Raw genomic sequence first — 69,708 nt, forward strand, 5'->3', positions numbered from 1 at the left:
AGGACTAACCTGAAGGACTACACATCCAGTACAAGCGAGAACGTTAGGAACTCCGTAATGGCGATCACGCCAGTGTTGATCTTGCCATAGAAGTACACTATGTTCTTAGTACTGAAAAGCTCTATTCCTTTCCGAGAGCTTAGGACCATCCGAGAATCCTCATGGAGACATGGTCCGACCCTTTTCAGGCCGCTACTACTTTCGGATATACCACAAGGTTCACATTCGATCGACTCACTTCTTAGACTTGATACGTGAATTCCCGAAAACACTCTTTGTACCTCACTCATCTTGATAGAATCCATCGAGAACCCTAACCTTGCAGATACACCAGTTGGAACCCACTAGCTACACGAGACGGAATCCGCATCCCGTACGCGAGGGTCTGTTGTAATGACAAACACAGACCAGAGATCACTTGGGGATGCAAGGACAACCACATAGGAAGTACTCTCTTACCCCTACTTGGCCATTCATACCTACTTCCTTGCCTAGATCTGAATTTCGGGACGAAATTCCCTCTAACGGGGAGATGATGTGACAACCCAAGTTGTCCCGTTGCATTTCTCCGTCACCGTTAACGGAATTTTCCACTGTTCAAAAGTTCCGTTAATAAGAAGCCGTCAAATTTAATAAACATTTCAATTGTGTATGTTTACATGTCGTTAAGTCGTGAAAAAGGAAATAAAACACAGGACACACATTTTCATTCATTTGGAAAATGTCAAGTTTTATTATTACGACCACTAAATCGGGTGCGACCAAAAGCCCCGTTTAACGGCAGTATCGGGTAGAATTCCACTGTGCCCCGACTCAAAACCCTATATAAGGGTGAGTGGAGTCTATTGAAGACTTTTTACACTCTCTCTCTATACTCTCTCTCTAGACCCGTTTTCGCCCCGAAACCACAACCAAACGCTTCCAAATTGTAAGTCCGCTTACCCTAGCTTATTCTAAACGTAGTGATTTATGTTTATAGCCCAAAAATCATCCAAGAAGGCATGGAATAAGGAGTTTACGGCCCAAGAACACTCTAGGGCCGTAAACCCCTAAAATGGTGCCAAACATGCCTCTAAACTTGTCCATAAGCTTGGGAATAATTAGGGGATATAGCCTAGGAGTGTTTAAACATTAAAAGGTATGATTTTAGGACTCAAACAAGAGTTTACGGCCCAAGCACAAGCTTAGGCCGTAAACTCCTCAAAATCATGTCAAAATGTCCCAAATGTGCACCAAACTCATCCTAGAGCTTATTACATAAATTAGGGACTTATCCTCTTGAGTTTAGACACTTGAAACACTCCAAAATGATTTAAAGAAAGGAGTTTACGGCCCAGACAAAGGTCAAGGCCGTAAACACCCTAAATCATGCCCAAAAGTTAGTTTTTGTCCCCCAAATGACCATAGGCTATCTCTATAAAATGTTAGGAAGGATCTAAGGGCTTAACACAAGGAAAATGAGGGATTTCTTGGAGTTTACGGCCCAAGCATTTATCTAGGCCGTAAAATCCCCAAAACCCCCTCAAATGTTGGTTTTAATCACCCAAAATAGCATCAAACTTCATAAGAAAATTCCAAGAAGGCAATAGGGGCTTAAAACTTCACTAAACTCAAAGGTTGAGAGTTTACGGCGGTAAACTCCCTTGGGAGAGTCCCTAGGCCGTAAACTCTTGTTTAGTACCCTTGGAGGCCTCAAACCCACACATACCTTTTAGGAAAAGTGCTTGGAATAATTCTATGAACAAGCTAGAAGCATCAAACACCCAAGAATAGAACCTTGGGAGTTTACGGCCGTAAACTCCCTTAGGTTGGGCCGTAAACTCCTTGTTTGGTCCATGTTGGTGTTTTAAATACATTTACACACTTGATATGTGAGTATAGCAAAGTCCCACAACTGATAAGAGACCCTTAGCACCCGTAAACGCTACCCGGGACCCCAAACACTCAACCAAAAGTGTTTTCCACTCCTTTGAGTGTGTATAATTGTTTAATTAGTATATTATATGCTAATTGTATGTGAACATATGTTATCATATGTTAAAATAGGTCCTTGTGTGTGTTCAAGTCCTTGTGTGACCCCGAACGCCCAATCGGCACTTTCGTCGGACCTACTTACACCAGGTGAGTTCATACCCCTGAATGAACCTTTTAAATGCTTTTAAATGTTTTATAGGGGGGGGGAATACAAGTTAAACATTCCAGTTATCATGTCAATCGCATATGACTGATAACCCGCATGCACAAGATTTTACCACTTTTACACTGTTTTACCGAGTGGGACACTAAAATGACTTTTACCTGTTTCATAACTTTTACTTATACTGATTTATTCAAATTCATCCTAAATTGGTTTATGAAAGATCCTCTAAGGTTCTAAATGTATTTTACAAAGGAATACAATTTGTGATTTTCTCTGTACATAAAGGCTTTTCATTAAGGATTTCCCTTTTTGACTTATACTTTTACTTGTTAAACACTGCTGCTTCACTTATACTTATTTTATACTCTGACTCGGTAACACTTTCACTTATACCTATAGTCGCTTATACTTGATGACGCTTATACTTATTCACGCTCTTACTTAGTGATACGATTTCTCCTTCACTTATACTGGATAACGACTTTACTCCACTTATACTTGATAGACGTTCTTACACCACTTATTGTCGTCTCGGCTTCGTGATACACTTATACTTGGTACGCTTATACTTCATGGTTCGATTATCCCACACTATACACGTATACTTCACGACTCGGATGTTCCACTGTACTCTTATACTTCACAACTCGGATGTTCCACTGTACTCTTATACTTCACGACTCGGATGTTCCACTGTACTCTTATACTTTACGACTCGGATGTTCCACTGTACTCTTATACTTCACGACTCAGATGTTCCACTGTACTCTTATACTTCACGACTCAGATGTTCCACTGTACACTTATACTTCACGACTCAGATGTTCCACTGTACACTTATACTTCCCGACTCAGATGTTCCACTGTACACTTATACTTCACTGTATGATACACACTCAAGCGTAGTTAGATGTATGTTTATGCTTGTATAGATGCATATAAATAATGATTGAAGGACTTAGGAAGGCTTGTCCGCCCTATTTCCTTTTCTTCGTTGAGATGTGGTCTGGTGGGATCGGATGTCCATCTGAAGGTCGTTCGATTCATTAGTTATATATTATGTATACGAGCATAGATATACGAGTTTTCTTCAGTCAATTCAGTTAAGAATCTATACCTCTAGTCTACACTTACATAAGAAACCCACTCCCTCCTAGTAACACACTATCCTCTATTTGGGATGCATCTTCGGGACGCGGCCTTCTCCATCGTCTAGTTGGTAACCAGAGTCTCCTGTAGGGAGAGCGGACATTGTGTGTATAGGCCTATACGGGATTGACAACCCCGCACCCTGACTGCTAGCTACAGTCCACGGCCTACCAAGCCAAGGGGTGACAAATGTCACATTATATAGATGCTTGTAGGGCGTCTAGTACTCTAGTTAGTATGGTTACGAGTATCCTGGGTTGCCTTATAATTCATGGCTTTAAGGTAACAGTATTTCGTCAGCGATTTACACTGTATGCTGATGTCACCTTTTTCAGAGTCACACTGTTTTAACCTTACTAGATGTATCTTTCATTTGATACCGTCTGGGGTCTGTCATCTCTGTTTGACCTTACAAGATGTATCTTTCGTTTGATACCGTCTGAAGTCTGTTATCTCTGTTTGACCTTTCAAGATGTACCTTTCATTTGGTATCGTCTGTGGTCTGTCTTCACTGTTTTGACCTTGCGAGATGTACCTTTCATTTGGTATCGTCTGTGGTCTGTCTTCACTGTTTTGACCTTGCGAGATGTACCTTTCATTTGGTAACGTCTGCGGTCTGTCTTCATTGTTATGACCTTGCAAGATGTACCTTCCATTTGGTATCGTCTTCGGTCTGCGTTCACTGTTTTAGACCTTACCAGTTGTACCTTTCATTTGGTACCTTCGGGGGTCTGTTTCTCCATTTGTTAGACTGACCCAGGCGTGTCGTTAGTTCGATACTTTCCTGGAGTCTATGACTCTTTTGCCTTAGTCAGCAGTCCTCACTGCTGAGGCATATGTTATTCCATGATGCCTCTGCTGTCTTTAATAATCAAATTCAGTATTTTGATATTATTAGCAATTAAGGGAAACTTCTTCTTACCACATTACACTGACCAGTCTTGGTAGAAGGCTGCTTTTATTAAAGAAAATATAGGATTTTCTAGAAAGAACACTAATACACTGAAATCACTTAAACTACTACTTTATAAAGTTATTTGACTAAATGACACTAAATACTTATGAACTCACCAGCATTGTAAAAATGCTCATACTCGCTTTTCAAATAACTTGTATTCTCAGGTTAGCATTAGACAGGTACATCCCCGGAGCTGTTGATGAAGATAGCTTAGTACCACGCTGTATTTATTCTATTACTTGTATTACTTTAAATTGTTGTAATGTAACCTTGTAAAACTATTACTATTAATGCAATGTTTTGTTGTACTTTGATTACTATAATGCATGTGTTGTGATACTTGACATGACGTCATCCACCCCAGAACGTTTCCGCCGTTCCGGTTTTGGGGTGTGACAGAAGGATTCGAGTTTGTTTCATCATTTGCAGTCTTTGGAAGGTATAAAGTCTGAACCTTGCTCAATCATTTGTTAGATCCCTCTTTGAGGTGATTTAGGGCTTTTTTAAGCCATTTTTGGTGGCCAACCATGTTTTCAAACATGGTTGGGGTTTGAGCTTTTGTATCACGTCATTTTATGAGCCACAAGTCAGATCTAGGTTGCTTTTTGCATCAAGGAAGGCCCCATGCAACAAAAGAACCATTTTAAAGCCTTTTAAGCTCTTATGTCCCATGCATGAAAGTAAAGTTTGTAACTTTACGTGCTAGATCGAGTTTAGGGCCTGGATCTATCATTTGGTTAAGTGTTGTACATCAGAAATCGAAGTTCTTGGTAAGGAATGAGATAGGCTCGGCGAGTCCAGGGGTTTTGGTCCCATATCAGTGAGGGTCATAAGGACCAATTGAGTGTGGAAGGGTTTTTAGGATTCCCGGGGAGTCACCAAACGTTCTGGACTAAGCAAAGTGTTTTGGGAATTCATAGTACTCGGCGAGTGCATGAACAGACTCGACGAGTCCAAGGCAATCTTCATGGTACTCGACGAGTTGTTCATACAATTCGGCGAGTCGGATGTGGATTCAGTCGATGTTCTTTTAGAGGGAAAACTCATCGAGTCATCGCATAACTCGATGAGTAGAGACGGGTTTGAGGTCTAAGGGAAGGATAGGGACTCGACGAGTTGGTGGGCCAACTCGGCGATTCAGGTCAACTAGAAGCTGACTTTGACTTTGACTTGGTCAGGGGTAAAACGGTCATTTTACCCTAAGAATAGATGTCAGTTTCTGATTGAGTGTTTTGTAGGAGTTATAGCCGGAGGATTTCCGGAGCAGCAGCAATCAAAGGATTCCCACACAGTTCAGTAGCTACTACGAGGTGAGTTACCTTCTAGTAGCAGTGGGTATAAGGCCACAATGTCGGCCCACTAGTAGGAGTGTATGTTTAGATGATTGTCTTTGTGATATTCATCTAAGGCTGCTACTACCTGTGTTATGTTTATGTGCTAGTATGATATGATGTTATGTGCTAGTGACAGTAGGGGAAATAGTCCCCATAATACCGATCGATAGGACCGAAGGGGCAGATATGCCCAGCCATGCTAGATAGATTATGTGATACATGTTATGTGGTAGTGGTAGGGGTGAAATAGTCCCCAGTGTCCGGTCGAGAGGACCGAAGGGGAGACCAACACCAAAGTATGCTAGTCAGTATCCGGTCGAGAGGACCGAAGGGGAGACCAGCACCCAGATATGCTAGTCAGTATCCGGTCGAGAGGACCGAGTGGGTAGGTCGGGCACCCAGATATGCCTGACAATATATGTATGTTATGTGGTTGATTGGTATGTGGTACGTTGGGGGAACTCACTAAGCTTCATGCTTACGGTTTTCAGTTGTTGTTTCAGTTTAGCGAAGGGCAAGGAGCTGGCGCGGTAGCGGTATATCACACACACGCTCTTTGTTTTCCGTACTACGAGATATTCTGGGATTTGTACTCTGACATTATGGTTGTTTTTATGTTTTGGTTTCGGACACGAAATATGTTTTTGAAATGATGATGTTTATTCCCCAAATGTTTTCCAAAGTGTTGATTTGAAAATGAAATTTTTGGCTATGAAAATTAGGTCGTTACAGTCTAAACTAAAAAGTAGTTTGAATCGGGTGTTACAATTCTGCCCCAATTGGTACATAACTCGTAACCTGAGATCCAAGGATTTATACTTGCATTTCACCCAAAATCTTTTGATTTACGACAACCATTCATTAAACCGGGATGTAAAAATCCCCAAACCACCGCTGAGACTGCCAGTCTCACACCTGGCCTAACTACCAAGTTCCTAAGAGTCCAACTGATAAGGCTACCCTAGCCTATGTGTCATCCTTTGCCACTCACTGATCATATAATCATCCCACTAAAACCATGATCCAATACCTTGACTCAACATATGTAACGACCCAATTTTTACGTCCGAAAATTTCGTTTTAAAATATTACTTTAGAAAACATTAATAAATAAAAACATTGTTTGATCACACCATAACACATCGTAAACCATGTTTTAAAAGTCAAACCATACATCCCATCAAAATATCAGAGTACAATCCCAGTGAATCTCATAATTGCGGAAACCAGTGTGTGTGCATGATGTGCCGCTACCGCGCCGGCTCCTTCCCCTTCGGTGAAGAGGTACCTGAAAACAAAACTGTAAACGTAAGCACAAAGCTTAGTGAGTTCCCCCAACGTACCACATACCATACAAACACATAACATGCGTACTGCCAGGCTATTCTGGGGTGCCTGACTACCCGGTACGGCCATTCTGGGGTGCCGACCTACCCATACGGCCATTTTGGGGTGCCGTCCTACCCGTGTCAAGCCATTCTGGGGTGCTGACTACCCACGTCAAGCCATTCTGGGGTGCTGACTACCCATCGGTCCTATCAACCGATCCTCGGGTACTGGTCCCCTCCTGCTACCTCTATCGCATAACATAACAGGCCAACATACAAACACATCATCACATACTGTCAGACGTTTCTGGGGTGTCTGACTACCCTGCGGTCCTAACAACCGAACTCTACTACTATCGCATATAACGTATCATGATAGCATATAACATATCAGGTAATAGCAAACCTAGATGATATCACAAAGACAATCATCTATCATACGTCTCCTACTGGTGGGTCGGCATTGTGGCCTTAGACCCACCACTACTGGAAGGTAATTCACCTCAAAGTAGCTGCTGAACTGATCGGGAACTAACTGACTGCTGCTGCTCCGGAAATCCTCCAGCTACAATTCCCACAACATACTCAATCAAACACTGCTAACTGTCCTTTAGGTAAAATGACCATTTTACCCCTGGTCTAGCTCTAAGTCAAAGTCAGGGTCAACTTTCAGTTGACCCGATTCGCCGAGTTGGCTCTCCAACTCGCCGAGTCCCTATCAGACGATTGCCTTGAGTCCCTGTTTCTACTCGTCGAGTTAAGCTATGACTCGATGAGTTCATCTTCTAAACTGACGTTCAACCTCTTCATCCTACTCGCCGAGTTGTATGAACAACTCGTCGAGTTCATCTTCATCCGAAGAACACTTATGCTAAGACTCGCCGAGTTGTATAAACAACTCGCCGAGTCTGTTCTTGATCTATGAAGATTGCCTTGGACTCGCCGAGTCTGTTCTTGATCTATGAAGATTGCCTTGGACTCGCCGAGTCAGGGCATTGACTCGCCGAGTCCTATCATGGGTGAGTTCAGCTTCCAACTCACCGAGTCACCCCCTATGACTCACGGCTCAACTCGATACATCATAAAGGGACCAATTCAGTGACTCGCGACCAGACTCGTCGAGTCACATATACGACTCGCCGAGTCGCAGCCATGCATCCATCAAATACACCGATTTGCTCGATTCCAGTCCATGCCATTCACAGATCTGGGCTTCTAGGACACAAATCACACGTAAAGTTTCCAACTTTACGTGTAGATATTCACCAATATGGATTTTAAGGCTCAAAGTGCACCAAAAGACGTAGATCTAGGGCTTTCATGCAATATGACCCCATAAAGGCATTAGATCCAAGCTCCAGGGACTAAATCATGCCCAGATCTAAAGGCTAACAACTTATTACAACCCACAAAGCACAAACAAGCTTGGGGAAGAGCCCAAGAAGGACTTCTATGAAGCTAAAAGAGATTACAAGCTTGAAAACAAAGGGGAAACGAGCTATACCTCAAGGAAAACGTTGAGATAACACAAAGATGCCTGGCCTCCTTCTCCTCTTCTTGATCTACTCTTCTTTCTCCTCAAAATCTTCAAGAACACACCAAAACACTTCAATCTCTCAAGGAAATAAGGGTATAAATGATGCTGGGAGTTCTGGGGGTGAATGGGGACGAGTTTGGGGCGGAATGAAGGTTTAAATAGGGTGCAAACCCTTGAAATTTAGGGTTTCATCCAGCAGCGGTGACTCGCCGAGTCCGGGATATGGACTCGCCGAGTCGCCAACTTAAAACGTGTCCTGAGTCTCGTCCCTACTCGGCGAGTCGGACCTATGACTCGCCGAGTCCAAGGCTAAAATAGGGAAATACTCAAATAAAATTCACATACCGGAAACCGGGTGCTACAACATATATGTGAAAAAGAAGCGGAAAAACGACGTTTAGTATCCAAAAAATCAAAAATAAGAAAAAATCGTACGTAATTCATTGGTAGTTTCCGAAGGACACTCATGAAAGTCTGACAAAAAGCATATTTTGTAGGTAATTCGTTGGTAATTACCGACGTACCAACAACTTTTTCTTATTTTCGGTTTTTGGGCACCAAACATCGTTTTTTTCTGCTTCGTGTTTTTCACCCAGTTATTATACATGTTTATCTATACTTTCACAAACTTATAGATGTTAATATCGTTCACATACACATAAAGATAAACACATATATTCACATACACATACTCATTCAAATTCATATATATACATACACATTCAAATTCATATGTATACAAATACATACACATATATGCATACAAATTCATGTACATAAAAATACATGCATACACATTCATTCGCATACATACATACATACACATACGTACATACATATACACATTCACATACACACACACACACACACACATATATATATATATATATATATATATATAAATTCACATACATATACACATACACACATACATACATACACACATTCTTAAACATCCTTACACACATATTCACATACATACACATTCTCATTCATATATAAACATATACATATATACATACTCACATACATGTACATTTACATACATACATACATATACATATACAAATACATACATATACATATGTTAATTTCACTCCTATTCCTAATTACTATTATTATGTATTTTTAACTTTATTATTTTGCGCGTCATGTATGTATGTATACATGTAAGTAGGGGTGAGCATTTGGACCGGCCCGAACCGGACCGGACCGGCTCTTGGACCAGATCAGTTATGGAGAATTTTGTGGACCATGGACCGGACCGGATGAGTCGTGTCCCTGTCCATGTCCGTGTCTGGGTCCAGGTCCGGTTTTTGGACCCGTTTGGACCGGTACAACTTTAATTGCATAGAGTATAATAAGTAATCTACATTGATGTATAATATTATAACTTGCAAAATTAATATGTTTCCGTTTCATGCCTAACTAATCTACATTGATGTATAATATTATAACTTGCAATTTGCAAAAATTAATTTTCCAAATAAAAGCAACTAACATATAAATCAAGTTCACCAAAAAAAAGTTAAACAATTTTAAGACAAACATACAAAAGTATTACCGTAACAACAAAAATCATAGTTTAAACTTTAAAATCAATCAAACTAACAAATTTCATAAACTCATAATCTAATCTTCCATTGGCCTCTTCCCCATATCATTGTCATCCATATGTAACATATTTAAAGCTTGTGCAATCTCTACATAAACACAAATGAAAATGTTGTTAGTATTTAATAAAAAGTAATAATTGTATAAAAAAAGAATAAATATTGTAATTTTTTTACCCAAAGCTATATCATCATCGTTCAAGATGTCATCAACGTTGTCAACTATCGGATTTGTAAACTTTATCACCCAATCTTGGGTGCATAAGAAAGCTTCAACTATCAATGTCGATAGTTTGATACTCACTTACAACTCTACCATATGTGCTAAATGCGGGCTCGGAATTATAGTATAAAATAATACTAAAAAGCTGAAATATTTTAGCTTTGATAGCTCTACTTTGAAACTAAATGTTGGAAAATTGTAAAATAAATGTTGGAAAAAACCGTAGGTCAATCCGACTTAAAACGAATAAGTTATGGGTGTTTAAAAAACATCACAGATTACAAAATCTTGCTAAAAAACTGAATTTTAACTCTACTTTGATAGCTCTACTTTGAAAGATTGTAACTCAATGAATATAATACCAAAATAAACAAAATTATAGTCTAAATTCATCTACAAATTGTAAACTAAATGTTGGAAAAAACCGTAGGTCAATCCGACTTAAAACGAATAAGTTATGGGTGTTTAAAAACGTCACAGATTACAAAATCTTGCTAAAAAACTGAATTTTTTCAACTTTGATAGCTTTACTTTGAAGGATTGCAACTCGGTGAATATAATACCAAAATATACAAAATTATAGTCTAAACTCATCTACAAACTGTAAACTAAATGTTGGAAAAAATCGGAGGTCAATCCGACTTAAAACGAATGAGTTATGGGTGTTTAAAAAACGTCACAGATTACAAAATGTTGCTGAAAAGCTGAATTTTTTCAGCTTTGATAGCTCTACTTTGAAGGATTGTAACACAGTGAATATAATACCAAAATAAACAAAATTATAGTCTAAATTCATCTACAAACTGTAAACTAAATGTTGTAAATACCGCAGGTCAATCCGACTTAAAAAGAATGAGTTGTGTGTGTTTAAAAAACGTCACAAAAATCTTAATCATGTCCAACCGGTTCTAAACCCGGTAAAAACCGGACCGAACCGGGAAAAAAACCGGACCGGACCGGAGAGAAATCTTAGAACCCAGAACCGGCTTGGGGGTCCAAAAAAACGGTCCGGTCCGGTCCACCAGTTCAAATGTTCACCCTTACATGTAAGTATGTATGTGTATATATATGATAAATATATGAAATTTTCAAAATGAAATGAATTTGTAAATTTGTACGAAATTTTTTGGTTGTTATTCCACAACTTTTTTTAATAGTGCAATAATAATAATAATAATAATAATAATAATAATAATAGACCCTGTTAAAATAAACTAATTTATTTTTACCAATATTTTTCAAACTAACATATTTCTATCATTGTTTTTTAATAAATAAATAAAGAACTTACTGTAAGTGTGAGGAAACCGAGTTTTAGAGACTCAAAACTTAAAAATCAAACTATACTATAGATTGGACTATATCCCTACCGACCCTACGAGCTAACCAACATTATTGTGGAAAAATATCTGTTTGTTTAAGTCGCGGTCCTATTTGCACATTAAATAAGAAAAGGATATTGATTTTTCCACTTGAAGCTTTTACTCATCCACAGAAAAAATTGTGAATAGACATTTATACCCTTAATTTAATTACCAGTGATTATTGAAGAACTAGATACCAAGAACTTAATCCATCCCTGTGGAACTTCCAACTTTCATACACTTAATTTACTATTTCTTCTTGCGTCCCTCTGATTGCAGATGTACCCCGTGGGTTGTTTCTAAGCTTGCTAAAGGAAGAAGTTCACATCTTCGACTGTTTCTGATTCCTTGTGTTTTCTCTGTATTTTATAGGGTTTTACCCTGGTGTTTTGCCTTGTATTCTTTGAGCATTCATGTTCAAGATGATTATCCATCCAGTAGAGATTAAAATTGGTGTAACAACAATAACTTACACAGTAAAAGACTAAAAGTTATAAGTTGTTTGGAATAAAATTAGGTAAATGTTGATGGTTAATTTTCCTCTGGAAAATCTGAATTGGGGATATTGGAGAAGTTTAGTCATCATGGTTGATTAGATATCAAGGTTTGTCCATATATCCTGATCATGATAAACATAAATTTAACAAACCAAAGAGAAAAACTATATATCATAGTAAAATGTCTGATTACTCAAATACATTAGAAAAGAACATACATAAGAGAGTGATTACTCAAATACATTAGAAAAGAACATACATAAGAGAGAGCAGAGTGATTATAAGACATGGAAGAAAGTAAAAGTGAAAGAAGGTGCCAAGCATTGGTGGCTGGGTAATTAAAGGTGTTGGTGGCTGAGAGTGATTATAAGGCATGGAAGAAAGTAAAAGTGAAAGAAGGTGGCAGACATTGGTGGCTGGGTAATTAAAGGTGTTGGTGGCTGGGTAATTAAAGGTGAGATCTTTGCGTTGAACGCAAGCAGTTATTGTTAAATTTAGCACACCTAATCAAAACAAACATATCAGAAGAAACCTACAATTCTAACAGAAACCTACAATTGCTAATAGAATTTAGGATGGAGATGGAGCATTTTTAGGATTGGAGGGAGCCCTCGCTAGAGATAGATTCAAGTTCTTTTGGTCTTTCTATCTCTTCAGTAAATGATAATTAAATGGAGGGGTATAAATGTCCATACACACTTTTTTTTTTCTGTGTGTGAAATAAAAATCTCAGTGGAAAAATCATGACCCTAAGAGGAAGCAGTCGTCGGGCACATGGGGTCTTCATCTCTTTATGTGAATGTGGTGTATAAAAGCCGAATAGATGTTTGGTAATATTGATTCACAAAAATAAAAATGGGTTTCTCTGTTAAGAAACCAATGGCAATGGTCCTCCTTTTGACTATCTTTCTTCTTCTGATATCTTATTCGTATGCGCAGGGTGGTTATTCCAGGTAGGATAACATTAACTATACATCCATCTCTCTCTATTATTCTCGTAATCTTGTTATAAACAAAAGTATATGATGATACTTTAGTAGTTTATTCTTCTTCAATATATTAATTAATGGTACAAATAATAAAGTTTAAGGTGGACTTAATTGCACATCGATCCAATACTACTAACCAACTAAGCTGTCTATATAATTGCAGGGAACCCCCCGTTTATGGGACGACGCCTGATTATCCTGGTAGTGGAAGTGGTGGACGGTATCCTTCACCCCCATAATTAATATGCAATTCTCTTCGTATTCTGCAAATTTGAAGATGTCTTATAACTATATATATATATATATATATATATATATATATATATATATATATATATATATATATATATATATATATATATATATATATATATATATATATATATATATATATATATATATATATATATATAAATCTGTGTTGTATTGATCATCAGATTCATAAAAACCTTTATATATTATATGTGTCATATGTGATGGCATTCATATTATTATATATAAATGAAAATGAAGTTGTAATAACCATGCATTCAGATTTATATCAAGCTTTTTATACATGTGAAAACTAATCTATAAGAAAGAAAAAACGGGTTAAGTACTGAACTACATTCAACATGCCAAAATCACCAGCTTAATTACCACATCGATTTCAAACAAGACATGTTTAACGGTATCAAGAAATGCTTGGAATATCCTACCTTCCACCTTTTTGGGAGGGATATAAAATTACAGCAGTTTGACTTGTGTGATGCTCCAATTTTGGTCAAACAAGAAGAAAATTTTTTTAATCAAGCAAAATGCAACATAGCTTCATCTTTTGTGTATCATCCATATATCACACAACAAAATTCAAAAATAGAGGGAACATCACACATATACAAAAAAAAAAAAAAAAAAAAAAAAACAGACCCTCAAAAAATCACAAAACTTCTTGGAAGTAAGGGAACCTGTGGTGCACAGAAAGAACCTCATCCACATCCTCTTTGTTGAGTAAACACCAAGATGCTGACTAGGAGAAGCATTAGACATCTGTCAAAAAATCCAAGTCATTCAAGTTTTATTTTATAAAAAGATGTAAACAAATTGTATATTCATGAAATGCAATTACAAAAAATTCTAATGGATTTGGTTCATGATCAAGTGCCTCATCTTGCAAACATTTACCCCAATTGTGATTGCTACAACATAAATTTACCATTTTGATCAACTCCTTTCAGCTTCTCCTTAATCTGCTTTGACAACTGAAGAATCTCAGGGGTCTGTACGTTTAACAAATCAGAATATAAGAATGATAAATTGCTAAGAACATGTATAAGGAAAAATTAGGTAAGTACAATTTCTGATATAGAGATAGCAATAGCTGCTTTAGCATCCTTCTTCAATGGAACATTTCCTGAACTCCATGTGGTTACAAGTTAAAGTCCCGACATAATCATCTCAAACTGATTTCCCAGACATTTCATCCAACAGATGGAGGTTGAACATTTGTTTTGTTAGGATTTCGCTTACTTGGACCAGAATCTTGGATTCTTAGAGGCTTAGATAGCTTCTGCTATTACTGTTTCTTTGGGGCACATCCCAAATTAAGGGCGACTGAACAACATAACAAGAGAGTTATCAACTAAATGAATTCAACCCTTCGAACATGAAAAAGATGGAATATATATTTTTTAATGAAATTTAACACATAAAGATGCAATTTCCAATTTCAATATGTATATGCGAAGAGAGGTCAACTGAGAAATAAAGAGATGCCATACCACGGCTACCGATGATGTTTACTCTGACATTCGCAATTGATACCCTCGTGATTTATGAACAGTGAATATGTAGAAAATCCCCACCCAAACGATCAACAAACCTACATAAACAATATGTAGTTTCCTTCTGTTTTTTAAGTTGCAGTATAGAAAACAGGGTAATACTAGAAATCCCAATTTTAAGAAAAACAGATTTAAAAAAAAAAAAAAAAAAAAAAAAAAAAAAAAACCGCCAACGAAAAAGAGGAAGAAGAAGACAGGGTAATACTAGAAATCCTAATGAGAAGAAAGAGAATTCAAAAAGAAACAACAACCATACTTCTATTTTTTTCTTATCCATATATACAGAGGAAATTACAACATCTAAATAAGAGAAAAAAAAAAACCCTAAAGAACTGAAATACAAAGGAGAAGAGAAAAACAAAAAGAATGAAAACTTACAGCAATCTTGATCATTTCTTTGGATTATAGGCACGGTGGTGAGTGTCCGGCGAAGGATACGGGTGCTACAGAGATCGCGATAAGGCTCTCCGGTGGTGTTTGGAGAGCGGGATGTGTGCAGAGTGAAGAGTCGAGAGAAGAACGTATATAACTTGCGCCAATACACCGACCCAACCTCTTCAACTCCCAAATGCAAAGGTTCTTTTTTTTAAAACCTTTCCAAAATTAATAACTTCCTAAATTACAGTTTATTATATAAGCAATATATATCATATTGTTTATTTATTATTATTTTTCTATAAAACAACTTAAAATTTATTTAATTTATATATTTTTATAAAAGAACTCAAATTTATGATTATGTTATTTATCCATCTTTTATATATTAAAGATAGTTTCCTGGGTAAATTACAAACTTGATCCCTATTACATTCTTTGAATATCACATTCGATTTGTTTAGTCGATCTTCGTTTATATTAAAAATACTAGTTTTTCTTTTTTATTTTTATTTTTTATTTTTTAATATTTATTAAATTATAGAAAAAAGCACATACCCCTATCCTTAAGACTCATCTTTCCTAACCATCATTGAATCATTCCGTAGGTATGCCCATCTTCATCACTTCTTTTTAGTTTTAGATATATTTTTTCTCCTCTCATTCTCATTTTCTATCTATTGTCGATACACCAACCTTCATATATCTTGAAACTTTCATTGCTCATCTCCATTTTGTCACTTTTTTTCTCTATTATGGTCTTTTTTTATCTTTCACCGTCATCCCACCAATGATCCCCCCCTCATTTTTCTATCATCTCCTTCTCAACTTGTTGAATTAAACCATGTAATATGACGAGTCAAAGGAAACTCACATTGCCTTTTATATTTGAGTTGGTGGTCTTAGCATATGTCTACACTAATGGCCACATTGTATGATTTTAAAGACCCTCACATTGTGAAGTCTAACTCTTGCACTACAAGCATAGAGTTTTCTTCAATGAGAGGTGGCGAATAGAGTATGCTGAATAATATCATGCACATAAACATCTAATAAGAAAAAGAAGAGACATAACATGTGTATCGAAGTCTTCTTCAACGAGAGGACATGTAGATAAAGACGGCGAACCGTTCTTGATGGGGAGGAGATGAGACGGGAGAAAGAGAGACAAATAAGACATATGAGAGAAGATAAATGGTTTAATCATCTTCTAGGAGCCACATCATAGTTATGTGGCAACTGGCAACCGGTCGAAACCTCCTAAAATGGTTAAATGATGACAAAGTTGGAAGTTTAAGTGGTTAATTAGCATGATTAGAACTTTAGTGACCAAATCGTGACAAAATTAAAACTTCCATGATAAAAAAAGTTAATACTCATTGTTTATTTAAGTTTCATATTTGTATTGGTATTTTTATATCGGAGGTTTTTTTTAGATTTTATAATTTTATATTTAATTATGATGTAATACTAATGTTTCATCCGGCTATTTGGACTAGTCGAACCGATTGAACCATCAAATCAATAAGATGATTAGTCTAATTTTCAAAACATTAATAATGTATAATATAAACTAGTTTTCACTTTAGATAACCAAATCACATACATAAATATTAATATATATAATATGTTTATAAAACTTGACTTTAACATTATTTTACTAAAATATAAAACTAAAAGTTTATTATTATTATTTTCACACTTTACAATAAAAGCTATATACAAAAAAACCATATCTTCTAAAATATAATAAATAAGCATAATCTTTTTATAATTGGTACTGTTTGTCTTATAAGTTCATATATTTTGATAAATCTTATAATCAGTATATATTTTATAAGTGCGAGTAACATAACTCTTTTTATACTACCATAAATTAATATAAACTTAAGTAAATTAGAATATACCAACTATTTAGATTATAAAATAAAATTAATTAAATTTTAAATAATAGAAAAAATGAGAAAGTGCTCAACCAAGTAACGATATAATTACCGTATGACACTTGTCATTTAAAAAAAAAATACAATTTAAAATTAAAACTAAGCAATATCTCATGGGGAGGTGGTGAATAGAGTGAGCCGAATAATATAAAAATATCCAATAAGAAAAAGAAGAGACATGACATGACACGTGTATCGAAGTTGTGTATTCTAGATTTGAAGTTGGTGCATGCGACCGGAACGTCAATGCGGAGGCCTCCTGACTTTCCCTTTCTATTTTTGTAATCGTCAACCCCTACATATACCACACACCGCCCATTTTTCTCATTACTTTCATCCTCACAATAATTTCTATTCTCCCTTCAATCCATAATCCAATGAAGTTTTCTCTGGTTCTCCTTTTTGCTTCATCTCTCTTCCTCCATGGAACCACCGGTATGTATCTCTTTCCCTCTCATTTACATGCTTTATTTATATGCATCTCCATTATGCATGCTTCATAATTAATCGTTCATCGTAATGTATATATCTATAGGTGAGATTTTATGCGAGGATTTGACAAAGAATAATTGCTCATTTGCAATCTCATCTTCTGGAAAGAGATGCGTGTTGGAGAATTTCGAAGATAAGAAAGGAAAAGTGGAATATCAATGTAGAACATCGGAAGTGGTGGTGGAGATATTATCAGAGTACATCGAGACAAACGAATGCATTAGAGCTTGTGGCGTTGATAGAAACGCTACAGGGATTTCATCCGACACTTTGCTCGATAAAAAATCCATCGTCACACTCTGCTCACCTGCGTGTTATCAGAAATGCCCTAACATCATCGATCTTCACTTCAATTTGGCCCTCGGTGAAGGTATTCATTAATTATTACCCTAGCTAGCTAGCTCCTTTCAATCTACACGTACATGATCGATCTCCATGTCTGTAACTTTTCATTTCGAAATGTATGATTACTTTTACAGGAGTATCGTTGCCGGATCTTTGTGAACAACAGCGTAGCGACCCTGATTGTAACATGATCGATCTTCTAAGCTCGAGTGCTGCAAGTGGTCCGGTGGGTAGTGGAACGCATCGCCTGTTTAGTGCAGCACCAGCCCCTTTTTCGTTCTAAGACATTTGGTTATATATTGTGTTGGTGTATACATCCGATATATACGTGTGTGTGTGTGGGTTGTTTGAAATTTTGTAATAGATTGTTATTGGCGGAATAATTAGCAAACTAGAGAAAGTAAATAGACGCATATACATCACTTGATCTTTTTCATTGATCATTTGAATCTTTTGTAACCCATGTCTTTTTCTCTTATATGATGAGCAAGTTTTAGATTAATTAATTTGTTTTTCTCTATTTTGGGTTGTTATGTTTTTGGATACATATAATCAGCTGTAATAAATACACTTTAGTAAATGTTTGATAATAAATTATAAAAGTATCAATTATATATGACTCCAAAAAATTATATTTTTCATAACAAACTTATTAAGTAGCTAGAAACTAAAAATATAGATGAAAGGTATTTAAAATAGTTGTAGAAACTTATTAAGTAGCTAGCAACTAAAAATATAGATGAAATGTATTTAAAATAATTGTAGAAAATGAATACTCAACCACTTATTTAAGTGATCATGGGCCAAGTCCCACTCATAGTCGATGGTCTCCACAATCCAATAGTCTCTTGGTAACTAGTAACCAAACCAATTTGCCTTCAAAAGCATTAAAAAGCATGGCGGTCTTCTCATCGGTCATCAAGAAGTTTACTTATGTAGCATTTCATTTTATAAAAGAAGAACACAAGCAATTAACGGGCTAGAAGAAATCACAACCAATAGCAAATATACAGACCAAGGAGTACGGATAGGAGTCGGGTTACCATGTGTATTAGAAAAGGATTAACGATACATTTAAAAGAAAACATTGTCATATTCGCGTGGCAGGCAGCAGACATGACAGGTGTACCCAGACTACTCGTCGAGCACAAATTAAATGAGTAAGCAGGAAGTACGCCAATTCAACAGAAAAAAAAGGGCAATCAAAAGACAGGAATGAAGCAATAAATGACGAGATCGATAAACTGATAAAATTAGGAATAGTATGGGAGTCGATATTCCCATCGTAGGTAGAAAATCCAGTCTTGGTCAAAAAATGAGATTGATAATGAAGGATGTGCATAGACTTCACGGACTTAAACAAAGCTTGTCCAAAAGACTGTTACCTGTTACCATCCGTCGATGAAAAAATCGAGTCCTTGCACGGGCATAAATGGAAGAGTTTTTTCTCTCGTGATTAATCTCATCTAAACTGGTTGTTGTGACATCCCCATTTTCACGGTCAGAAAATACCGATTTTGTTTATGCTTTGTTTAAAAATCAGAGTAACATTTTAAATAAAAGTGTTGCAGAATTTGTTCCCAGTAAAACATCATAAGTACGTTATCAAGGTATTTCTGAAGAAACTTATTTTTATTAATTTTAAAACATTTGGGATGTCATCGTCAATACAGAAACATAAGCATAAACAAAACTTACATTCATTATCACTAGTGATTTATATCTCCTTAATCTCTGAGTGTAATGTGATTTCATATCAACACATGTGATATAAATAAACTGAGTGGATCAGGTTGGGAAACCTGGTGAGTACATAGGATTTTCAACCCATAATAATATAGTTATTATGTTTAATCATCAAACAATTAACCTAATTACTCATACCCATTATCTTCTTTACTCTTAAGGAATATCCTTTCATTCTTTCCTAAGGATTATCCTAAGGAATAGGCACGAAATCCATCATTGTCAGGGTTTACTCAACAAGCACTAAATCCATAGTTGCCAGGGTTTGCTCAACAGGAACTAAATCCATAGTTGCCAGGGTTTGCTCATCAGGCACTAAATCCATAGTTGCCAGGGTTATCTCGTTTATCGACAGTATCGTTTCTAAGAAGCCACTCACAATACATGTCAATGGGTTTCTACCTCGTTTATCGACAATATCGTTTCCGAGAATCCACTCGGAATACATGTCAATGGGTTTTTAGAGTACAGTTGATGAATACACAGTTCAAATAACACCTACAGGTTGCGAGCCTGCTAGTGTTCCATTGGACTGTCTAGAATAGTCTGTGGTTGTCATTCATACTCTGCTAGATGACGAAGCCAACACTTGGGTAAAAGACTTCTCTCATGGTTCACCTCTCACCCTTATATCATGGTTTATATCACTTCTTATCATTTTGTTTTTGTCACACAACAACTATTTCATCTACCCATGTTTTACCTAATACATTTTGTAGATATAAAATACATATACAGTTTAAATCATTTAAAACATGTATAAAAATCTTTCACCCAGCATAGATGGCAAGTATACAGACAATATGAACACATAGCATGTAATTTATACTAAATACTTCATATCTATGTGTAAGATGAAAGTAACTATGCACTCACTTGTTAAAGTTTCCAAACTCGGGCAACGCTTCGCTTCTAACAATTCTATTTTCCTTCGACGAAACCTAGCATTATTATTGCTAAGTTTTAGTCTAATCTTTATTGCGACTAATTATTAGTCTAGATTCATCATTAACTCAAAGTCTACTTTATGATTTGTCAAGTAAGGAACAACCAGATAGGATCATATCGGAGGTAGGGTCCGTTTGATATACGAAGTATACTGTTTGGAAATCCCACTTTAAACACCACACTAAATCAAAGCCTAGACATCATTTCCGTAAGTAGATCGATCAGTATAACGATTTTGAATCACTGATAAATCTTATTTATAGGTTCATAATAACGATATTATATTTATATATAAGCCATATTTAAAGTATGGTAGGCGTAGCTCACTTACAGCGGGTTTTTCTCAAAACCGGTCTTCGCTGGAGCAGCGTTCCCGAGCCGAAAGGCTCTTCTTCTCGGAGCCATCGGGCACTACAGGACTTCCGCCTCATGCTAGGGAGGTTCCCTAGGCTTTTCGGGGGGTTTCGAGGCTAAAGAGAGGTTCTAGAAAGAGGGGGAAGTGATGGAAGGGGTGAGGAATGAAGAGGGCTTCACCTCTTATTTATAGGGGGCTGGAGGAAGATGCATGTCGTGAATTTCTTGTTGTTCACATCGTCAGTGAGCTTGGGCTCCAAGTCTGAGCCAGGTGCTGACATGTGGCATCGCACACAGGGTGGAAATCAGCCGATTTTTAAAAATTCATAACTTTCGCATACGAGCTCCGTTTTTGACGTTCTTTATATCTATGTGTAGGTAAAAATAAGATCTACAATGTTAATTTTGACTCCATAGGCTAATTCTCGCCCGACCTTAAATTTAACAGTACGAGTAGATTATATGGCTAAATGTTCACGTAAAATTCATAAATTCTACATACGGACTCTGTTTTTGTCTGTCTTTTTACCGTTGAGTTCCTATTAATGAGATCTTCAACTCTCTTTAGGTCGCGTAGGCCAAAAACTGTTCGATCTAAAATTCGAGTTTCGGATCGTGCACTGCTATGCCAAATCTTAGAAAATTCATAACTTCCTCATATGAAGTCAAATTTGGGCATTCTTTTTTTTTGTATGTTCTCGGTTTAACGTATACTACAACTTTTGTTTAGATATTTAAGGTTAAAAAGTAGTTTATAAAAAAAATCACTTTTTACGATTCCCGGTGCCATGCCGGTTTTGCCATAAAACTTCGACAGGTCATAACTTCTTCGTTATAACTCGGATTTCGACATTTTTTATATGTACGGAACCCTTGTAACATATACTACCACTTGGAAAAGATTAATCCTTATAAATAATCTTCCATCAAAAACTCATTTTTGATGTTTATTGTCTCTAAATTGACTAGCCCGGATCTGTGGACGCTACAATTGTGGCACAAGAGGTTATCGGATTTGAATTTTAAGAACATATCGAAGATATCTGGGAATCAACTTGTAGGGGGAATTCTAAAAATGCAATTTGTCAAGGATAAGATGTGCTCAGTGTGTGAAAAGGAAAAGAAAATCGAGTCTTCTTTCAAACCTAAGTCATGTTCTTCATTATCAAACATTTTCATCTTCTTCACATGGATCTTTTTGGACCAATGTCGGTTAAGTCAGGAGCTGGGAAGAAATGCACTCTAGTCATTGTGGATGAATTTTCAAGATTTACGTGGCTAGTTTTTTTTAAGAAAAAAGAGTTATGTCGCTGATGAAATCATTGCTCTCATTAAGCAGTAGGAAGTTCTCTATGATCACAAAGCAAGGCAATTATGTAGTGATCATGGAACTGAATTCAGGAACTCCTCTCTGGAAGACTTGTGCTCTAACTCAGGAATCTCTCAAAACTTCTCCGCTGTTAGAACTCCCCAACAAAATGGTATTGTAGAAAGAAGGAACAAAACTCTCATTGAAGCTGGAAGAACTATGGTTGTTAAAGTTGGTCTTCCTCCGTCATTTTGGGATGAAGCTATTAACATAACATGCTATACTCAAAATCGTCCATTATTGTTAAGCGTCATGGAAAAACTACTTATGATCTACTAAAGGGAAGAAATCCAGATATCTCCTACTTTCATGTGTTTAGAGGTGCTTGTTACATCTTGAATCAAAGAGATCGACATTCTAAGTTTGAAGATAAAGCTGATGAAGGAGTTTTTCTTGGTTATTCCAGCATATCCAAGGCTTTAAGGATATTCAATCTTTCAAGGCAAAGTGCAGAGGAAATAGCTCACGTCACCTTGTATGAAGACTCGTTCATTCATGATTAAGTTGATCATCCTTCATCAATGTTGAATGAACTTACACACAATCCTTCAGACCCTATTCCTGATTTCTTGCGAAATGATGTTGAGCCTGTTGTTCCAAATGTTGATCAATTTATCAGCTCACAATCTATCTCTTAAGATCAGCCTGTCATCCTTAAAGAAGCTAAACCATCCATTCAGGAAAACACTGCTCAAAGTATTACGAATGAAAGTTCTAATCCAAGAATTCTTCGAGATCATCTTGAATCTCACATCACTGGAGATGTAAATTATGGGATTCTCACTCATAGCAGAGTCAACAGCAACTTCTGCATGTTTGCAAACTTTGTTTTCATGATTGAACCAAAGAATGTCATTGATGCCTTGAAAGAAGCTAACTGGATCAAGGCTATACAGGATGAGCTGAATGAATTTGAACGTCATCATGTATGGACTCTTGTTCTAGAGCCTCAAGGAAAAAGTATCATTGGTACCCACTGGGTTTTCAAGAACAAAATGGATGAAGATGGGATTGTTATTAGAAACAAAGCCAGATTTGTGGCTCAAGGTTTCTGTCAACTGGAAGGGTTAGACAATAATGAAACATTTGCTCATGTTGCTAGACTTGAAGCAATTCACTTGTTTCTTACCTTCACTTCCTTTAAGAACTTTAAATTCTATCAAATAGACATCAAGGCTACCTTTTTACATGGAAATATTCAAGAAGAAGTATTTCTAAAACAACCACCAAGGTTTGAAAGTGAAGAATTTCCAAATTGTGTGTATCGTCTTGATAAAGTTATCTATGGTTTAAATCAGGAACCTAGAGCTTGGTATGACACATTGGCAAGTTTTCTCATATTAAAGGAAGGGCACGACTCGATTGCATCGCATCCATGGGAGATTTGTGCACATGATAACTTTTGATGATACTCTGATAAATGTTTTGAGTTAAATGGTTTATCTAAGTTTTTCATAAATTGTGAAATTGAATAATTACTTAATTTTTTTTTAAATGAAAATTTTGGTTTGAATTTTGGGGCATTACAAGTTGGTACAGAGTCTTGGTTTGAGGGATTCAGGTATACTCTTGGGTATGCCTGAACTTAAACTGAGGAATCGGTAAATTTTCTAAAACAAAATGATTTTCTAAAAAGGTTTTTAAAGTAAAAGGGTCTACGATGTGTGCAAACAACGAGCTCAAGTAAGTATTTCCCAAAATACCTATTCGTGTGTTATGATTGATGCTTGATATAAGTATATGAGAATTACATGTTATATTAGAGCTAAGGATCTGATCAGTGTTGCATGGTAAGATGCATGATTATGAGAGATGCCTTATGCATCTTGTGTGAGCTGGTAGTAATGCATGCTAGCAACTAGAGATCTTCGGGAGCTTCTAAGATAGGACTGCCTATTTATGCAATGCTTTAAATTCTAGATGCTCGAATGCTTTTTTCTTTGTGCTTTATAGGACTCAAATTGATGTAAGTTAATTATTGCATGAATATGCTAAGTTACATGATGAAAAAGTTAAATAATCTCAAAGTGATTGAGTTTGCCTTATTGCGCATCTCTTGTATGAGTCCAACCGTTCTAGGGCTGTGTATTTTAGTTGAATGATTGTTTAGGATTTGTTGCATGTAAATTATATTTGTGAAGTAATTAGTTGACATCGATAGGAGTCCTTTAGCAGTTGATGGCAAGGTGAGCAGGGAATCCTAGGAGAGCCTAGTAAACGTTTTAGTGTGAGTGTTGCACTATTTAGTAGATTTTGGAAGGTATCATTATGAGAAAGTGACTTAGAGGATTCGGGATGATTCTGAGGAAAGTTCGGATATGTGTGGAAGGTAGTATCGGGCTTATACTGTTCAAAGCATAGGATCCTTACTTGAATCAAGGAAAGTCCTGGAATTTCTAAGGAGTTGGTTTAGGGTGGGAACATGGTTTAGGACCATGAAACCATTGCAACATTTTGGTATTTATCGACCTTTTAGTTATGGTTGTCTGGGATGAAGGCGGGTCTGGTGATTGTTTGAGCATTAATAGCCATGTCAGTTTGGGATTGAATGGTGTGTGTATATATATATATATATATATATATATATATATATATATATATATATATATATATATATATATATATATATATATGACTATATGAGTAATTGATTTTAAGGTCTTGGGGACCTTAATTGAGGTATTGCCAGTATGAGTCGCAGAAGCTTGAGGATTGTAGCCTGAGGTTGAGTGATCGGCCGACAACTTATGATGTCATTTTCTATGACGAGGATTCTGTTCTTCCAGTTTTTTGTGTTGATGGAAAGAGAGAGAGAGAGAGAGAGAGAGAGAGAGAGAGAGAGCATATGATTTCAGAATTTGGAGGAATATCTAGTGGGGAAAACTAGATGGTTGTGGTATCTGGGACAAGGGTGGAAATGCACAAGAGGATTCTTGTGGTTTGATAGCCTCGAGATATTTATGGAAAAGAGACATTTTTGTAGGGATTATACAAGATGAGGACCACGAGTAACAATTACAACTTAGGTATTTTTCCTTTTAGCCCTTCATTTAAAAATCTTTTCAATTTGGTCCCTAGCCAAGTACATTGGGTGTACTCTAGGCGTACGTTGGGCGTATTGGCTCGATGGCTTGGTCGCAGATGCACCCACTTATACAGGGCGTATGTGGAGGTATGTTGGGTGTATAGTCACCAGGGGAAAACCCTAATTTTTACGGTTTGTTCCCTGTTTAAAAATCTTAAGTCACTCTTGGACCTTCTTATGACCCGAAACCATCCGTTTCTATTTATATGGGTGAAATTTGAGGGTTCACGTCGTGAACATGGATGGCTCACGTCCTGAGCTCGGCCTGGTCTCCTCCCGTAAACTTGACGACTCGTTGATAGGCTCTGGAACCCATCAGTCACAGGCTCACGTCGTGAGCTTCTGGCCCACTTCGTGAGCTGCCTGGCAGCCTCGAATTTTGTGTCTCGAACTTGTAAAATCCGTAACTTCCGCGTACGAGCTCCGTTTTCAACGTTCTTTATATGCACGCGTAGTTGAGAATATACTCTATAACTTTTATTTAGACTTCATCGGCTAATTTTGAATTTATTTTTAATTATTTATTTTTAACAGGCCGGGACACGAAAAGTCCGTTAAAAATCCACAACTTCTTCATCCGTTGTCCGCTTTCGTCAGACTTTTTACCGTTGTTCTACTATTGACGAGATCTTCGATTCTCATTTAGATTGTTTCAGCCAAAAATCCCTCGATCTCTATTTCAAGTTTTTAGTGGTCTACCGCTATCCCGAAACTTAGAAAAATCATAACTTCGTCATACAAAGTCGGATTTTGACGTTCTTTTTAAGCACGTTCACGGTTTAGTATAATCTATGACTTTTGTTTAGATACTCAAGGATAAAAATTATTTTATTGCAATTTCATTTTTTTTACGTTTGTCAGTGTTTTACCGGTTTTGGCACGAATTTTCGATTGGTCATAACTTCTTCGTTATAACTCAGATTTTAGTGTTCTTTATATTTCTGAAAACCTTGACACGATAACTATCATCTTAGGCAACCCAATAGAGACTTTTGAACATTTTATTTTTGATGCTAATTTCATTATATCAAAAGAAATTACAATTCTTGACTTTTTAGGTCATTACATTGACTCGAAATATCAGGTTGTCACAAGCTTTTAGACCCAGAATCATCTCCAACTCGGAAACCTATTTGAGGTATAAAGCTCTTAACTTGATGGTTCATTTTGCTAGATCTAATTGGGGCATTTTTTGTGCTTTTTATGGTCCTTTAAACCATGCTTGAGAATATGAGCTACTCCAGAAGCTAAGGATGCTAGATCTTAGCATTTTTGAGGTCCATTGTTCATACAAAAGCAATCTTGATGTGTTATATTGGACAATGCATGAGTTAGGGTTCTTATTATGGGTTTTATTGAGTATTGGGTACCATTAAGACATGCAAAGGGGTAAAGTTGTCAAGTTTACGTGTTAAGACATTATTTAGGATCATATTTGAGGAGTGGACTTAGTTTCTTAAACGATTAAGCACTTAATGGTATGTTAGGTTAGCTGTGGTGTACGATGGGCGTACCCAGCTTGTACACAGTATGTACTGGCCAAAGAGAGTGTACGCATGTCGTAAGTTTGAGTACGCTAGACGTACTCAGCAGCCGTGGAATTTTGTTGACTTTTGAGATTTAGGCCATATTTGGACTACTAAGGTTTTGGGATTTGTTGGGCCACTAGTTGTTCTGAATTTGGGTCATTGTTAGACATTGGGCCTGCTTGGATTTTGGCCCATAATGGGCTTTGGGCATCATTTAGGAATTTTGGCTATATTAGGCTTTTGGGTGTCATTGGGTGGGGCGTCGATTATGGTTTATGACCTAATTATTAATTAGGGTATTATTTGATGATATTTAGTGTGAATGTTTTCGCGATCAGCAATACGAACTTTATCTGGTTGTTTCAGTAGTTTGAGGTGAGTCTCCTCATAGTATGCTAGTTGTCACTGTACTTATGGGTCAAAGGAACCAATGTCGACCTAGTGGATTATGTTATAGTTTGCTAGTTGTTTTTATGACTCTTGCATTCCTTTTTATGTGTTTGTATGTATACCCGGCAGGGCCTAATGAGTGTGTTGGGCGGGGCCCATCACATGTTACTGATAGATCTGTTATGAGCGGGGCTCAAAACTGGGTGGTGCAGATGGTTGTAAGTCATGGCCCATTGTATGTTTGATGTTTATAGTATGGGGAATTTTAGGGAATTCACTTTATGGTTTTCAATTTATGTTTCAGGTACTTCCGAATCGAAAGGGAAGAGCTCGGGTGATCACATCGCACACACACCATGATTTTTGTCTTATATAACTTTGATGTATTGAGATGATTGATTGACTTACTCTAATTTTCATTTATGTTTTTTGTAAACATGTTTGTTCCATACATTGGATTGATTGACTTACTCATTAGATATGGGCTTGGCGTGTTTTAGGCCTCAAATTGGGCCATACATTGGATTTTGGTTCTTTGGGCCTTAATGGGCCATCAGAAGTCAGATAATTTGGGCCGAGAATATGTTTCGGCTTAGGGTAAGGCCCACTAGTGGGCTTGAGAAGTATACCTAGTATTGGGCCTTAGTTTTGGTTTGGACTAATTGTTATTTTGGTAATGATAGATCGGGGAGTCGAGAGATCAGCAGTTTGGGAATCTGCCAGATAGCAGCAAGAGGTTTATTCATAGGATTCTATAGTCAGCTTGTGAGGTGAGTTTTCTCCTGTAAGAACGGGTCTAAGGAACCAATGTCGGCTCGTTTTATGCATGTTAGTGAATACCGGATTTATATCCGATGTCGGGGTTAGCCCAATGTAGTTTATATGCTTCCGGATTACGGTCCGATGCCGGGCAAGGCCCGAGGAAGGTTTACATGTATGTTTCCGAACTACGGTTCGATGTCGGGTGGTACCCGATAAAGGAATGCATGTTTAGTTATACTTGTTGTCTTTGTGATACTTGTATGTACCTGTTAGGGAGGTGAGTATGGGTGGGGGCGTATCTAATCACTAGTTGAATGTGGACGGGGTTCCATATCTCATTATTAACATAGTAAGGGTAGGGACTTGAGACTAGTAGTTATAGTGTTGTGTTTGTATGTTATGTACTAGAATGATTATGATTATATGTTTGTATGTGTATAGCGGGTGGGGCCTAGTAGAAACAGATATATATATCGAGCGGGGCTCGATGCAAGGCAGGGCCTAATGCCGGATTCGTCTGATATCGGGCGGGGCCCGATGCATGTGGTTATATGATTATGTGTATGGTATGTGGTAGTTTGGGGAGACTCACGAAGCTCTGTGTTTACGGTTTTCAGTTTTGGTTTTAGGTACTTCTAGTAGCAGAGGAAAGAGCTCAGGATGACTGCATTGCACACACCATGATGATTTAGCCTGGGACGTTTACTCTGATGATTTGATATGACACTCTGATAATGTTTTAAAATACTTTGACTTATATATTGATAAAATGTTTTAATACTAACTAGTAAAAGAATATGTTAAGTTACATATTACGAGGACTAAATAATTTCATAAGGTTAGGTCTATCACTATTGCACAACTCTTGTTTGAGTCTAACCGTTGTAGGGTAGGACCTCTCAATCGAAGAATTATCTTGTCTTAGTGATATGTAATAGTTTTCGTGAGCTAGTTAGGGGGAGATAGAAAGGACTTCTTATGCAATTGATGGTGGAGAGTGATTGGCCTAGGATGAGATTAGCGCGTGAAGCAATAGTAGCAGAAGGGAATTGGTGGAGTCAAGGCAGTTCTTGAGGAAAGTACAGATAGATGTGGAAGGTAGTATGGGCCTGTGCTACTGAAAGCAGAGGATCCATACTCAAATCAAGGAAGGCTGATATGAAACTAGGAAACTTTTAGTGTATGTGTGTGTGATCCCTCGATAGTCATGAGTATTCTGATGGTTGTTATGATATGTTGCAGCATGGTGACGTTACGTGGCAGACCAGTGAGCAGTTCAGGTGTCGGTAAGGGATCGGGCTCGGGCTATGGAGCCGAGCAGGTGGATGAGCAGATGAGAGAGTTTATTTCAGCTAAGATTACGCACAGTATTTTAGACCAGACTCCTGTGATCTTTGGTACAGTCAAGAAGGGTATTATGAAGATTTTAGATGAGAGATTGGGTGCGATCCGCACCGAGATGGCGGCCATGATGGGGGCGCGCACACTGACATTCAGGGAGTTCATAGCCTATGGAGCTCCAGAATATCATGGGGCTAAGGACCCCATTGCTAGCAGCCGGTGGTTGGAAATTGTCGCCAAAACCTTCCGTTCTAGCTGGTTTCCCGAGGGGGACACAAGGTCCGACTCGCCTCCTGTCTTCTAAAGGATAGAGTGCATGATTGGTAGGAGGAGGTTGGACATGCTATTAGAGATGAGGCCGTGTTGGACGCGATGACATGGAGTAACTTCTTGGATAGATTCAAGGCCAAGTTTACACCAATTATTAAGGTGAAGCAGTTAGCACGGTAGTTCCAAGACCTCCAGCACACTATAGAGATAGTGGCGGAGATCACCGCCAAGTTCAGAGAAAGAGCCCTTCTTGTTCCGCAGTATGTTGCGGATGAGGAAATAAAGAAGGCTCGGTACCATGAGATACTAAGTAGCGACATTAGACAGCTCATGAGCCGGTCCAGCTGCAAGATGCTAGAGGATATGATCGCTCGATACAAGGAGAGTGAGCTTCACTTAGAGGCAAATAGGAAGAGGAACCAGACGAGGTGTAGACATCTACGGGATCGGGCAAGAGGCCCAAAACATCAGATTCTAAATCGAGAGGTTATCAGGACCGTAGCCGCTATGGCAAGTGTGGAAGGACAAACGAAGGTGCGTGTAGGAGCGGTAGTGGTGGTAATTCTGGTTGCTTCAAGTGTGGTCGGATCGGTCATTTTAGTAGGGATTGTACCGCTACCACCACACAGGGATCAGACTTGATTTGCTTCCATTGCAGTCTGTGGGGCCACAAGAAGGCCCAATTTCCGAGTTTTCTTGCAGCTGTACTGGTGATAGCACCTGCCCCTGCAACATTGAGGATCATAGATGGCTGTTAGGGCCAGAAAAAGGCGCCTGCGGCAAGGAGCAGGGCTTTCCAGTTGATTATAGAGGAGACACGAGCAACTTTCGATGTTGCAGGTGCGTATCTTTTGCTTTCCTATCAGTTTTTATTTATGATTTTATTGCTATTTTCTCGCATCCATATGAGTAGTTGTATCTTAGGATTATACTTCTTGTTTATGTTTGTATTATATGTCATATGCATCTCATGGTTCTTAGGGTACTAGTTTGGGGACGTCTCCGTATAAGATGGGTTTTCAGGATGTAGTAGTTGTAGCAAGTGTGATTGGTTAGTTTTTGGAACACTAACAGTGGTAAGCGTTGGTTGCCAGCATGATTGATCACTGGATGATACAAAGGATTGAGGATCTTTCCAGTCGGTTGTGCGGTCAGATGTTAGTTGAACCAAAGTGGGGGGGGAGAGTTTTCCAAGGGTTCAGGAACCAAAGAAAGTGTGGATTCAGAGTGGGTTAGCATTCTCGTTAGGAAGGAAGACATCCCAAGTGGCTAACTGGTTTAGGAACATATGGGTTGGAAGTTGGGAAACTTCCCTATATAGGATTCGCGTCTTTTGATGTTCGATAGTTGGCTTTGGGAAATTAGGTTGAGGAAATTTCCATCAAAACGCAATTTCAGTCAGGATGTTAGGTCGTGTGCATGACCAGCGTGGAAAGTGTTGTAAGACTGTGGGATAGATTTAGCATTCACTAGCAGCCAGACAGCGTATGAAATGTTGCAAGACTGCAGGATAGCCGCGACATTCATTAGCGGCTAGTTAGCGGAGTGTGGGTGGGGGCCTGTATCTCCTAGTCAGCGGAGTGTGGGCGAGGCTCATATCTCATAGTTAGTGTGATCAGAATAAGGAAAGGATAGGTAGGTAGGATTCAAGGTGAAGTGGTACATGCATAGCCCTAGACAGGTGAGACCTAGGAGAAAGGTCACTCCGTTGTGTGTTTTGGGTGAGACCTGTGGGCGAGGCCCGTTCGATCATAGCAAGGTAAGTGAAACCTGGCAGAGACCGAGGGGTCGAGATATAGGATCGAGGATTCCAGGATTTATAGAGCCAAGAGTGGCCATGTCGATAGAGCAATTTCGATAGCCTAAGTTTCATCAGAAGTCGGTGGGAGCGATTGAAGGGGTGTTCATTGGTTCAATAATCGGGTGGAATCTGATATTCCAGATAGTGGACAGATAAGTTTGGACCTGGAAGGTCCCGGTTCCTTCAAAAGGTAGATAAGAGACAACGTGATGTTTTGGCAGAAGTAATGATTATGAGGGTTCTTGTGTGTAGGGTATCTTGTGGATAGAAAGAGCGAAGACACTTACAGCCGAATTAAATAATCTCAGAGTAATTGATTTGACTCTATTGCGCAGCTATCGTTAGAGTCTAACCGTTGCACGGATGAATCTTATACTCGAAGGATTATCTGAGCCTTCAATCAAGTATAATTGTCCAAAAGATAGTTATGTGTGGGCAGTTTATTAGGGAGACAAATCAGCATGGGTTTGAAATATGAAAAAGCAGAAGTGATTTATTGAAAATGAAGTTCACTTACTTTAGGATGGAAGTTCGATTGAATTTCGGTTGTTTTGGGAAGAATGGATTACGCATAAAACCACCAGTTGTGTTCCTCATATCGTTAGTTGGATTCGGGTGTGAGTATGGAGCGATTTCGAGGACGAAATCCAATTTAAGTGTGGGAGAATTGTAACACCTAGTTTTGAAAGTACTCGGTTGTGACGTCAAAGGACAATGGTATAGACGTAAGGGGACGATTTTGTCTTTTATGGGGTCTCAGGTCTTATTCGGGAGGTTTTAGGTTTGGGGGAGTAGCTAGGAGCGTAGGGATTCCCGCAACCTTTTCGTGTATATAAAGTTTGTCAAAACCAGACTTAGAATGAAGGAGTTACGACACTTTGAAGTTATTGGCAATATTAGTCCCCAATGGAGAAAAGTCGCAAGAAGGTACCATGCATGCAAGGTGGCCAGCACGGAAATACACCCATCATAAGTTGGGGGCACGCCCATCATAGAGGAGTAAATGGATGCGGGTGTGGGAGGAGTACGCCCAGCATACAAGAAGTATGACCAGAGTTCCTAAACCCTACTTTTGGGGCTAAGCACTATATAAAGAACATAATGCCCTAGATATCAACCTCCTTCTCATTCTTAGACACCCACCACAAATCCCTAATCCTTCCTTGAGTGTTCTTGGAGTTAGAAGGTCGTTAAAGAGAATTTTGGTGTTGAGAAACCATTTTCCAAGCAAGTGAAGAGCAAAGCAAGGTGGTGGTTCAAAGGAGAAGCTGTAGATCCGAGATTGTTGTTCCATTTCATATAACCTTGAGTTATAAAGCCTTGAACTTTCCTCAAGTATGCTTAGCTCTAGTGTAGTGATGTTTTGTACCATTTTGGTCCCAAAAATAGAGCTTTATGGTTCAATTCTGATTCCTAGGCTTAGAGTTGCCACTCTCAGTGCCAAATGAGTCCCTAAGACAGAAAGTTGCCATCTTGGATGTGTTAATGGGTTCATGCATGAGTTAAGATAACTTTCATGGAAATAAAATACCATTTTTGGAGTTTGGACTTATTAGGGTCATGTAAACTTACCAAGTCAGTGACTTTATGGATTAAGACGTCGAAGAGGACTTGGATATGTGATTATAGCCTTTCGAATAGAGTATTAAGTGTTTAATGGGAAAAGTTACTTAACAGAGAAGTGTGTTGGGCGTACATGCAGGTACGCGCAACGTACTCACCATGCAGCTTGTACGCTTAGCGTACAAAGGAGTACGCCTCGCGTACTCATTAGATATGGGTTTGATGTGTTTTGAGCCTCAGATTGGGCCATACATTGGATTTTGGTTCTTCGGGCCTTAGTGGGCCATCAGAAGTCAGAGAATTCGGGCCGAGAATATGTTTCGGCTTAGGGTAAGGCCTATTAGAGGGATTGGGCTCAATTTAGCAAATTATGCCATTAGTGGGCCACTAGTGGGCTTGGGAAGTCTACCTAGTATTGGGCCTTTCATATTATGGTTTTTGGGCCTTAGTTTTGGACCAGTTTAGATAAGGGGTAAAATGGTCATTTTACCTTAAGGAGGATTGTTGGTTTGGACTAATTGTTATTTTGGTAATGGTAGCTCGGGGAGTCGAGAGATCAGCAGTTCGGGATCTGCCAGCTAGCAGCAAGAGGTTTATTCATAGGATTCTATAGTCAGCTTGTGAGGTGAGTTTTCTCCTGTAGGAACGGGTCTAAGGAACCAATGTCGGCTCGTTTTATGCATGTTAGTGAACACCGGATTTAGATCCGATGTCGGGGTTAGCCCGATGTAGTTTATATGCTTCCAGATTATGGTCTGATGTCGGGCGAGGTCGGAGGAAGGTTTATATGTATGTTTCTGAACTACGGTTCGATGCCAGGTGGTACCCAAGGAAGGAATACATGTTTAGATATATATATATATATATATATATATATATATATATATATATATATATATATAATTGTTGTCTTTGTGATAGTTGTATGTGCCATGTAGGGAGGTGGGTGTGGACAGAGGCCCGTATCTCATCACTAGCTGAGTTTGGATGGAGTTCCATATCTCATTATTAGTATAGTAGGGGCGGGGCCTTGAGACTAGCAGTTATAGTGTTGTGTTTGTCTGTTATGTACTAGCATGATTATGAATATATGTTTGTAGGTGTATAGCAGGCGAGGCCCATAGACAGGCAGGGCCTGGTAGAAACAGATATGTATACCGAGCGAGACTCGATGCCAATCGAGGCCTGATGTCGGATTCTTCCAATGTCAAGCGGGGCCCTATGTAGCGAGCTAGGCCCAATGCATGTGGTTATGCGATTATGGGTATGGTATGTGGTAGTTTGGGGAGACTCACTAAGCTTCGTGCTTACTGTTTTCAGTTTTGGTTTTAGGTACTTCTAGTAGCAGGGGAAAGAGCTTGGGATGACTGCATTGCACACAACACGATGATTTAGCATGGCACGTTTACTCTGATGATTTGATATGACACTCTGATAATGTTTTGAAATACTTTGACTTATATTTTGATGAAATGTTTTGATAACTGTGGTTTATTAAATGGTTTAAAACGAAATTCTTGGCCTAGAATTTTGGGATGTGTCATGTGGTGCATGTAATCAATCGAGCTCAAGTAAGTTTTCCCAAAATACCCATACATGTATATGTTATGCTTTGAATTGTGAATCTGTGAATTGCATGCTGGATTAGGGCTAAGGATCTACTCATGATTACATTATAGAGTGCTAAGAGAGATGCCTTTGTATTCCTGTTGTATGAGCTTTTAGACTTGCATGCTAGTACTGATTAGTCGGTGACAGGATGGCTTTTTAGGTAATACTTGATTTCTATTACTTGGTGCTTGAATATTTCTTAATTTGTGCTTTTTAGGAGTTCTCATTAACATTAACCAACTAGTAAGTGAATATGTTAGGTTACATATTATTAAGACTAGATAATTTTAAAAGGTTAGGTTTTAACTATATTGCGCAACTCTTGTTTGAGTCCAACCGTTGTAGCGTAAGACCTTTCATCCCAAGAATTATCTGGTGTCAATGATATGTAATTGTATTCATGAGCTAGTTAGAGGGTGTTAGGGGGAGTTCCTTCTGCAGCTAATGGCATAAGGTGGTGTGGTGTTTACCCCAGGAAAACCTAGGAGATGATTCGGTGTCGAGAGCCTTGTCTTGTTGAGGTTTATTTGGATTGGTAAAAGAGTGACTTAGAGGACTCGAGGCGATCCTTGAGGAACGTACGGATAGATCTGGAAGGTAGTTTGGGCTCGTACTAATGGAAGCATAGGATTCATACTTGAGTCAAGGAAAGTCACAATGATACCAGGGAGCTCGTAGAGTATGGGATTTTCTTCATGTTTGTTATGATGGTTTATATGGTTTATGTTTCATTATGGTGGTCACTCGAGGAGACTCTAGTGTAGATAGGGGTGCTGGTGTTGGTACTGGTGTCGGTGATGGTTCAGGTTCGGGCTCTAGGGTCGGGTTTATGGATGATCAGATGCGGTAGTTCATGTCAGAAGAGATCACCCGTAGTATTCTTGAGCAGACTCCTGTTATCTTTGGCACGGCCAAGGAGGGTATTCTGGAGATTCTGGATAAGCGATTAGGCGCTTTTCTTTCTGATATGGTGGTGATGATGGGAGCTCGCACTTTGACCTTCCATGAGTTTCGTGCATGTGGAGTCCCGAAGTTCTTTGGGAAGAAGGACCCAATTGCGAGTAAGCATTCGTTGGCAGACGTCGAGAACGCCTTCCGATCTATCCTTTGTCTTGAAGAGGCGACGGTCAGATTTGTGTCCTGTCTTTTGAAAGACAAAGCTCAAGACTAGTAGGAGGAGGTTGGACACACCTTGGGAGGCGAGGCTATTAATTCGATGACTTGGGAGGATTTGTGGCGAGGTTTCGGGTTGAGTTTTCACCTGTGATTGAGGTCCAATAGTTGGCAAGGGAGTTCAGGACCTTCACCAGACTACTGAGATGGTAACAGAGATCACTGCTATGTTTCGTGAGAGGGAGTTATTGGTTATGTAGTATGTGGCGGATGAGGAGATAAATAAGGTGAGATACCAAGAGATGTTGAGGAGCCATATCAGGAAGTTTGTGAGCCAATCCAGTTGCAAGAAATTGGAGGATATGATAACGCGACCCAAAGAGAGGGAGATTGACTTGGAGATGGAGAGGAAGAGGAAGTCGGGTCGGGTTCAGAGTTCAGAGGGTTCGCACAAGAGACTCAAGGTTTTTGACTCGAGATTGAGGGGCCAGCATGGTTGGGGACGTTGCGGCAAGTATGCTAAGACGCACGATGGGGATGCAGGGTGGGTGGTTATGGCTGCTTCAAGTGTGATAAGACAGATCATTTCAGCAGAGATTGCATTGTTGCTACCACCACCTAGGCATCTGATCTAATTTGTTTCCATTGCAATTAGAAGGGCCATAAGAAGGATAATTGCCCAAGTTTGAAAATAGGTGGACCAGTTGTAGCACCTGCTCCAACGACTTTGCAGATTACTGACAGCAAAAATGAATACAATCAATTTAGCTAATTTACAGGGATTATGATTTTTTAATCCCCATTATTCCCTCATTAGTATGTGATTCTATGGACAAAGGTGTATAATATCATTATGTATCTTTTTAATTTAATTTATTGATATAATAATCTTAAAGTTATGATGTTAGTTTTATGGTTCTATAAGTTAAGAGTGGTTCTACATTGATCTTTTATATATATATATATATATATATATATATATATATATATATATATATATATATATATATATATATATATATATATATATATATATAAAATGTAACGCCCGTGTTTCTGGGCTTGCCATTTTTAGCAATGTAATAGTCTAGATTAACCTTTATAACCCAATTTTGAAATAATAAGAATGTATTATTTGTGAATTATGTGTTTATTTTCTTAATTATTATAATTTAATGAATTAAGAATAAAATAAGCGTCAAAATTAAAGTGTGATATATGCCCGATATCTTTGCATGAAGATGTAGTGGTTGAAACAACGATTCCGGAGATATAATGAATGCCGAAATCCGAGTTATAACAAAGAAGTTATGACATTTCGAAGTTTCGTGACAAAACCGGTGTGGCACAGCGTGACGTAAATAGTGAATTTACGAAGGAGTGATATTTAGCCTTAGTAATCAACACGAAAGATGTAGATAATGTTAAACCGAGAGTGTGCATAAAAAGAACACCTAAATCTGACTTCGTATGAGGAAGTTATGATTTTTCGAAGTTTCAGCTTAGCAGTAGACAACCTAAAAGTTCGAATTAAGATCGAGCGAGTTTTAGCCGAAACTTTCTAAACGAGAATCAACGATCTCGTTGATAGTAGTGCATTGGTGAAATGACAAACAAAAACGGACGTTAGACGAAGAAGTTATGAATTTCTAACGAAGTTTTTCTGTCTCGGCCTACTAAAAATAAATAATAAAAAATAAAGTCAAAATTAGCCGACGGAGTCTAAACGAAAATTGTAGAGCATAAGCTCACCTATGTGTGGATATAAAGAACGTCGAAAACGGAGCTCATATGCGAAAGTTATGAATTTTTGAAGATCGTGACACACATACCAAAGCTTATCCGAAGTGTACGCCCAGCGTAACCAAAATTACGCCCAACGTACTGAGTACGCCCAGCGTAATTCTAGACCCAGCAGCCTATAAATAGAATGCGAGAGCTGCCGATTTCTCTTGTTCAAACTCTTTATTCTCTCTAGTTTTTGCCTCGATTTGCGTGTCAATTATATCCCAAAGCTCCGGTATCATTCCCGGGCCTCGAAGCAAGTTCCGAAGCCCCGAGGATCCCGAGAAGTGAGATTCCCGAGCCGAAGCCCTGCCCGCGAGGAGCCCGTTTTTTTGTGAAGATCTTCCAGATCTACTGAAGAATACTACTTCTGCAAGTCGTAGTGATGTCCAATCATCTTCTGATCAAGTGAGTGTATAGTGCCTTTCAATACACGATATTATACAAGTAATCGTTGAATGTATTTAAGAATACGGGTTGTGTGAGGGTATTATTATTACCTTCTAACACATAGACTTATATGACTCTCCTTGAAATTTCTTGTTATAGTGCCTTATAATACACGATATTATACAAGTAATCGTTGAATGTATTTAAGAATACGGGTTGTGTGAGGGTATTATTATTACCTTCTAACACATAGACTTATATGACTCTCCTTGAAATTTCTTGTTATGTGTTTACGTGTTACTTGCTATTTGGATGGAGTATTGAAAGAGCATGCTATACAGTTTTTCTTTTAAAAATTATGTATAAAACATGTATATTTTTATCTACTAATATGTTGGGTAGAACATGGGTAGACAGTTGGTGTGCAATGAAATGAATTGATGAGAGGCCTCGTTGTTGGTGTTATTCTAGTCATTCAGCAAAGTATGGATGACGACCACGGACTATTCTAAACAGTCCTGTGGAACGCTAGCAGACTCATAACCTGTAGGTTTTGTGAACGATGTGTTCACCGGTGTACTCTATCCCCCACATGGTTGCTTTTAGGACATTTATTGTTGAGGAAGCCCCTCTGCAGTAATGTTTGTCTCGATGAAAATCCTAAATTAGGTTCCTTATAATAGATGTTGTTTTTAGGGACGTAAAGTGAGAATAACGGGAATGAGTAATCGGGTTATTATTGATTGTTGAAATTAAATATAATTATTTATTGTGGGTTGAAAACCCTATATGCTCACCAGGCCCTCAAGCCTGACCCACTCAGTTTATTTGTATTACAGGAAGTAGCGCAAGGGCATAAGATGGATAAATCATCAGGTTGTTTTGTTTACAAGTCTGTATATGTATATATTTGTTGAATGACTTGTAATGTTATCGTTTATGCTTTATGGTCTGTATCGGAACATAACATCCCAATTTTTTATTATGAAATGAAATTATATTTCTTTATGAAATGTTTTGATAAAAATCTATTTTTTCATGTTTTGTTTTTTGGAACAAATTTCGCATCTCTTTTAAAATCAAAATGATTTACTCTGAAAATGTTTAAAAAACATAAATGAAACCGGTCTTTTCTGGCCAAGATTTTGGGGATGTCATATATATATATATATATATATATATATATATATATATATATATATATATATATATATATATATATATATATATATATATATATTGAATTGGTTGACATGGTACTATTAACCAAACATATTGGTTACGGATATTTTTGTTTCGGTTAGTATGTTGCTACATTGACAAATCTAGGGCAAAAAAATCATGTGGTTCCCTAATTAAGTTAAACCGATAAAAAATAACAACACTTGTGGGTGGGTCAGTTCGAGTACCTTAAAAAAAACCAAACCAACCAGTTTTGCTGGTTAAAACTGATCAAGCACCAATGATTTAAAGTTTTTTTTAAAAAAAGTCGATTGAAATATAATTGAAAGACCGTACAATTCAATGAAAAACTAGTTGAATGTTAATCTATTTTATTGTTTGATAAAAACTATATCTAGATTTTTGAAAATTAAAGAATCTAGAGGAGTTGAGGCTTAAGCTTCTTTTTATTATAGCAATTTATTTATTTATTGATATTTTGAGAGTGTCGATTAATAATAACTTTTTATCATGAAATCCATAATTTAAAATAACAAATTGCCCTGATCAACTTATCTTTTTCTCGATTTGAAATGGTTTTTTAAAACATTTTTTAAAAATAAAAATTCAAAATATGTCTTCTACTTTTTGTAATGTGGATTATAGTTTTTTTTTTTGCTATATATAAAATTAAAATTTTAAGTAGGTCGTAAGACTTACCTTTAGCCTTAATAGATTCGTTTATATATATTAGTTGGTTTTCCGTGTATAAGATTATAATTTTTATCTTCATAATTTTCGACACTCACAATCATAAACTCATCCTATTTTTAAATATCATTTTTGTTGTGCGTAAGAATTAAATTTTAGATCCGCTTAATTTGTCATATAAGTTTTGATTTTTTGAAATTAATCGTCCTCTGTTACGTTATAAGTTTTATTTTGTGTCAAATTTTGATAAAAATCCAAAATATATGATTTATTGTAACAGAACCTTGAAAAAGGACAAAAAAGAAGGGGGAGAATAAACCTGGTAAACGAACGGAAGAACTGAAATGGGATTCACGAGATTTCCTGATGAAGCGTCACACCATCCATCTCTACCAACAGATTATCGTGGAAATCGGCCATCTTTCATCTACATTTATCATTTAACCCCGCATTTCATCAGCCCTTGTTTTACTTCATTCCAATTTCAAATTACACCAATCAACTTCCACAATCCAATTTACAAGGTAAAATTTTCTCTTCTATTCATGAAACATCATCTCATTTTTGTTCAATTCCTGTTCCTTCATTGCATGAGTGCTTCCTATGGTTCGTTCGCACATCTTTCTTATCATTTGTGCGGATTACCGTTGGATCTTTGTGTTTTTGTTCTCAAAAACGAATACGTCGACCTAATTTTTCATCATCCGTGAACTCATCGGCATTTAAATCGATTATATTTTGTTTTTTCCTTTATCAGCGTTTGTAGCTGAGTCGATCTCCATCATTTAATCAGTACTATGTAGAGATAATTAACATGGATCCTTTGAAATAGATGATAACCGCATATCGATTTATCTCCTGTGTTTTGTGCTTAATGATAAAAGTTATTTTTCCAAAACGTTTGATTGGATAGTCAAGAAGCATGTAATTTGTAACATATGGATCCTTTGTCATAGACGATAACCTTCATATCAATTGATCTCTTGTATTTTTGTGCTTAACGACAAAAGTCATTTTCAGAAGTTGAATTGAATAGTAATTAAGTAGCTAGCATGTGATCTGTAGATGAAAGTTTTTGATCTCCATTGTTTTGCACTTCCTGTTTTTCAATCTAATGATGAACATACACATTTATGCATGTATGTATGTAATTATTCTCCTGCATGCGTGAATGTAGTTGCTAGAAGATGGCAGACGGTGAAGATATCCAGCCTCTTGTCTGCGACAATGGAACTGGAATGGTTAAGGTATAAAATTTACTTTGTTATTTGTTATTCCATTTCGCGATTCCATTCCATTCTTTCACGATTCCATTCCATTGTTTGTATGTAAAGGCTGGATTCGCTGGAGATGATGCCCCAAGAGCAGTTTTCCCTAGCATTGTTGGTCGTCCACGTCACACAGGAGTGATGGTTGGCATGGGTCAAAAGGATGCTTACGTAGGAGACGAAGCTCAATCAAAAAGAGGTATTCTTACTTTGAAATACCCAATCGAGCATGGTATTGTCAATAACTGGGATGACATGGAAAAGATCTGGCATCACACTTTCTACAATGAACTCCGTGTCGCTCCCGAAGAACACCCCGTTCTCCTTACAGAAGCTCCTCTTAATCCAAAAGCCAATCGTGAAAAGATGACACAAATCATGTTCGAAACCTTCAATTCCCCTGCTATGTATGTCGCAATTCAAGCTGTTCTCTCATTGTATGCTAGTGGTCGTACAACTGGTAACTTTCTGTTGTTTCTCTCTTTCCCTCTCTATCTCTCTCCTAGGGTTCCGGTGATCGGTTAACGTCAATTCGCCGGTTTATTTTGCAGGTATTGTGTTGGACTCCGGTGATGGTGTGAGTCATACTGTCCCGATCTACGAAGGTTACGCACTCCCACACGCCATCCTCCGTTTGGATCTCGCCGGACGTGACCTCACCGACGCCCTGATGAAAATTCTGACTGAAAGAGGTTACTCGTTCACCACGTCTGCTGAACGAGAAATTGTGAGAGACATGAAAGAGAAATTGGCATATATCGCGCTTGATTTTGAACAGGAACTGGAGACTTCCAAAACTAGCTCTTCAGTTGAAAAGAGCTTCGAGCTGCCCGACGGGCAGGTGATCACTATTGGGGCAGAGCGGTTCAGGTGCCCGGAAGTCCTTTTCCAGCCATCGATGATCGGGATGGAAGCTGCGGGTATTCATGAGACGACTTATAACTCTATAATGAAGTGTGACGTGGATATTAGGAAGGATTTGTATGGAAACATCGTACTTAGTGGTGGTACTACTATGTTCCCGGGCATTGCTGACCGAATGAGTAAGGAAATTACTGCCCTTGCCCCTAGCAGCATGAAGATTAAGGTCGTAGCTCCACCCGAAAGGAAATACAGTGTCTGGATCGGAGGCTCCATTTTGGCATCTCTCAGCACCTTCCAGCAGGTCAGTTCTAATATTATATTACGGGTCGGGTCGGTCAGTGTACCGATTTTCTGAATAAATAATAATTTTATTTTTTATTATTGCAGATGTGGATTGCGAAGGCTGAGTACGATGAATCTGGACCCTCTATTGTCCACAGGAAATGTTTCTAATTGCAAGAAGAAAAAGAAGAAAAATAGTTATTTTTTTAATTGTGCCTTTTGGGGTTCGGAAATTCTATTTTCTTATTTTGTCTACGGATAAGATTTTCATCAAGATTACGGGCTTCGGCAGGCAGGTTTATGCTACAATTTTTTTCGTGTTCTTTTACAATTGACTTCAATTGTTGAAATAGTTATTGCCAAGCATAAATTGATATCAATATATGCCGTATTTTGTTTTTGTGATTTTATTTGCTTTTTGGTTTTGACTGCTGTAAGAGATGTTTCTATGAATGAATTGAATTCCTTATAGCATTATTGGTTTTGGTTTACATTTCAACTATGGGTTTTAACAGAGGTTCTTCTCATTGGATGGGAAAAAATGATTCATTTTTGTATCATTATAGTTGGTGTTTTGTTATAAAGACTAAAGTTAAATTTTTATGCAGCTAAGTTTAACTTTTTCTTGGTTTATATCACAAACTATGCAAGGTTGATGCAACCCTTGTTATGCAACAATGTTTTTTCATTTAACAAATTTATGCAACAATATTATAATTTTTTTTACACGTTATCCATTTTTTTAAATCATTTTTTGTGGTTGATATAAATTATGCAATTAGGCTAAAACCGGTTAAACACCGGTTAAACATGCTATTGCACAAACAATCATTAACACTGGTTAATCATTTTAGGCTATGTTTAAGCATACTAGCTGAAAAACTAGTTGTTATCTGAAAAATTAATTGATAAGTAAAAAAATAATTGTTAAAAAAAACTGTTTGATAGCTGAAAAATCAACTAATAAAAAATAAAAAATGACGTTTGATAAAACTAGCTGAAAAGTATGAAATGATATAGAAGGATATTTAAAAGAATGTGTTTTTTATAATTAATTAATTGATATATTAAAAAAAAAATAGTCTAAGTAGTTTTTAAAAAGCTAGCTTATAAGCTATTTTTTGACTTGCAAAACACAATAACTTAAAAAGGCTTGAAAATAAGCTAACTGTGGCGCACCAAACACAGATTTAATCATTTTATGTTACATGTTTTGGTTACATTGTATATTTTGTCTAAAGAACAACTTTGTAGCATAAAATAGAAAAAAAATGTAAGAGCATTACACAAACAAGCATTAAGACTTTGTTATATATAAATCAATCGTGCTAAAGTATAAAATAGACGAACATCGTTAAAATAATAAACATTATGTCAATGTGCGACTAGTTCTTTTAGTAGAGGTGTAAGCCTCCTAGATTGAAGGTCATGAGTTCAAATCCAAATGTGGACAAATTAACTAACTTAATGAATTTAACTAGTAGCCAATAAGCCATTAACTTGAAAGTAGTGATAGAATCATTTTGCATTGGGGTGTTTGTTTTATCTTTTAAAACAACTTTTAGCTTTTAGGAAAAGATAAAAAGGTAAAAGATGTCTGGTAATGTTGTAAAAGTTACTTTTTGGAAAAGTCATAGAATCCTAACTTTTTACAACTTTTCCTAAAAAGACTTTTACCTTTCAAAAGTTTAGCCAAACATCCCCTTGATATATCAACCACTATACATCATCAAAATAATTTATTTTTTGTTTTATAATTAAGTAAATTATAATTTTTTTTAATTAGTTAAAAGATATAAAACACTAAATTTTCATCAAAATAAAACAATAAATAGACTAAAATAAAAAAAAAATCAAACATAGAAAAAAAGTACATTAATCTAAATAAAAAAAATTGATTAGTATGAAAGTTAATTTTCATCTTCAAACGACCTCGGAGAATTACGCAACTTAAACCAAACACTAATATAGGGAAAAGGTTTATGATTAAGTTGAGATTCTTGGTATTGTGTCAGTGTTGCAAGGATTACCTCGAAGTCATTACTGTGGTTGAACTCGGTTATTTTTGGCCTCATACCATGTCATTTTGACGAAAGTTCATCGAGATCCCGATAAACACCTTGTCCAATATCGTTGTTGAAGTGGTTTCCAATAGATGGTCAAAAGGTTTCTCATTTATTTATGGGGTCGTCAAACACCGAGATCCAAGCACGAGCTAACACGGTTTCTTCCTTTTCCTCTCAAGATTGAGTAAGAAATTATATGTGAATATATTGTAGTTTGTTTAGTAGAGAAAAAAAAATTGTGCAAAATATATATATATATATATATATATATATATATATATAGTTGAAATGTATGTAAATGTTTAAAAAATTATATCCGATGCTTCTTGAAATAAATAAATAAATAAATAAATATATATATATATATATATATATATATATATATATATATATATATATATATATATATAGGGTTTAGGTCATTTTTGATCACTTAACTTTTGGTTTTGTGCTCATTTGGTCACTTAATTCTCTTTAAGTTTTAAAAGGTCATCAATTTTTGACTTTGTACTCATTTAGTCACTTAATTTTTGTTTTGATCACTTATCTTTTAGATTTGTGCTCATTTAGTCACCTAACTTTTAAAATTGTACTCATTTAGTCACTAAACTTTTGAAAAAATTTAAAAGTTTAGTAACAAAATGAGCACAATTTTAAAAGTTAGGTGACTAAATGTGACCAAGCCAAAAGTTAAGTGACTAAATGAGCTCAAAGCCAAAAGTTTGATGACTTTTTAAAACTTAAAAAGAGTTAAGTGACCAAATGAGCACAAAACCAAAAGTTAAGTGACCAAAAATGACCTAAACCATATATATATATATATATATATATATATATATATATATATATATATATATATATATATATATATATATATATATATATATATATATATATATATAGGGAAAAGTGAATATACCCTTAAGGGTATATAAGCTTATGTACCCAAACGCACCATAATACATCGTTTTATTTGATATATTCATTATAATATTGTTAAACTACAACACTAACTTGATTTTCTTTCAAGATATTCAACATTTCACTATTATCATTCTCTTACATCACATCTTTTTATCGAACACCTAATAGACTATATATATTGTAGTTGAAAATGGAAATTATATAAGAGGAAGATAAATGTGTAAATTATAAAATTTTTGGAATTAATCAAGTTACAAATTAAATTATAAGAACATTAGATAATTAGAACGTATTATATGATACAAAACGATATAGTATAGTGAGTTTGGGTACCTAAGCTTATATACTATTAAGGGTATATTCACTTTTCCCATATATATATATATATATATATATATATATATATATATATATATATATATATATATATATATATATATATATATGTAAATGTTTAAAAAATTATATCCGATGCTTCTTGAAATAAATACACATTAAAATTGTTGGGCCGTTTCTACTCGTGGTATATGGCAGGCAACACCACGGTCGTTGTGGTTGGGTTGGTGTGTACTGCCGTGATGGCTATGCCACCTGGACCTGGCCATTAGGGGTGTGCATGGGTCGGTTTGGGTCGGTTTTGGACTCAAACCCAACCCAACCCATAAATGGTCGGTTTCTGGTTTTTAGAATCCAATAGTATCGGTTTCTGGTCGGTTCGGTTTCTTGGGTTCTGAGTTCGGTTTGGGCGGTTTTTCGGTTTCTTGGGTTCAACCCATACACTCATGGGTTCTGGGTTTAAACCCATGGGTTTAAGGTTTTAACCCACTTTCTATAAATGAAGCAACAAGTTAGATACTTCAAAAAATAACAAATTTAAGTTGAGTACTTCAAAAAACATGAGTCTTACACAAATAGTCAATTACAAATTACAACTAAAGCCCGAAATAATCTATTACAACTAAAACACAATCAAGTATGGGTGGTTTCTCGGGTTGGATGGGTCGGTTTCTTGGGGCGGTTTGTCGATTTTAAGTATGGGTCGGTTTCTTGGGTTGGATGGGTCGGTTTCTGGTTAGAAACCGAACCCGAACCCGATTTTTCGGTTTCTAAAAATATCAAACCCAAACCGTCGGTTTTGCTTCGGTTTTGGTATTTTCGGTTTCGGTTTTGTCGGTTTTAGTCGGTTTCTCGGTTTTTTGGTTTGGGTTTGCTCACCCCTACTGGCCATGAATGGGGTTCCGAAGAGAAGCATTACCTCACGACCTATGATAAAAATTCAAAATTCGTCCATTCTTATATGGAGTCAAAAACTGAAAAGCAAAAATGAAACAATCACAGGACGATAAGAAAATGGATCATATGCGTTCTTTATTTTATTTTCCTTCTATGCAATTGTTTATTTTAAAATTTTATTATTATATTTCTTTTAAATTCAAGGCCATATTGCACTATAAATAACTCATTATTCATTCGACGTACTAATTTTAGTTGGATAAAAAGATTACATTTTCTAAAATCTTAATATAAGACAGTGTTTTGGAAACCGGTTTGAACCGGTCGGACCGGGAACCGGGAAATAGAGTGATTCAATAATGACCGGTTTAATGCAAAGTTTTAGACCAGATTGAACCGGACGGTTTCTTCAAAAATCAGGTCGATTCGGTGTGATAGAACCTCCATTTGAATCAGTTTATTGGACCTACATAATTGGATTTCTCTTAGTTCATTAAAAAAATAGTTTATTTTCAAAGAAAATTGAATAACTCGATCGATCAAGTTATCCACAGTATACACAACTCAAAGATGAACGCATACCACTGTTAGATATAGACTGACGGTTAAACCGTTGAACAATAAACTGATCATTAGACCGATTCAACTAAAAAACGGTTTTTAAAATATTGATATAAGGTAATTTGGACATGCTAAATGAGTTAAAAACTTTTATAAAGTGTTGAGTTGACGAACCATCTTCATCTATGTGGAATTTTATAAGAAAAAATTTTGAAAAATCAAAATGGTTAACTAACCTTAATAGCCAAAGTTCTCAAAAGTTTTTCAACAAAATAGCTAGAAGTAAAAAATAACCATAATAGCCATAATTGTCGTAGGACATCATCTGTTAAAATCTCGGTAACCTGTGATTTTTTCTTTTATTTTTGCAGGTTACCACTTGTGAAAATCTAGGTGATCTGTGATTTTTTATTTTATTTTTGCAGGCCAACTCCTGTAGAAATCTAGGTTGCAAGTCATCATTGTGATCAGGAGAACTCAGATAGTATGATGATTGTTATGAAGTTTTTTCTCATCATTTTTAAACGAATGTCTTATTTTGGAGCTAAAAAATATGACTTTTGACATCCAAATTTGTAATCTAATATAGATAAATAACACAATAAAAAATTCTAACTATAACATGATTTGTATGAAAAATTATGAAAACTCGAAGTTAACAGAAAAAAAAAAAAATCTAGATTTTCACAAGTTGCCACCTGTAAAAATCATGACTATTGTAATTTTAAAAATTTTAACTATTTTATGAAAAAATCTTCTAAATGTAGCGTATTTTCTCTTTTTTTTTTCTTTGAATGAATTTAATATTTGATCGTAAAAAAACTATATTATATAACCATTAGAACAATTGTCTATTGTTGCATTATAAAATTTAAACCATTCTTTATCCAAGTTATATACATAAGAAGAGGAGTAAAAAGATCAAAATATGGGCGAAAAATGTTTTTGAGTTGGCTTGTCCGTTTTGACTTATTCTTCTATTCTTTTTTTTTTAATTATCTTTTAGGAGGTCGCAAGCTGAAACTACCCACCCTTCTACTCTTTGAATTTTGACCGTTACTAAGAACACATTTTTTACATTTACTAATCACATTTTTACTTTACCAAAAGTACATTTTTACTTGTTATCAATTGCAAATCACTAGGTTCGAGCAATCGACTTGACCCAGGGGAACCGTACCAATTAAGTCTGATTATGAAAACCGATAACGGACCGGTAAGACTACACCGGTGCTGGTACCGATCTCAGATTTCTAATCAAATACCCAGTTGGAGTCCGTATATTTTGTATGCATTTAGTACAAGTAGACAATACATATACAACATAAATTCAATTTTAAAACTCTCTGAAAAAAGCCTATAACTCAATCAATATGTAACTGTTTGTCTAGTTTAAAATGAAGTACAACCAATTTACTATATAAAAGTGTAAAGATGACAAATTCAATAAACTATATGTTGGAAAGAAAACATCATGTCCCTCTGGGTCGGTCCCAGTTCTTTAGGTGAAACTAATAGCACAAAATTTGCTAAAACCCAAACCGAAAATGATCAATCTTAAGAATTGATACCAGACCCTCAATATGATAATGCGTCCCGATTCAGTTCTGGTCCAATTGCCCAACCCTAATTCCAACAACCAAACTTACAAGCACAAACACTCTTTTGATAGCTTCAGCAACAAATATTTCGGGGGTGCTTGAGATTACTTTTTAAGTGATTTTTTAACTTTTGGTTTTTCCAAAAAAATAAAAAAATTCATAAGATGTTTGGCATTTGCAAAAAGCCTTTTGAAAACTTTTTGATAAGGAGTTGATGGTTTTCCAAAAAGACAAGAAATGATGATTTTTTTTTGTAACTTTTACCTTCTTAAAAAATAAATTACCTTAAAAAGTCAAAAAATATTAGACAAACACTTTTTAAATCTAACTTTTGGCTTTTGTACCTCTCAAAAATTAAAATCAAAAAGTTCGTTTAAAAAAAAAAAAAAAAAAAAAAACTTTTCAATTTAAAGCAATCCCAAACACCCCTTCATTTTCATTATTTAACAATATGGTGTACAATTTTAATAAAACTTGATCATTACTGAAATATATCATAATTGGAACTCATACATCTGTTTGTTCCTCTTTTACACGGTTATTTATAGTCTTCAAATTAATTCAAACTCAGTATACATTTGTTTGTTCCTTTTGTATACATGTTTAAAGGCATCAACTGGCTGAATGCTGATGTATATCATGATTTCAGGATTGTTAATGGACGTGATGAACAAAAAAGTTGAACATTGAATTATGTTGAACAAATTTTTGCGTCGAGGAATGATGGAGTGTGAGTATCCAATTTTCTTATAAATACTTTGGTTTTTTTCTAAACTGAGAACCGTTTTCTCAGAGACTTGAGATCAACTACAAGCCTCCACATGATCAAACATACGTAAAACAATACTAACAAAAGAAACTCATAATTCAAACAAATTTCCTCCAAAATGCATTTTACACATAAAGAAAAAATACTATTAAAACGTAGCAACAAAAACAATATTCAACAAGAAAAAAGCAAAACATAAAGTAACATTGCAACCTGTGATTTGAGAATCAAGGTCCAAGTAACAAAGGGGTTTCTTTCTTATCAGATTTTGACTTTTCATCATTACTTGATGGAGGTCTCTGTGGAGGTCTAAGAGGAGACTTGAATACTTTAGACGCGACATCTGGCGGTGGTTTTTGAGCATCATCTTCATCCTCTGGAAGAACAACAAGCCCCTTCTCTCTAAGCAAAGATGGCTCGTTGTAATAAGCAGTCCAAAGAGAGTCAACAAGCTGTCTTTCTTCTCTAACAGCAGCAAGATCCTCTAATGACATCATGCTGATGTCATTAATCCTATCTTCAAGTACTTTTTTGAATTTCTCATCATCTTTCTCTACTACTGATGATTCAACCTTTGCAAGCTCATGAAGACCACTCAATGCACCTTCTCTTACTTCTGCATCTTCACTTCCTGCCAGGTGTCTCAAGATTCGTGGAAACCCAAGTTCTGTAACAACACTGCAGTCGCTTGGGTTTTCTTGAAGCAGATACTGAATCAAGTTCAGTGCTTTCCTGCATTTTAATCAATTTCATAATATGTTTCTATTTGACTTAATAGACATAATGAGAAAAAAACTAACAGATGGATACCTCTGGAATCTAACACTTTCAGAGCTTAGAGCATCTTTCAAAGCAGCATAACCATTTGAAAGGCGGAATGCTTCAATCCCTGGTTTGTTGTGTCTGATCAAAGCTGGAATTAACAATTGGAAAATGTGTTACAGTTTATAAAATGAAAAGCACATAAAAAAGAGGTATATGATATATGAATATTGAAGGACTACTCACAGGAAATTGCACCAAGTGCCTTGGTGCGACTGGTGACATCATCATCAGAAGTGAAATTTGAAAGTAAAGGTTCCATGCCATTTGCATCCATGACTAATTGTTGACTTTTTGGATTGTTTTGGACAATTGTACTTACAACCTCTGCAGCCTTGGCTCTGATATTAGCATGGGAGTTTTTAAGATAGTTGAGCAAAGGGGTCAAACCACCTATGGAGTGAAGATCTGACATAGAGTGCATCAGTTAACTACATTAGAGAACTTGGATTCTGTAATGAATAGTAAGTATGTGAAAAGGAATGGAAGGAAAAGCTTACCATTGGCCATATCAATGGATTCGACATGGTCCTGAAGTTCATCAAGCATACCTTCAAAGAAAGAAGCATAGCATTGTAAACACCTTGGTGTGGTTTAAAATGTCGATTGAATATAAAAGTATAAAGTATTTGTCATATACCTTCAAGATCTGTTGATGTTACTCCTTGTTCCTCCAGGATATTATCAGGAGTTTGCATAACAAGAGTTATCTCTTTCATTCGTTTGACCACATCAATAGTTTGAGCTTGCATAGCTTCCATGAACCATTTCCGATCATCCTCACTATGCGATATAAAAGAAAGAGAAATTATAACATGTAAATAGTACAAATATTGAATCCCCAGCATAACTACAGTAATACTATAAATTACAAATCAGTGATATATGTAGCATCAATATTCCATTTGAAAAGTCTACCTAAACATAATAACATATGAAACACCTAAACACCTAGAAAACAAAGGAAACAAGACAATGAACCACGGCCTACAAACAACAGTCAACGTGACCTTTTGATTCTTAACGCAAGTTATTTAGTCTGGGATGAATAGCGAATACAACAAGTAGATAAACACTTTTTTCCAAACATGATTGTTAATCACAATCAATAAAAAGAAATCAAACTCCCAAATTGAAGCAAACAAGAAATAACTCAACTCACTGAAAGCGGATAAACAAATTGAAACGGGGTTAGCGTACCTTAACTTTCTCGCGGTTCCAGTGCCGTCGGAATGAGCAATGCTCCATTTAAGCAAGCCGTCCCAGTTAGGTCCCTCTTTCGCCATATCAACAAAACGTAAACCCTAATTACAAACTCTGATCAGTTTTGTGTAAGTTAATCCAACTACAATCGGAATCGGAATATGAGAGAAGACTTGACGGGATCGATAGTTGATTTATATAGAGATGTAGAGTGCTAAAGATGATTCTGGAAGCTACTTAGAACCGCTGAACGCAGTCGACCCTTCATTTGTTCAAATGCACAGTTGATTGATTATAAAATGACTAATACATAAAAAATTGACTAATATCATAAAAAATTCAACTATTTACTATTAAATTGATAAAAGTCTTAAATTAATTTTTCGTTGACTTTGGATAAAATATTTTAATGAAATTATGAGGAAAGGCCAAAGTACCGATTTCATTAGGTTACATGGCAAAATAAAGGTTGGAGGTTACGTCAAGTCAATTCTCATCTCCAACATAGTATCGTCCTCCAACACGCACACGCAAAGGTACATAGAATGCGCTTTAAAAAATCTGAAACATCTAAGTTTTCAAACCAAAACTTTTATTTTTAAAACCATAGAAAAACAGTTTTTATAAAAACCAACCCAGGAAAAATCATAATGTCAAATACAATTCCACATCAAAATATCAGAGTGTTCCAAAATGTCCAAACAAAATCTTCTGAAAAATGCGTATAATCAAGCATTCGCCTTCTCATGATCCTCAAAAGTACCTGAAACACATTTAATCAACAACCTTAAGCACAACGTTTAGTGAGTTCCCCAAAATAACACATACATCACGATGAGTTATCAGCAACCCTGGAGACTACCCAAAATCTCAACACATATAAACAACACAACCACTATTATAACACATAGACCCAACTGGTCGTCACATACATATACAATTATTCTACCACACGGGTAAGAATAAGTGATGAGACTCACCTGATACTAATAACTGATAGAACTCATACCCGAACTGCTAGAATTAGACTCCACCTAATTAAATACACCAATTAACCTTAACTAATAATTAATTTATTTTCACACACACACTACTAAGGCCCAAGACAAGTCTAGTCCACACACTTAGAGTAAAAGACCATTTTACCCCTCGCAAACCCCTCACCATCCACTTAATCCTCAAATGGTCAAATTCCACAAAAGTCAACGAAATTCAATCTTGGTCGGTACACTCGACGTATTGAATTCTACATTGGGCGTAGAGCGCAAATCGGGAAAGTAGGGCTCGTATCTTGTAACACTCGGTTCCAAATCGCTTTGTTATTTGGGGTTGCGGCCCAATCATCAGTTATCATAAGGTTTAGGGCCTTAAGGAAGAAAGGTGTAAACCCATTTGGATGTGGGTGCTGATGGTTATGTGATGAAAGGGTTCAGGTTGTTCTTTAGAGCCAAGGATATCGGTAAAGGCATTGGTTCGGACCTTTTATGAATTTTGGATTTTAGTTCGGTTGGTTTTCAAGCTAAATAAAGTTGACAGAAGAGTAGGGTTTCTCGTTACCTTTTTGTGGATATAAAGAACGTCAAAATCGAAGTTATAACGAAGAAGTTATGACCATTTGAAGTTAGAAGGGTTTGGGCCAAACCGGATACGCGGGGCGTACGAGATGTGTATGCATGGCATACTTGGGTATTACGGACGCGGGTGCATTTGGGAACGCTATGCATTCCCCAAGGGAATGTGCTGCATTTGTATGGGCAGATTAAACCCTAATTTTCGGTTCTTAAACCCTATGTAAACACGTTAACTCACCTCCAACCCTCATTTCCTTCCGCCTCCATCCTACCTAACCCTAAGAACAAAACCATAAGCCTCTTGCACGAATTTTGAGCCTACCTTGAGCCTTTTGGTGTTATTTGGGTATTTTGAAGAAGAACGTGTTTAGAGTAGAAGCGAGGGATTGATGAGAGCTTGTAGATCCAGAGGTTTTACATCATTTTCAGCCTATTAAAGGTATAAAGTTCTCATCTTGGTGCTTCAACATCATAGATCTAAGGTAGGGATTGAAGTATGCATGTTATGGTCTTTTTGTAACACCCATAAAATTCAAGCCAATTTAAAACTTTTAAAAAAAAATTAAATCCATTAAGTTATTACAATTTGTTTTCAAAATAGGTTAAACATCAGAGTATCCCCATCATCAAATCATGAAATTTTAAGGAGGTGCACGATCACACCTTCGCCTTGTCGCAGTCATCATAACTACCTAAAACATAATCAACAATTGTAAGCTCGAAGCTTAGTGAGTTTCCCCAAAATATTAACGCCACACAATCATAATCATATCATATAAACAAACAGCATGCATAATGAGCAATCAGCCTAACTAGACCGCCTGGCAGGCCTTCAGCCTATCTGGACGGCTTTCCACGCCTTCAACACGTCTGGATCGCCTTGTAGGGCCTATAGCCTATCTGAACCGCTAGTCGGGCCTTCGGCCTGACTGGATCGCCACCGCCTCGCAGGGCCTTCAGTCTATCCGGATCGCGTTGGGTATGTTGGCATTCAACACAAACCAATACCACCTCAACCCAACCTCAATCAAACAATCATGTGCACATAAATATCATATGCTAGCATATATAATAGTCAAACTGATATATCAGATCACTAATCATAGCAACATCCTATAACCTGAATACAGACCTAACCCATCACTAACATAGCATCATCCTATATATCAGGATACCGACCTAACCAGGTCACTAAGCAAACCACATCCTAACTACCATGATGTAAATCAATGAGCATATAAGGAAATAACCCGGATACAAATCCGAAAAAGGGTCGGCATTGGTGCCTTAGACCCTGTTGATATAGTGAGGACAACTCACCTTACAAGTAATGTTGAACTTAGACTAAAATTCTTCGATCGTTGTCTCACCAAAAATCCCGAACTATCGAAAATAACAATTAATAAGTCAACACATGGGATATTAATCTTGACTAAGGGTCCACATAGTCCATTTTTCCTTTTCTCTAATTTGGGCCAAGGCCCAGTTATCAAATCCACTGTCTAAAAGTCCATATACTTAAGACCCATTATTGGCCCGACTTTCCCAATTGGGCTCCAACTCCCAAATCGACCTCATTTAAGGTCTATTACCATTAATGGCCCCAAAAAACATTTATTCAGAAAGCCCAGCAAGGCCCATGTCAAACTGGCCCAAAAGGAGCCTAATCCCGAAGCCTAAATCATCAAAGCCCAACAGAGGGCGTACACGTGGCGTACTCCTCTGGTACGCTGGGCGTACTTCCATTTTGCGTTGACCACCATCGAGTTGGTTAACTCAGTACGTTGGGTGTATAGAAATTACACGGGGCGTACGCGAGGTTTTGCCAAAACCCTAATAAGTGCTTAATGGCTTAACCACTTAAGTTCAAACTCCAGATCTATCGACCAAATGTGCCTTAGAACCATAAAGTCTTGAACTTTAGGACTTTGGACGTCTAAAAAGTTCCTAATACACGGTCTTAACCCATTAAGACCTTCCTACTACATGCATGGGACACTTTCAGTCATTAGGACATCATTTTTATCACTTAGGACCCTCTCTAGGGTCTGAAAGGACAGTTTATTTCGTTCAAATCATAACATGCACCAACTTGGGACTTTTGGGACAAGAAATGGTTCCATAAAGCTAGCATGGAAAGATCTACATTATACAAGCATAAGTTTGGAGCTTTTTACCTAATGGAGCTTAGTGAGTTTCCCCCAAAATATTAATGCCATACAATCATAATTATATCATATTAACACTATACAATCATAAAGCTAGAATGGAAACATAATCAACAATTGTAAGCCCGAAGCTTAGTGAGTTTCCCTAAAATATTAACGACATACAATCATAATCATATCATATAAACAAACAGCATGCATAATGAGCATTCAGCCTAATTGGACAGCATCGTAAGAATTCAACCTACCTGGACCGCTCTCCATGCCTTTGTTGCGTATGGATCGCCTTGCAGGGCTTACAGCCTATCCGGACCGCTCATCGGGCCTTCAGCCTGACTGGACCGCCTCGTAGGGCCTTCAATCTATCCGGACTGCCCTGGATATGTTGGTCTTCAACACAAAGCAAGACCGCCTCAACCCAGCCCCCAATCAAACAATCACGTGCACATAAATATCATATGCTAGCATATATATTAGTCAAATTGATCTATCAGATCACTAATCATAGCAACATCCTATAACCTAGATACAGACCTAACCGATCACTAACATAGCATCATCTTATATATCAGGATACCGACCTAACCAGGTCACTAAATACATCACCATCCTAACTACCATGATATAAATCAATGAGCATATCAGGAAATAACCGGGATACAAATCCGAAAAGGGCCGAAATTGGTGCCTTAGACCATTTTGATATAATGAGGACAACTCACCTCATAAGTAATGTTGAACTTAGACTAAAAGTCTCCGATCATTGTCTCACCGAAAATCCCGAACTATCCAAAATAACAATTACTAAATCGACACATGGGACATCAATCTTGACTAAGGGTCCACATAGTCCATTTTGCCTTTTCTCTAATTTGTGCCAAGGCCCAATTACTATCCAAAAGTCCATATACTTAAGGCCCGTTATTGGCCTGATTTTCCCAATTGGTACCTAACTCCCAAATCGACCTCATTTAAGGTCTATTACCATTAATGGCCCAAAAAAACATTTATTCAGAAAGCCCATCAAGGCCCATATCAAACTGGCCCAAAGGAGCCCAATCCTAAAGCCCAAATCATCAAAAGCCCAACAGAGGGTGTACGCGGGGCATACTCCTTTGGTACGCTGGGTGTACTTTTGTTCTGCGTTGACCACCATCGAGGTGGTTGACTCAGTACGTTGGGCATATAGAAATTGTGCGGGGCGTACGCGAGGTTTTTCCAAAACCCTAATAAGTACTTAATGGCTTAAGCACTTAAGTCCAAACTCTAGATCTATCAACCAAATGTGCCTTAGAACCATAAAGTCTTGAACTTTAGGACTTTGGACGTCCAAAAAGTTCCTAATACACAGTCTTAACTCATTAAGACCTTCCTACTACACGCATGGGACACTTTCAATCATTAGGACATCATTTTTATCACTTAGGACCCTCTCTAGGGTCTGAAAGGGCTGTTTATTTCGTTCAAATCATAACATGCACCAACTTGGGACTTTTGGGACAACAAATGGTTCCATAAAGCTAGCATGAAAAGATCTACATTATACAAGCATAATTTTGGAGCTTTTTACCTCCTCGAGCTTCTTGAGCACAAAGAAACCTCAGATCTATAAGGTTGTCTTCCTTCTCCAACTTCTTGATGCAAGACCTTCTTCTCCAACTACTTAAAATACCCAGTTTTATCTCACACATTCAAGAAAGGGATTAGGGTTTGGTGAAAAAGGCTCAAAACAATAGAGGCTGAGATGATGGAGGGTTTTGAGCTCATAAGGATGTTTATATAGCACTCATACCCTAAATATCAGGGTTTCCATCAGATGCGAGTATGCCTAGCGTACACAAGTGTACGCTCAACGTACTAGGGTGCTCCTAGTACACTTAGCGTACTAGTCTTGTTATCAAAGTTGCAACTTTATCCCTTAGGCTCCTCATGGGTCGACTCTTCTAACCCCAGCGACTACAAATGACAAAATAATTATAGAAGAGAGGATTCGGAAATCCTTGCAAAATCTCGGGATGTCATAACTCTCCCCCACTTGACCTAGACTTCATCATTGATGTCCACTGTATCAAATATATCTGAATAATGCTCCCGCATCTCAGACTCTGGCTCCCAAGTCCATTCAAATCCCTTCCGATGTCGCCAATGTACCTTTACCAGAGGTATCTCTTGTTGTGCAGAACCTTTATCTTCCTCTCCAAAATAGCCACTGGTTGCTCTACATAGTTCAGGCGCTCGTCAACCTGAATATCATCCATCGAGACTGTCGCATCCTCGTCCGATATGCACTTCTGCAACTGCGAAACATGGAAAGTGTTATGAATATGACGAAGCTCCTCCAGAAGATCCAGTCTATATGCTACCTTGCCAACCGCGACAATAATCCGGAATGGTCCAATGAATCGGGGACCCAACTTCCCCCTCTTTCAAAAGTGAATCACACCCTTCCAGTGTGAGACATTCAAGAGTACCATGTCACCCACCTGAAACTCTAGCTCAGATCGACGTCTATCAACATAACTCTTCTGTCGACTCTGAGCAGTCTGTAGTTGCTTCCTGATTTGCTGAATCCTCTTGGTAGTCTGAAGAACTACCTCTGTCCGTCACATCACCCTATGACCGATCTCACCCCAACAGACTAGGGTGAGACATCTCTGTCCATACAACAACTCATATGTGGAGCACCAGTAGTGGAATGAAAGTTATTGTTATAGGAGAACTCTACAAGGGGTAGGTAGGAGTCCCAGCTCCCACCGAAGTCAATAACGCAGACTCTTAACATATCCTCGAAAGTCTGTATGGTCCGTGCACTCTGGCCATCTGTCTGCGGATGATAGGTTGTGCTGAAATGCAAACGCGTGCCCAGTTCCTCATGGAACTTCTGCTAGAAACGGGAGGTGAACCGAATGTATCGATTTGAGACAATAGATACCGACATCCCATGGCAAACAATGATCCGTGAATATACACATTGGCCAGCTTCTCGACTGATGAACTCTCCCGTATCGCTAAGAAGTGGGCGCTCTTGCTCAATCGGTCCACGATGACCCAAATAACGTCATAGCTCTTCGCCGTCCTCGGCAACTTGGTGATAAAATCCAGAGTGACCTGGTCCTATTTCCACATGGGAATCTACAGAGGCTACAACTGACCATGCAGCCTCTAAGGCTCGGCCTTGACCATCTAACAGGTCAAGCACCTCTCAACATACCATGCAATCCCTCTCTTCATGTCTGGCCACCAGTAGCTCAAACACAAATCCCGGTACATCTTGGTGGTCCCCAGGTGAATAGAGAAATGAGACTTATGAGCCTCCTCTAGAACAATCTATCTGACCCCACCAGACATCAGAACCCAGACCCGGGCATAACGAGTCAATAATCCATGGTTATCCTGCACAAATCAGGTGTTCTCACCCCTAATCTTCTCAAGCTTCAAATTCTCCTGAAGCATACCCTTAGCTTGAGCTTCCCTGATCAAGCTCACAATTGGAGAATCAACCGATATCCTCATACATGTCACTGGAGTAGAAGATCCAACTGAATTGCAGCTCAGAGCATCCGCAACCACGTTCGCTTTACCTGGGTGGTAAAGGATCTCACAGTTGTAGTCCTTGACTACATACAGCCACCTGTGATGTCTCATGTTCAGGTTCGGTTGATCCATGATATGTCTCAAACTCTTGTGGTCCGTGTATATGGTACAACAGACCCTATAGAGGTAATGTCTCCAAATCTTGAGAGCGAATATCACCGCTCCCAACTCTAGATCGTGAGTAGGGTCTCTCGTATCGTGCGGCTTCAGCTGCCGCGACGCGTAGGTTATCACCCGTCCTCTCTACATTAGGACTGCTCCTAGTCCCGTGATGATGCACCACAAAACACTACAAAACCCTTAACTCCCTTCGGGAGAGTCAAGACTAGAGCCTCAAAAAGTCGCTGTCTGAGTGTCTAAAACGCCCTCTGCTGCTCGGGGCCCTACCGAAAATCCACCCCTTCCTCGTCAGACGAGTGAGGGGTACTCCAGTCTTGGAGAAATCATGTATGATTCTCCGGTAGTACCCTGCCAATCCCAAGAAGCTCCTGATATTCAAGGGAGATTTCGGAACCTCCCACCGCATAACCGCATCGATTTTGGCCGGGTCGACCAAAATCTCCTCCTGGTTAATGAGATGTCTAAGGAACTGAACCTCGCGTAACCAAAAATCGCACTTCAAGAACTTAGCATAAAGTCGTTCTCGCCTCAAAACTCCTAATAGCTCCCGAAGATTCTCTTCATGCTACTCTCGGGTCTTGGAGTATACCAAGATATCGTTTATGAACACAACGACCGAGCGATCGAGCATAGGTCTGCAGACTCGATTCATTAGATCCATTAATATCGTTGATGTGTTGGTGAGCCCAAACGGAATCACCATGAACTCATAATGTCCATAACGAGTTTGAAACGCGGTATTCTCCACGTCCTCCTCCCTAAACCTGACCTAATAGTACCCGGGCATCAGGTCTATATAATATTTAGTGTTTGTACTCCACATGAGTTAAAATCATTTTAAATAACTTTGGATGTAATCCAAATGATTTCAAATAATCCAAATTGTTGAAATATTCATTTATATCATTATAGTTTTTTTATTATTAACATATTATACTTTATAGAATCTACATACTATATTATCCTAATTACATTTATTTTTATTACAACATTATACTTTTATTTATAGCTTTACATTTTTCTCATGATCATATAAATGTTGTTTCACTTATGTGCGTAATAATATTTGTTTGGAAAGTGTTGTGGTTACTTGAACCTTGGAACAAAAGTTGGATGCCTTACCTATTTTCAGTTTTACCGTAAAATACTTATATGTTATGGATCAAATGTATTTAGTTTCTACAATTTATTTGAAAAATCCTGAATGTTCCTGAATGTTTAGGTCTTGCTATTTAATTTTATTTTAAATGTATATGAGTCTCACACCTAATTTATATGAGAATATGACTTATTAAGGTAATTAACTTTTCGGGTTTTTCACATATAGGTAACTATCTTTTTTTTTGTATACATCTAGATAACAAACTTTTTGGAACTGTTCACATATGACCATTATGACTTGCTGTAGCAAGTTACATCCAACTACAACAGGTCATAATGATTATATGTAAACACTTTCAACAAGTTCGTTACTAAGATGTGTACAAAAAAATAGTTACCCAAATATGAACAAAACCAAAAGTAAGAGTAAATTATACGAGTGGTCCCTATGTGTGACATCCCCAAAATCACGGCCAGAAAAGACCGATTTGTTTATGCTTTGTTTTATAAAATCAGAGTAATCTTTTGATTAAAAGAGTTGCAGAATTTGTTCCCAAAATAAAATATGATAAAATTTATCAAAACATTTCTCAAAGAGAATGTATTTTCATTAAATAATAAAACCTTGGGATGTCATGTTCGATACAGACCAAAAGCATAAACAATATAAAATAAATCTTACAACAGTTATTTATGACTACTGATCTATAATCCAAAATCTCTCGTCAAGTCCACCAACTTATACTCTTGTGCCATCACCTGTAATGTAAAGAAAACTAAGTGGGTCAGGCTTGGGAGCCTGGTGAGCATATAGGGTTTTCAACCCACAATAATATAATTATTATATTTAACCAGCAAACAATCAACCCAATTACCCATCCCCATTATCTTCTTAAGGTTTTACCCTAAGAACCAACTATCCTTCATTCATTTATTCGTAAGGAATTTGGCACGAATTCCATTGCTGCCAAAGCTTATTTATCAAGTACTAAATCCATAGTTATCTGGCGCTAACTCCATAGTCACCAAGGTTCACTTAACAAGCGCTAACTCCATAGTCGCAAAGGTTTACTCAACAAGCGCTAACTCCATAGTTGCCAAAGTTTACTCAACGTTCGCTAGCTCCATAGTCGCCAAGGTTTACTCAACGTGCGCTAACTCCATAGTCGCCAAGGTTTATACAATAGGCGCTAACTCCATAGTCACCAACTATTCCATCTACCTATGTTCTACCCAACAATTTTGTAGATATAAATACTTACACAGTTTAAATCATTTAACATCTGTATAAAACTCCAATTTCCATGCCCATCTCAAATAGACAAATAACATATAAACACATAGCACGTATTTCATAGCAAATATGTCATATTTATGTGTTATAAGAAAGTAACTACACACTCACACATATAAACAACAATAACTTAATACACTCAAACCATACTTGTATTATTATCGTGTTTATGAAAGGTAGTATACACTCACTTGATCAGAAGATGATCAGACAGCACTACGACTTGTAAAAGTAGAAATCCTCAGCAGATCTGGAAGATCTCTACAAAAATCGAACTTCTTGCGGGCAGAGCTTTGGCTCGGAAACCGCACCTCTCGGGATCTTCGGGATCTCGGGACTTGCTTCGGGACTCGGGAATATTACCGGAGCTTCGGGGTATTTTTTGGCATGCAAAACGATGCAAAACGGGAGAGAGAATGGAGAAAAATAGCAAAGAAGCCGGCTGCCCTCGCATCCTATTTATAGGAGGCTGGAGCCTCGGAGTACGCGGGGCGTACTGGTCCGAAATCGTCACTGCGTTTGTCATCCGAAGTCCTCGAGTGCGAGTGTCGACATCTTCGCTGTACGCGGGGCGTACTTCGGATCGGACCGCTGACTCCTCTTCGGATAATGCCGGGGTTTAATAATTAATTTTAATTATTAATTATTTAATAAACTTCGGAAATTCATATCTCCTTCATACGAGCTCCATTTTCGACGTTCTTTATATCCACGCGAAGGTGAGACTATGCTCTACAACTTTCGTTTAGATTCCGTTGGCTAATTTTGACTTTTATTTTTATTATTTATATTTAAAAGGTTGGGACAGAAAATTTCGTTATAAATTCATAACTTCTTCGTCCGACGTCCGTTCTTGCCTAACTTTTCGTCGTTTCGCTACTAACAACGAGATCTTCGATTCTCGTTTAGATCGCTAAGGCTAAATATCACTCTAACGTAAATTCACTTTTTACATCATTCAGCGTTGTGCCGGTTCTGTCGCGAAACTTTAACAAGTCATAACTTCTTCGTTATAACTCGGATTTTTGCGTTCTTTATATGCACGGAAACCTTGTAACATATACTACAACTTAGTTAGGATTATTCATCCTAAATAATCTTCTATAAAAAAGTCATTTTTGACGCTTATTGTTTCTAAATTGACTAGCCCTGATCTACGGGCGTTACACTATGGTTTGGGAGAATTGGTGAGTTTGGTCCCTAACTTATTCTTTTAACTCGGATGGTCTCTACTGTTTATTTTTGTTGTGCACTTAGTCTCTGTCTTACCTAAAAAGACTAGCGTGACATTATTAATTTATTTTTTTAGTTAATTTTCTTATTTATGTATTTATTTTTATATGTTTAAAAAAATTAATAGACCCCACATATCTGTAACTCCTCACCGTAAACCTTAAACCACATTTAAGAAATTTAATCTGGGTCGCACCGGTCACCATCCCTCTCTCATCATCTTCAACTTCTATTATATTTGCATCTTTAGTGATATGAAAGTCTTCACCATCCTTTTTTTTTGGTACTTCAACTCTGGCGAACAAACACCGAAAAAGAATGAATGGTGAAGACGTCGATGTCATTAAAGGTGGAAAAGAAATAAAAGTTGAGGATGATGAGAGATGGGATGATGAGGAGATACAGATATGTAGGATCTATTTGTTTTTTTAAACATATAAAAATTTACATAAATAAAAAAAATAATTAAAAAAATTAAATTAATAAGAGCACAATAGTCTTTTTAGGTAAGACATGGACAAAACGCAACAAAAAATAAATAATAGACACCATCCGAATAAAAAAAATAAGTTAGGAACCAAAAGTACAAATTTCCCCAAACCACAGGGACCATTCGTGTAATTACTCTTACTTTTGGTTTTGTTCATATTTTGGTAACTATTTTTTTTTACAAATGTAGGTAACGAACTTGTTGAAAGTGTTCACATGTAACCATTATGACCTACTATAACCATATGTATTCCAAAAAAAATTGTTACCTAGATGTGTACAAAAAAAAAAGATAATTACCTACATATAAACAAACTGAAAAGTTAATTACCTTAATTAATCCTATTCCCAATTTATATAATAAATAAGTTATCATTTTTTGTTAGTTTTTTTATTTAAAATATTTTTCAAGAAAAATTACAAATGGAATCAATGGAAGCAACCAGAACGATAATTGATTTTGGGCATTTTGGCCATGATAACGGAATTGCTCCTCAGTTCTTTCTCTCTTCTCGGTGAACATCCATCCTTCCCCTTGCGTTTCAGCTTTAGGTTGAATTTAAACCAACCAAAATTTCGATTCTTCTAGGGTTTCAATCCATGTCCAGATCATCCAGACAATGATTTTCACACGCATTTCACGATACCTCTCCCGTTCCTCTCACTCTACGTTCCAACGTGTAATCCTCTCTTCCATGTTTATAATATTAAGTTCTATTATTACAAAAAAACAATAGTGTTAATTTTTGATATGAATCCTCATTGCAGAATGTGAGGGGATTGATTTCAAGCGAACCATCAGCAAATGCGAGCATCGCACGCTTCGATGGCGGAGCAGGGCTCGTAAGGAGCTACTTGACCTCAATTTGTGCAAAGGGGCAGATTATTAAGCCCAAAATAGATGCTTCTGAAGTTCAATTCTTTGCAAAAAACCTAGGGTTACGAAGGCTGTTCTGCAGCGAGGCACCAAAGAGGAAAAGTAAGGGAAAATAAAACCGTTTTGTTCCTCAAATTAATTGTTACTCCTGTTTTATGGTTATTTACCTTTCTACTCACAAAAGGAAAAAAAGTCTTATTTCAATTTTGAGAACTTCAAGCATATGGTTAACATCATTCACTTCAATTTATTAGAAAGATGGTTCATTCACTTCAATCGAACAGAAGACATGTTGTTTGTATGCATTTAACATGAAATTTATCATTTTATAAGATCAAAGTTATCACCTTTTTCCCTTCTGGTGCAACTTTTTGTATTTATGCATAATGATACGGAAAATTGAAGTCTAAAAGTTCTTTAGTCACATATTTCATTTCTCCATTTTCTGTTTGTTCTGGTTATGACTATTTGATCTTTGTGATGAATACACATAGACTATGAAAACTATTATCCAAAGGGAAAGAGAGAGGTGCCAAAGGGAGAAGGACAAAAATCGGGCTCTAAAGGTATGCCATATGTATTATCAATTAGCTACAAACAACATCAGTGTTAAATACCCCATCTTCAACTGTTAGAAATATCAAGTTGTTTTTGGACCTTGAGAAACTGCAAAGTAGTTATTTGGCATTTTCTTTATTTAGAAAAAAGTAAATTATATTAAAAGCATGTAGTATGGACCTTGAGAAATTGACATCAAGTAATGTGGTATATGTAGGAGAGGACTCTGGTAAAGGTGACAATCGAGAGAACCTGATGAAGCAATATCAGAGTTTAATCTCACCTTTGATGTTTTTCGCTTTTGTGTTATCATCAATCTTTTTAGCTCCTCAGGAACAAAAACAGGTACTCTTTCTTACTACTTTTCTTTCTAAAACATGCTCTTTGCTTTCTCTTTTCTTATACATGGGAACAATGGTCATTAACCTGGTTGATTGGATTTATGTTCCCTCATTTTCAGATAAGTTTTCAGGAGTTCAAAAACAAGCTTCTAGAACCTGGTCTAGTCGACCACATTGTTGTCACCAACAAATCTGTTGCTAAAGTTTATGTAAAGACCTCACTGCCCAATACAATCCAAAGCAGTGAAGAAGGTGTCCGGGGTCCCAACAGTAGCGATGTGGGGCCCAGACGAAACGTGAGCCACTACAAATACTATTTCAATATTGGAAGTGTGGATACATTCGAAGAGAAACTCGAGGAAGCTCAGGAGGCATTGGGAATCGACCCTCATAATTATATTCCTGTCACATATTCTTCAGAAACAAATTGGATCCAAGAACTAATCCGGCTTACTCCAACATTATTACTCCTAGGAACATTATATTTCATGTTAAAAAGAATGCAAATCAATGTTGGATCCGGTGGAAAAGGTGCACGTGGGATTTTCAACATTGGCAAAGCACAAGTCACAAAGCTTGATAAAAATTCCAAAAACAAAGTATACTTCAAAGACGTAGCCGGTTGCGACGAAGCAAAACAAGAAATCATGGAATTCGTCCATTTCTTAAAAAACCCTAAAAAATACGAAGAATTAGGAGCGAAAATCCCAAAAGGCGCGCTTCTCGTGGGCCCCCCGGGAACCGGGAAAACCCTTCTCGCTAAAGCAACCGCGGGTGAATCCGACGTTCCTTTCCTATCCATCTCCGGTTCCGACTTCATGGAAATGTTTGTCGGCGTGGGACCCGCAAGGGTCCGCAGTTTGTTCCAAGAAGCAAGACAGTGTGCACCAAGTATAATCTTCATCGATGAGATAGACGCGATCGGACGCGCACGTGGTCGTGGTGGGTTTTCAGGTGGAAACGATGAACGCGAAAGCACGTTGAATCAGTTATTAGTTGAAATGGATGGATTCGGTACGACTTCAGGAGTTGTTGTACTTGCGGGAACAAATAGACCCGATATTTTGGATAAAGCTTTGTTGAGACCCGGGAGATTTGATCGACAAATTTCGATTGATAAACCGGATATTAAAGGGCGCGGACAAATTTTCAAAATTTATCTTTGTAAGCTGAAGCTCGACGAAGACCCTGAAAAATATTCAAAAAGGCTTGCGGCGCTGACACCTGGATTTGCGGGAGCGGATATCGCGAATGTATGTAATGAAGCCGCGCTGATTGCTGCGAGGTGTGAGAGCGGTGTCATTACTATGGAACATTTTGAGGCGGCTATCGATAGGGTTATTGGAGGTTTGGAGAAGAAAAACAGGGTATGTTTTTTTTTTTTTTTTTTTTTGAATGAAAAATTGGAATTATTGTTTTTTTTGAGTTTTGACAGGTGATAAGTAAGTTGGAAAGGAGGACAGTTGCGTATCATGAGTCTGGGCATGCGGTTGCTGGATGGTTTCTAGAACATGCTGAACCGTTGCTTAAAGTGACTATTGTTCCTAGAGGAACTGCTGCTCTTGGTTTTGCTCAGTATGTTCCTAATGAGAACTTGTTGATGACTAAAGAACAGCTTTTTGATTTGACTTGTATGACACTTGGAGGTCGAGCAGCTGAGCAGGTTTTGATTGGGAAGATTTCAACGGGAGCTCAGAATGATTTGGAAAAGGTAACAAAGATGACGTATGCGCAAGTGGCTGTGTATGGATTTAGTGAGAAAGTAGGTCTTTTATCTTTTCCACAAAATGATAATGCATTTGAGGTGACAAAGCCTTACAGCAGCAAAACAGCTGCGATAATAGACAATGAGGTGAGAGAATGGGTTGCGAAAGCGTACTCACGAACACTGCAACTGATTGAGGAGCATAAAGAGCAAGTGGCTCAGCTTGCAGAACAGTTGCTTGAAAAGGAAGTGTTGCATCAGGAGGATTTGGTTCATATACTTGGTGAACGGCCTTTTCAGAGTAGTGAACCTACGAATTATGATAGGTTTAAGGAAGGGTTTGTGGAGAATGATGACCAGGGATTAGCTGGTGAAAAATGACTTCAACAGTCAACAGGTAGGTGAAGGTGAGGTGGTTTTGTTTGAATGGCATATGAAGTGATTTGTTGATTGTTAGATGTTTGAATCAATAAATAAATTTAGCAACACAAGTAAGTTTCTTGGAGATTGGTGATGTATATATATATAGTATTTTGGAACATGTTCACTTTGCTTGAGTTGATATCTCAAGAGAATTCAAACAACATTAGATATTACCTTGTTTGCAACTATGGGATATTGTGATTTACAATCTGATACATGTGTTGCCGTTTATCCTTGTCATAGAATACCACTACTTTTTCATGATAAAAACAGGGAAAAATAGTTCAAAACTAATTGAACATGATTTTTTAACACTACTACCTTTTCATGATAAAGACAGGGAAAAGTAGTTAAAAACTAATTGAGCATGATTTTTTTTTTTTTTTCAACGTGTAGACTAGAGAACAGTGGCGGATCCACAATGGTGCTTATAGTGGCACCGGCAACCCATGTTTTTTTCGGATGCACTGTAAAATTTTTAGTATTTTTTATTTTTTTTACTATTGTGCCACTACATAAAAAAATGTGCCAATGGATTTGATGTAAGATTCAAATGTCTTATAACCATATTTCTAACTATCATTTTGTTGCAAAAGTACATATAACGACTATTTAAATATTTTCTACCTTGTATAAGAACTTAGTTCCAAAAAAGAGTTAGATTCTCTATATATATACTTGGATTTGATCATCAGATTCTCTTTATCTTTCAAAACAGCAAAACAAGGTAATTCTATGTTTCGGATTTGGAAGTGACTTGACTCTAAATTATCTCTCTTGGATTATCCCCAAGCATAGGTGTCAAAATAATCGATTTTAGAAAATGATTGCAATTATGATCCTAAAAAAAATCCAAATCTATATTGATATTCTTAAGACCAAAAGTCTAATAAAACATTCACTGGTGCCGGGGTTTTGAGAAGAAGTGTTGAGCCTTCCCTAACACTATCGGCCACGGGCCACCCACATCCACCCGACGCCATCACTGTCTTTTCTAAAATCATTTCATTTCTAATATCAAGCATTCTCTTTATGTATATATGTATAAACATATATAATTGGTTGTATTTACTTTGCCATTATACATGGATTTCAATAGAATAAAACTCATAATAAGAAAGAATTCGTAAGAATGAACAAAATCTTTAAAGGTATAACCGCTTCAAATAAATTCATAATCGGATCTTGCAGTGGTGTTCAGATCCTATAAAACTAATTGCAAACCTATTTCAATCAAAACCGAGATGGACCTTAAAAATCCAATTAATTCCTAATCGGATCTTGCAGTGGGCCTCGTAGTGAGTTGAGATGAATTTCAATTAACTAAGACACATATGAGATTCAGAGGAACCAATTAATTCATGACGGGATCTGTGGATCTAATGGTGAAATTGTGATGAATTTCAATCAATTGGATTAAACTCATGCTTCGAGTCGAATACTATCTCCCCCATGATTCAAATCCCACAACTCTTTGTATCAAGGAACCTCAAATCGCTGTCTTGAGTCATTTCTAATATTTGTAAAAGTGGGTTAACAGTTGTATCGTTTGGCAAGTAACTGTCATATGGAAGTTACTAAAACTTTGTATATATGTATCTGTGTCTTGATGTAGGATGATTAATTGATCAATAAAAAGGAATACATTGTCTTATTATAAAAGGAGAATTTCATATATATCCTTTATAAACATCAAAATATCATAACATAATTTTTATATATTATATTTACCATTAGTAAGCTTTTAAAATATCATAGACAAAATTACAAAAATGGTCCCTATGGTTTGCCAAAAGTCACAAAGTCAGTCCTTATTAATTTTTTTTGATGTAAATGGTCCTTGTGGTTTGAAAAACTTGCACGGATGGCCCTTTTTACTAACGTCGTTAGTATTCAGCCGTTAGGGACTGAATTCGTAAGGGCATTTTCGTCTTTTCAAGTATAAAAGGACTGAATTTGTGACACTTGGTAAACCATAAGGACCATTTTTGTAATTCTTCTAAAAATAATTTATATGAGTGGAGGAGGATTCGAACTTGGGACCTCCCCCTAATCCCAAACCAACCTATGCCTTATACCAATAAGCTGCAACAAAACTTGATTTATATTTCCGAAAAATAAATTACATTATGTAAAATCGCAAAAAAAAAAAAAAAAGATAAATAACAAAATAAATTACATTTTTTTTACATAATTTTTTTAAATAAAACAAATTGTACTTTTACGTATTGAAGAAAAAATAAATTTTTACAATTAGTTTATATGTTTTTTTACGTTTTTATTTTATGTAAAATAATTTTTTTACGTATTTAAAAAATACGGTTTTGTAAAATACGTTATTATGTTGTTATAATCTTATAGTATACTTTTACGTTATGTTAACGTTTTTAATTGGTTTAAAGCAAAACTACAAGTATTTTTTTTTTACGTAAAAACATTAAAAACATGAAAACATAACGTAAAAAAAAAAATACTTGAATATTCACTTTAAATCAATTAAAGATGTTAAGATAACGTAAAAGTATATTTTATGATTTTAACGACGTAATAACGTATTATATGAAAATGTATTTTTTAAATACATAAAAAACATACTTCACGT

The 69,708-nt window shown here is 37.0% G+C and overlaps 4 protein-coding genes and 1 long non-coding RNA gene across 9 annotated transcripts; 3 read left to right on the forward strand and 2 right to left on the reverse strand.

Annotated features, from left to right (window-relative positions):
• Positions 1-13,102: 13,102 nt before the first annotated feature.
• LOC145047877 (uncharacterized) lies at positions 13,103-15,533 on the reverse strand. 5 transcript variants are annotated; one of them, XR_013682509.1, is made up of 6 exons: positions 15,334-15,533; positions 14,893-14,993; positions 14,467-14,725; positions 14,297-14,391; positions 14,042-14,161; positions 13,103-13,395 (listed from the first exon to the last, which is right to left on the reverse strand). It is a non-coding gene; the product is annotated as an uncharacterized LOC145047877 (long non-coding RNA). The 5 variants fall into 5 exon arrangements; XR_013682508.1 differs by having other exon boundaries at positions 14,080-14,161; positions 14,241-14,391; XR_013682506.1 differs by having other exon boundaries at positions 14,241-14,391.
• A 1,785-nt stretch (positions 15,534-17,318) lies between these two features.
• LOC144997873 (uncharacterized) lies at positions 17,319-18,591 on the forward strand. Its single transcript, XM_078957733.1, has 3 exons — positions 17,319-17,708; positions 17,809-18,135; positions 18,245-18,591. The coding sequence occupies exons 1-3, from the start codon at positions 17,651-17,653 to the stop codon at positions 18,391-18,393; spliced, it is 534 nt and encodes a 177-aa protein (XP_078813859.1). The 5' UTR covers positions 17,319-17,650; the 3' UTR covers positions 18,394-18,591.
• Positions 18,592-40,409: 21,818 nt separating this feature from the next.
• On the forward strand, positions 40,410-42,858 carry LOC145047878 (actin-like). The gene is made up of 5 exons (XM_078996236.1): positions 40,410-40,563; positions 41,217-41,286; positions 41,374-41,767; positions 41,859-42,472; positions 42,559-42,858. The coding sequence occupies exons 2-5, from the start codon at positions 41,227-41,229 to the stop codon at positions 42,622-42,624; spliced, it is 1,134 nt and encodes a 377-aa protein (XP_078852362.1). The 5' UTR covers positions 40,410-40,563; positions 41,217-41,226; the 3' UTR covers positions 42,625-42,858.
• Positions 42,859-49,685: 6,827 nt separating this feature from the next.
• Positions 49,686-51,858, reverse strand: FES1A (Fes1A). The gene is made up of 6 exons (XM_078996237.1): positions 51,630-51,858; positions 51,070-51,212; positions 50,930-50,980; positions 50,616-50,837; positions 50,418-50,520; positions 49,686-50,339 (listed from the first exon to the last, which is right to left on the reverse strand). The coding sequence occupies exons 1-6, from the start codon at positions 51,713-51,715 to the stop codon at positions 49,835-49,837; spliced, it is 1,110 nt and encodes a 369-aa protein (XP_078852363.1). The 5' UTR covers positions 51,716-51,858; the 3' UTR covers positions 49,686-49,834.
• An 11,789-nt stretch (positions 51,859-63,647) lies between these two features.
• On the forward strand, positions 63,648-67,335 carry LOC145047880 (ATP-dependent zinc metalloprotease FTSH 8, mitochondrial-like). Its single transcript, XM_078996238.1, has 6 exons — positions 63,648-63,882; positions 63,971-64,181; positions 64,574-64,645; positions 64,855-64,982; positions 65,098-66,345; positions 66,414-67,335. Exons 1-6 carry the CDS (start codon positions 63,823-63,825, stop codon positions 67,062-67,064), a joined length of 2,370 nt encoding a protein of 789 aa, XP_078852364.1. The 5' UTR covers positions 63,648-63,822; the 3' UTR covers positions 67,065-67,335.
• The last annotated feature ends 2,373 nt before the right edge of the window (positions 67,336-69,708 follow it).

Source organism: Lactuca saligna, chromosome 5 (genome assembly GCF_052625555.1).
Source record: "Lactuca saligna cultivar CGN05327 chromosome 5, ASM5262555v1, whole genome shotgun sequence".
NCBI lineage: Eukaryota > Viridiplantae > Streptophyta > Magnoliopsida > Asterales > Asteraceae > Lactuca > Lactuca saligna.

What these genes read in the sequence shown, in the direction of transcription:
- LOC145047878 (XM_078996236.1), top strand. Translation starts at nt 41,227, where the DNA reads ATGGCAGACGGTGAAGATATCCAGCCTCTTGTCTGCGACAATGGAACT. An exon ending in ATGGAACTGGAATGGTTAAG is followed by an intron (nt 41,287 to 41,373) that starts GTATAAAATTTA and finishes TTGTATGTAAAG; the next exon opens with GCTGGATTCGCTGGAGATGA. An exon ending in TGCTAGTGGTCGTACAACTG is followed by an intron (nt 41,768 to 41,858) that starts GTAACTTTCTGT and finishes TTTATTTTGCAG; the next exon opens with GTATTGTGTTGGACTCCGGT.
- LOC144997873 (XM_078957733.1), top strand. Translation starts at nt 17,651, where the DNA reads ATGAAGTTTTCTCTGGTTCTCCTTTTTGCTTCATCTCTCTTCCTCCAT. An exon ending in CTTCCTCCATGGAACCACCG is followed by an intron (nt 17,709 to 17,808) that starts GTATGTATCTCT and finishes ATATATCTATAG; the next exon opens with GTGAGATTTTATGCGAGGAT. An exon ending in CAATTTGGCCCTCGGTGAAG is followed by an intron (nt 18,136 to 18,244) that starts GTATTCATTAAT and finishes TTACTTTTACAG; the next exon opens with GAGTATCGTTGCCGGATCTT.
- LOC145047880 (XM_078996238.1), top strand. Translation starts at nt 63,823, where the DNA reads ATGATTTTCACACGCATTTCACGATACCTCTCCCGTTCCTCTCACTCT. An exon ending in ACAAAAATCGGGCTCTAAAG is followed by an intron (nt 64,646 to 64,854) that starts GTATGCCATATG and finishes TGGTATATGTAG; the next exon opens with GAGAGGACTCTGGTAAAGGT. An exon ending in GTTTGGAGAAGAAAAACAGG is followed by an intron (nt 66,346 to 66,413) that starts GTATGTTTTTTT and finishes GAGTTTTGACAG; the next exon opens with GTGATAAGTAAGTTGGAAAG.
- FES1A (XM_078996237.1), bottom strand. Translation starts at nt 51,715, where the DNA reads ATGGCGAAAGAGGGACCTAACTGGGACGGCTTGCTTAAATGGAGCATT. An exon ending in GGAACCGCGAGAAAGTTAAG is followed by an intron (nt 51,213 to 51,629) that starts GTACGCTAACCC and finishes TATATCGCATAG; the next exon opens with TGAGGATGATCGGAAATGGT. An exon ending in ATCCATTGATATGGCCAATG is followed by an intron (nt 50,838 to 50,929) that starts GTAAGCTTTTCC and finishes ACTCTATGTCAG; the next exon opens with ATCTTCACTCCATAGGTGGT.